The sequence below is a fragment of the Erithacus rubecula genome, assembly GCF_903797595.1.
Source record: "Erithacus rubecula genome assembly, chromosome: 13".
NCBI classification, from domain to species: Eukaryota; Metazoa; Chordata; class Aves; order Passeriformes; family Muscicapidae; genus Erithacus; species Erithacus rubecula.
This window is the reverse complement of record NC_136665.1, coordinates 19,334,830-19,405,921: the sequence shown is the minus strand read 5'-3', so window position 1 is coordinate 19,405,921 and position 71,092 is coordinate 19,334,830. Positions and strand designations below refer to the sequence as shown.

Here is a 71,092-nt window from a genome sequence, read left to right as displayed (position 1 = left end):
TCAGCTTGCAATAATAGATGTGCAATAAAACAAACAGGCAGAGGCTCTAATGAGCTGATGGCCGAGGAGAAGAAATGTTATGTACAGTCTTAAATGAGTTTATTGAGTTTTAAATACAGCTGTTGGGTCCTGCACAGGTTTGTGTAACATCAGTGAGGTCTCACAGGTCCTGCAGGGTTTGGGTTGAAGGCTCACCCTCCAAACACACCAACACATCCCCAAGTGGGGCTTTTAAATCCCTCCAGGGATGGGAACTTGGGTGCAAAGGCTTCAAAACATAGAGGCCAAATAAACAAAATAAAATTGCTTTGCCCAGACCCCCCATCAGCTGTGGCCCCACTTTTTAGCTCTTCCAGCAGGAAACCACTTCCTTGTGATAAACCCACAGTTTCATACCTTCAATTAATCCAGAACATGAGAGACATAACATGAGGACAGACTTAAGGCTTAGCTTTAATCAGCACTGCTGCAGTTAGGCTGGGTTTGGCACAGCAGCCCCCTCCTAATTCTTCTCTTCCCAGATTACAGCCCTGGAAATTAATGATCTGTCACTGGACTTGCCTGGGTTCTAATGAAGTAGTTAGTCAAGTACAAGTAAAGTCAGGTGGAAGAAGCTGCCTCTTCCCGTTTGCAATAATGCCTTTCCCCCTCTTTGACTAACAAATTAAATTAGTTGAGAGGAAAAATTTAATTACTCTCATGCACCATCTTCATATTTGTGATCAAAGAAGTGTCTCTCTGTGAGCTTTGTAGTCCCCAGCTCTGCTGAAATGGGAGAGAGGGAAGAGAAACTTGGCTGAATATCAGGATAGATTTAGAATTATTGTTTTCTCCAAGCCAAAAAAAAAAAAAAAAATTGGGAAAGAAAAGGTTTTAGTTCTTCCACTTAAATAAAAAAGTTTCTTTAGCAGTGTGAGAGCAGCAGTGCTGTCATGTCTCAATGAGAGGAACATAATTATATCTGTCTAATGTACTGTCCCTAAGCCAGACAGGGACAAACTCCTTCCACCTCCTGCTTCTAAGTTTAGCTTGCTGTTTGATGACAGAAATACAAATGTTCTCAGCCTCTCCCCAGCCCTGCTGCCCTCACACATGGCTCTGGCATGGAGGTGGCTGCATTTATCTGCACACCCACCCTGTGTGCCAAGGCCATGCTGCTCTCCCCAGCAGAGCCCAGAATAAAACATCAAAAATCCCCGATTTTTTTTTTGAGGATGTGCTGAGGTCTGAGCACTTTGCCAGGGTGTTTCTCACTCTCCAAAGCCCCAGAGCAGAGTGCAGCTGAGGCAGGGGAGGACAGAGGGAAATGCAGAATCTCAGCATCACCTCAGAGCCAGCAGCAAAAATTACAGAGAGCAATTCTAAATGAGCTTCCATTCCTCCAGTTCCTGGGGGAAACAAACAGTCCAAATCCATCTGTTTTCTAAAAACACCTCTCCCACCTTAAACAAGCAGCAGTTAATCCCAGCAGCACAACAAACACTCTGTGTTTACACAGCAGCAGGAGTGAGGCAGTGGGGAAAAAATGGAATTTGTAATGTTCTGCTCTATCTCCAGCAGCAAGAGCACAGCAGTGCATTTTTCAAAACTGCTTCTTTGTGAATATGCATGAAACACGTGTAGTGGTGTGGAACAGGCTCTTCTTTCAATGGGCAACTCATTTCTCATGCACAAAAGGAAAAAAAGAGCATTATTCTTTTTTTTTTCTTTTTTTTTTTTTGAGTAGCCACAGAGCCTGCTGCTTGTCTCTTAACTCAGGCAGAGCATGGTGCCTGATAGGAAACTCTGCAATCCTAAAATTCTGATTTAGAATTAGGAAAGTTCAGTGAATTCCAGAGTGGGTCAGGCTGGAAGGGAGCACAGGGGGTGCCCTGGTCCAAGCCCTGTGCTCATCCCAGGGATTTTGAGCAGTGGTTCTGGAATATTCCCAGTGAGAGGCTCCTGTCCAGCTGGAAATCCACCCATCAGCTCCTGTCCATGGCTTGGCTCCCAGAGCCACACAGGAGTGACCCAGATCTGAGGGTCAATAACAGAAAATGCTCAACCTCAGGAGTGTGGCTGCACTTTCCTCCCAGAACCTTCAGTTCTCACTCCAGCCCATGAGGAGCAGTTCCAACCATCCAGAAATAACTGGGCTCCTTCAAAGTTCCTCCCTCCTCATCCTCACCTTCATCACCCCCTGCCACCAGCAGAACAGCTCCCCAAAATATAAAACTGGGGATCGCTCCCTGTCACAGGAATTTTGGAGGGGTTAAGAGAACAAACTGCTGATTCTATGAGTGCATGAGCTGCTTTCCTGAAAACTCCTTCATTTTGCCACGTGCCTGAAAGGACACACAAAAATCAAACCAATTGGGCAGGAGTTTCAGTGAGCAGGATTTTAAACCCTTCTCATTTCCAGCAGGTGATTTAGCAGGAGCTTACACAGAAAGGGCTTTCAAAATGTCACTTCCCATTCCTGCATGGGAGTGCACAGCTCTGATTTCCAGCTGGAAGTGGAGTAATGAGGGCAATGAGCTGTGGCTTTCCAGAAATCCTCTCAGAAACTCTGGGAAATTCCTTCCTGGGAGCAATTTAACATTGTATTTTATCCCACGGGGAGATATTAATGATTTTGGACTCCATTTCATGTAACCAGTAACCACTGAGAGATGACAAAACCCTCAGAGAGTCCCAGAATGGTTTGGGTTGGAAGGGATCTTCAAGACATCCCAAACCCCTGCCATGAAGAAATGAAAAAAAAAAAAACATCCTGCAGATATGAAACCAGCTCTTTGGGATTGGACCTCCCAAAAACCAGTTCCTCAGCAGGAAAACTAAACTCTAAAGCACTAAATTACAACCATTAGCCAAGCAAATAGAAATTTTTCAACAGGCTGTTTTGACATTGTTATTTCAACTTAATTATTCACTTGTTAAGGAAGATGTTCCATCCCTTTGGATTTTGTAGGGAATAAATATTCCATGGTGGCTTCTGTTCCTCGGCTGGGGAAGTGGCATGTGGCAGTGGCAGGGATTAATTTGTGCAGCATGGCACTGCTGCTGGCTGCTCCTCAGGGAGAGGGATGTGGGGGGAAAACATCCTGAGACATTCCAGTAAATTAATTAACAACAGAACGCTCAAATCTAATTAAGAAACCACCAGCTCGCGTGTGCTGCGGATTCAGGAGGTGTGTGAGATCTGAATGGGGGGAGTGCAGGAGCACACCTGCACTGTCCTCACTTTTTGGGGTGTCCAAAATGCCTCCTCTCAGCCCCTGCTGCTCCAGACTCAGGGAAAGTGGGGGCAGGGAAAATAAACTTAATTCTTGGTGATGTGAGGGGATGATTTCCAGGCTGAGGTGGCAGCAGAGCCACTTGCAGAGCACAGCCAAGCTCTGGGGAGCTCCACAGCAGAAATTCTGTCACAGCAGAATCAGGAGGGAGGGTCAGGCACACACATTCCAAGCAGGCTCTGCAGGGATCCAAAGAACAGGCTCCTGCTTCACCCAGGCTCAGCAAATCCACAAAAGCCACAGAAAAGCCTTTCCTGCCTCCCAGAGCTGCTCTGCATCCTCCCTCATTCCCATCCCCTCCCTGCACTATCCCTCTCCCTCTGCTAAACACAGACACATTGTTGAGAATGGGCATTAAATTCCCAAAAGTGCCTTTGCTATCAAAGATCTCTGCCTTAGCACCACAGACAACACTTTGAAAATTCCTCCTCGGTAAATCTTGACTCTCATCAGAGCAGCCAGAAGTATTTACTGCCCCTGTTGGCAGCACTCAGTCCCTCAAACCTCCCAAGTCTTTCCAGCCTCATTCCCTGCTTTCCAAGCCTCTAATTCCTCCTGTTCTCATCCTCTCTGCCTGTTCCCAGGGCTGGGGGTTGGTTTGGAGCATCATTCCTGTTTGCAGGGTTGGTGCCTGGCAGGAGATTCACTGCTGCTTGTGCATGAGGCTTCTGGCATGGAATCCTGCAATTCCAGAATTATTTGGGGGGGATGGACCTTAAATTTCATCTCATCCCACTGTCCCAGGCTGCTCCAAGCCAACATCCAGCCTGGCCTTGGGCAATTCCAGGGATCCAAGGGCAGCCAGGGCTGCTCTGGGAATCTGTGCCAGAGCCTGAGGTCATCCATGGATCTGAGTAAAGCTCCAAGGGAAATATAACCAGAGGAACTTTCTTCTGCAAGGGACAGAAAAGGTGATTTACACCCTTAAACAGCAATAGCTGTGACATGTAAGGCAGCCTTGAGGACATATTCCAGTCACCAGCTTTTTCCCAGCAAATAAACCAACAAAATGCTGCTGAGTTATGTCCAGGTGAGTGCAGCTTCCACAGAAATGCACAAAAGAAGCAGCAAATTTAAAGCACATTGGGACTGGACACGACCTTCAGCCTGGCAGCACCTGAGCAGGACACACAAACTGGCAGCAGGAAGGGCTAAAACGTGGCTGTAAATCCAGGGAAATTCCCAAAAATGCCAATTCCCACCTGCACAGCCCTGCTGAGAAGGGATGAAGGTGCCTGAGGAATTCTTGACACCCCAATTCAATTCCTGACCTCAGTGGAGCTGCAGGGATGGATCCACACCTGATCCACAGCAATTAAGGAAATGAAATTTAAAAGCTGCTTTTTTCACCATCAGAAGCCACGGTTAGTTAGGAGCTGTTCTTTTCACTTCAACAAGAATTACATGGCTTTTAATTGAAATATTCCTGCCTAAGTGGTCAAATGTTAATATTTTAGTGATCTTTACATATTTTCCTACTTCCCCTGCGCTGTTTCAAATCCACATTTGCATCCATTGGGCCTCTTATTTTTTCCTATTACTTCTCCTAAACACAAGTTGCTCTGAAAGATCACCAGCAATTTGCATAAAATATAGAGCTGTTACTTTTCTTTTCTTAAAGGAAGCAGAATAATTGCAAGCTGCAACTACTGGAGCTGAAAATAACTCTCCAGACAGTTGCACATGCAGAATTAGATTAAAATGAGCTCATTTTATAAATGACCTGATAATTTGTGAGAGGGAAGAAAAAAAAAAAACTATCAAAGTATTTTCATCAGTAGAGAATGTTACAGCCCTTAAACCAAGGAGGAGGCACCTCCCTGCATGCAGATGACCTAGAGAGGCCAAATTAAGAGAAGCAGAGTTTGGTAGACAATGCTGAAATAACCATCACTCTCTTCTGGAAAACACAAGTGTGGGACATCCTGGAGCACAGAGGAGAAATTCCAAAAAAAAATGGGACAAGACATTGGAAGGATCAGTGCTTGAGGCTGAGAGCTGGGATCAATCTTTGGTTCTCTTTTCTCTGGCCTTGGGACACCAGAGCTGCTCGTTCCTGGCAGGAGCAGAACAAGGAAAACACAGAACCTGGAATGGTTTGGGCTGGAAGGACCTTAAAGCTGATCCTGGGACATTTCCACCATCCCAGCCCATCCAGCCTGGCCTGGGACACCTCCAGGATCCAGGGGCAGCTGCTCTGGGAATTCCATCCCTTCCTCACCCTCACAGGGAAACATTTTCAGATCAATGGTTTCCAGGAGGGCAAATCTCACCAATATTTGAATTTGTTGGCCAGCTTCGTCTAACTTCATCTGTCAGCACTTCCTCCTTTCTGGGGGACAATTCAGAAACAGAGCATGGGAGAGTCTGTTAAAGCCTCAGTTTCCAGGAATTCTGCAGGAATTACCATCACAGCTCCTTCAAAAACACATTCTGACTGGTTTGGGTTAACCTCTACCATTGTCAACATCACTAAACCCCCTCGAGTGGGCTTTGCAGGTTTATAAATACATCCAATTATCATGTTTTTGATGAGATTTCATTTAAATCCAGCAAAAAAAAATATTCCCAAGTGATTCATCTATTATTCATAACTGAAGATGAATTCAGCCTCCCTATCACAACTTTTCCTCCTCCTCCTTTTTCAGACCCATTGCTTCAACATAAATTAAATCCTTCACTACATGCATCCCAGTCAGATTTCCTTTTAGAAAGCCATATTTTAGAGAAAAGCAATTACATTTGGTCATTGATGTATCACCCAGGCTTTCAGAGCCCCCCAAAATAGAAGAAGGGGTTGAGATGTTAATCTGAACAAATGTTACACTTTGATAATAACTCAGAGGAGGAAACAGAAATCATCATCCCGTGGAATGTCATCCACTCCAGAGGCAGCTGGGGGAGGTTTGGGGTGGGATGGGGCTGGGCTGGAGATCCCACAGTCACTGTTCACCAGGTTGGGAGCAGTGGTGACAATTTCTACCAGTAAATCTTACTGGATAATCCACAGTCACTGTTCACCAGGATTGGGATTAATGGTGACAATTTCTGCCAGCAAATCTCACTGGATATCCCACAGTCACTGTTCACCTGGATGGGAGGAATGGTGACAATTTCTGCCAGCAAATCTCACTGAATATCCCACAGTCACTGTTCACCAGGATGGGAGCAATGGTGACAATTTCTGCCAGTAAATCTCACTGGAGATGTCACAGTCACTGTTCACCAGGTTGGGAGCAATGGTGACAATTTCTACCAGTAAATCTCACTGGAGATCCCACAGTGACTGTTCACCAGGACTGGGATTAATGGTGACAATTTCTACCAACAAATCTCAGTGGTGATCCCACAATCACTGTTCACCTGGATGGGATTAATGGTGACAATTTCTGCCAGCAAATCTCACAGCACCCAGGGCAACAGGGCCAGCAGAACCATCCTCACCATGGAGCTGGGGAGAGAAGAGCAAGAAAAATAACTTTAACTTTAACTTTGCTTGCAGTTAAATCCCACAAAACCTTCCTCCTCAGAGCTTTCCCTCCCCTTTTCCCCTCGTTTGCTGGTGCTTTGTCATTAATTTGTGCTTTTGCTGCTCCTGTGTGTGCAGGGGCTGCTCAAGCCCTGCTGTTCCACTCTGGCCTTCTCTTGACTGAAGTTCCCTTCTGGCTCAGGCACCAACCCAGAGCAAGTTAATTAACCCCAGTGCCCCCAGCCTGGCTGGGGGATAATGCTCAGCTAAGCTGTGGAAGGGTGGGTTGAGAGGATTTTTTAAAATTATCATTACCATTATTATTATTACTATGACCATAATTATTATTACTGTTATCATTATCACTATTAATTAAACAGTGCTACCAATGCCTGGCCCTGCGAGGGAAGAGCCCCTGGTGCACTCCTGCAGCCTCTGAGTTTTCTGCTCTGTTTTGGGATTGCTCTTTGTAATTCTGCATTTCTATTTTAATTTTCCTAGCAAAGAACTGTTATTCCTAATTCCCATATCTTTGCCTGGGAGCCCCTTAATTTCAAAATTATAACAATTTGGAGGGAGGGGGTTTACATTCTCTATTTCAAAGAGAATTTCCTGCTCTTTATTGGCAGACCTCCAAACCAAGACACCCCAGCACAGATTTGAAACAGGGGTGCAGTCAAAATATCACTTTTAAATAACACCTGCACAGGGATGGGCTTTATTCTGTGGTGCCCTCAGTGTCTGCTCCCAGTTTGCTCCAGCACTGGGACTGGTGTGGGATCCCCAACCCCACCTGAGATCCCCCAGACAAGCTCCACTTCAACATCTGAGAGCAGGGACACGTGGGTTTCATTAACATTAAATCACAAGTCAATTAAATAAAGGCAGCAGCTCTGTGCTTTTTGATGATCCTAAATCAGAGGCAGTGATTCATTCTCAAGCCTCTTAAGTGAGGATGTTTAATGACATGGTGGGAAATGGAGCCTTTTTGTAACAGGAGGGGAAACTCTGCTGTCTTTAACAGCACTTAGTGAATAATTAACCTGCACCCCTGTCATTACTTAAGAGTATTTGCCATTAACCCAATAGAAAAATCATCTGAGGCATGAATAGGAAGAATAGCAATGAAAATGTGCAGCTTAGACCACATTACTGGGATAACACCCACATTTCTGTCTGAGCCTAATAAAGGATATGCAGCTTAAATCAGTGAGTACAAACAGAAAACATTTGCTCAGTGCTTATTCCAGCTTTGGCTCTGGAGCTGAGCCTGACCCTCTCCTGCCAGGGCTATAAATCATCCAAAACCAGGTGCCTTTCCCCTTTGTTGGAGTTCAACTCCTTTGTGCCACACTTGACCAGACATGATTATTTCTGTGTGCTGCCAAGATTGCAACCTTTTCCTGGCCAGGGAAGCAGGAGCTCAGTGGGAATGTCATTGCTGACAGCTCTGGGAACAGCCCTTGGGAAGCTTCTCCTCCATTCTCAACACTTCAGCCCTCTGCAACAAAAATAAGTGTTTTACATGGTGGGTGGAACATCTTTGACTCATCTCATGGCCCTTGATCCACAAGGAGTTCTCTTTGTTGTTGGATTCTCTAATCTGACCCACCTGATTAAAAATTACTGAAGAACTTTGTGTCCCATTCATGCTTTGCCTCAGTTTCTCACAGAGTCAGTCCAACAAAACCATCTGAGAGTCAGACAATTGTCATTGTTTGCAGACTAAAGTCAGTTATTAGCTGGAAACACACACCTGATTAATCAACACAAAAATTAACAGATCCCACGGGTAATTATCCTTTCTCTTCCAAAGTGAAGCCAGACAAATCTTGTTGTGTGGTGTCTCTCTGTGCAGTTAAGTGACCTTCAGTGTGGCTGCTTAAGGTGGCCTGATAATGATTTGATTATTATTTCATGCAAATTAAGAGTTACCTCTCCTAAAAGAGCTGATTTTCAATTTCATCCCTATTTGCACACTGCATGAAGCCATGACATTTCAGAGCTCTCCAGAGCCTGTCACCCTGCCTGGCACTGTGAGATGCTGTTATCCAGCTCTTTTTTTTCTCCTTAATTTATTTCCTAACTCGTCCTTTGTCCTCAGCACAGCTGAACAGGTGCATCCCCCAAACCCTGAATTTCCTGGGCCAGCAGCTGGGCTGGGACAGGTTCCTGGAACCTGCAGCTCCACAGAAGAGCCATCAATTCCATCAGCCCCCAGGGCAAACCTTCAGCAGCCAGAGCACTCAAACACATCAACATCTGCTGCTGGAAAAGTTTCTTTTTACTTTCTGCTCTGAAAATAATAATAAAAAAGGAGTGGGAGACAAGCTGGGGGTCTCTGACAAACCAAACCTGGCTTCTCTCTCCAAGGTCTCCAAATTCCATGCTCTGCTTGGTGAGTTACATTTTTTTTTTCTCTAGGTATTTTCTCAGTATTTGCATTTGAATGAGAATACAAAATAAAGGAAAAGCTTCAAGGTCAACAATCTTTTTATAGGAGCAAAAACCCAAGAGAGAAATTTAAGCAATTTTTCTTAGCCAAAGGAGCAGTCAGTTCAAATAAATGTATCAAAGCCTCCAAATTATCAGCAATAAAATCTTATGTCATCTAATAACCACAATGATGACAATAATTACTGGGACAATGATTTAAAGCTCAGCATTTTTATAGTGCCTAATTTAACAAGTACAGGTTGCTTATTTGTGCCTTTCCAGACTGAAAAAAGCATTTGTCTGGCTTTGTTTATTGTCTAAGATTAGGCTTGGGGAAGACAAAAAGCTTCCAGAAATTACCCAAGTTCCTGCAGAAGGAGATGCTGATGGAGACACAATTTTCATAGGCAGAAAGTTTGCAGGTGTCAATTTGTATTTACCAAGGAAAGGGAGGAAAGCAGAGCAGAGGAGCAGCAAACTTAGGAAAACAAAGCCAGAATTCAGAAAGCACCTCAGCAGCCACCCAAGTGGATTGCTCAGGTGGAAATGATCCCAAGGCTCTCCCAGGCAGGGGAGCAGCTGGGGAATGCTCAGAATCCTCTCCTGCCTTGCTGCATTGTGGGAGAGGCAAAAAAGAATTCAGCAACAAACTTTGTGCAGTGGAGAAGCAAAAAGAAAGAGATTTATTTAAAGAAACACTACACTTATATAGGGTAGATCGTGGAGCAAGCACAGGATGGTTCAATTGGTGCAAGAGAGGTGACACCCCTGGTCACACAGCTCACACACCCTGCAGGTGCAAAATTATTGCTGGAATTCCTTGTCCTTGAGCAGAATTCCTCAGGGGCAGCTGGGACTCCTCCTTCTGAAAAACCACAAATCACAGAACTGAATTCAGCTTGGAAAAAGCCCTAAAGGTCACACCCAGCCACTGCCCACACTGACCCATGTCCCCCAGTGCCACACACACAGATTTTAACTCCCCCACTCTGCAGTAGGCTCAGAATCACACCCACAGTGTTTCTGTCTCTGTTTTAATCTCAGTCATTTTTTAAATGAACCTCACTCATCAAACAAGGAGTTCAAAAGGATTTCTTTTTTCTTTTTTGTCTTTATAAGCATGAGGAATAAAACACATTAAAAGCTGCAGAAATTCCCTGTTACTCTGGACAAGGAGAGATCAAAGACAGAACACTTCTTTGGCTGGATGCTGAAAGGTCAGATTTCTGAAAAATCTGGAAATCATCCCATCCTCTGTATTGATCTGGAGCCAGCAACATTCTGAGCCCCCTGAGGTGTCACCCCCTCCCCTCTCCAGCCAGGGGCTCCCAAAACCTTCCTCAGTGAAATGAGGATTTTTCTGATTTCTCAAATTACTCCTCATTAACACAGAAAAGATCATTTCCATTTGGCAGCATTAGCATGAATAAAACATCCCTGGGATAAAAACCTGCTCAGGGCTAGAGGTGCTGACCTTCAGAAATGAGGGCAGACCTGGGGCTGGAGTGAGAAAATCCAGAAAATCCAGTGACTTCCAACATTCCTCAGCTTGGAGGGGAAGAGGGGGAAATTTCCATTGCTGGCTATAAGCTAATTTTCATTTGGGTTCAGAATTTCTGCACGCTGGCTGCCAAAAATCAGTGACTGTGTGGGGCTGGGCTGGGTGAGTGTGGTGATTTAATTAATTCATATTAATATACTTATTTTTCATTGTGAGATAGGATTAGGGGTAAAAGCAAGGCAGGTTTAAAACTTAAAGGGTGTAAAGAAAACTTTGTTAATAACGTAAAGAAATAATACATAAATATATATAAGAAATAATGTATATATTATATACCTTATATAAATATATATACCTTATATAAATATATATAAGAAATAATAAATAAATAATAGAATAAAACTTTTAGACTAGCCCTCCTTTTTTTTTCTACACTTTATTTTCTTTTTTAACATCAACATAAAGAAATATTTTGGTCAGTTACTAAATTAATTTTTTTTTTTTTTTTTTTTTTTTTTTTTTTTTTTTTAGTTTACTTTAGGGAGGAGTTTTTCTTTGTTAGGCTATAGGGACTTTTTCTACAAGAAGAAAAAACAGATTTTTCATGACTACTTTTCATGAACAGCAGCCACCTGGGAGTGTCCCTTGGAATGACCCCATCCAAAGGTTTTATCCCAAATTTGCCCTAAGCCACAACAGTGAGGCTGCACCTTCTGGAGGTCACTGGGAAGGGAAACAGGAGCAGCATCCCAGAGCCAGCTCTGACCCAAACCTGGTCAGAAAAGCCCAGAATAAACCTGTCTGTAAAAGCCAGCTCTGCAGTGTGTCACACTCTGAAGGGAGGAATATGGAGAAAGAAATAAAAATACTGAATTTGGGCACCAGAGCAGGTGGACACTGTCACATTATCAACAGGGAAGGGAAGGGAAGGGAAGGGAAGGGAAGGGAAGGGAAGGGAAGGGAAGGGAAGGGAAGGGAAGGGAAGGGAAGGGAAGGGAAGGGAAGGGAAGGGAAGGGAAGGGAAGGGAAGGGAAGGGAAGGGAAGGGAAGGGAAGGGAAGGGAAGGGAAGGGAAGGGAAGGGAAGGGAAGGGAAGGGAAGGGAAGGGAAGGGAAGGGAAGGGAAGGGAAGGGAAGGGAAGGGAAGGGAAGGGATTTCCTCCTGCATGGGACCCTGTCCATTTGTCATGCAAGTGGTGCAGATGACCAGTGACAAACTGTGGGTAATTCATCATCATAATGAATGGCCACGAGTGCAATTCCTTTTCATAACATGTTATCATTGCAGTAATTAACTGCCTGCTTGTTCAGTGGTGCACCAGAGCTGTTGCACACAATCCATCACAGTTCCCAGTGGTAACAGCACATTAGACACATCCTCAGCCATGAATTCCATGGCTTTGGCACAGAGGGAGCTGCTTTAGCACCCCAGCACAGCACAGCCTGTGCTTTGTGTCCCACAAACCCCACTGCCCATGGCATGCAAATACAGACTAGATATTAAATAATAAATAATAAAAATATTTTAAAAACCCTTTCCCACTGCAATCAGGGGCAAATAGGTGCCACTTTCCTGTGCTGTATCAGCCAATCCCAGCAATCAAACCAGGCTCAAACCCCATCCTGGATCTGGTTTTAAACACCCCAGGCTCCTACACATCTGCTTTATTTTCCACAGTGTTTCATTCTCCCTCAACAGGAGGAGTTAAAGCCAGAGAAACTCCAGAGGGACAGGCAGTGGAAAAAAGCAGGGATGGGAAGGTGGTTGTGCAAAAACCCCACAGAGCAGCCCCAGCATTGCCAGGGATAAGAGAAGGGTTGGTCACTGCAGAAAAATCAGATTAGCACAGAGACACTGGATGATTAAAACACTTGTCCTTATGCAAAATTCAGCAGATATTCCCAAATGTCCGTGGCAGACAAATTGCACCATCTGGTCAGTGAGATAAAGTCTTTAAACAAGAAATTTGCAGGCCAAAGGTTCTCAGCTGTGAGAACAGGTCATGCTGCTGCCTGGGTCTGCCAAACTGAGGGCAAGCCACTCTTCTGCTCCCTCCCCCTTCACTGCAACCTTAAAAACCACATATGGTGCATTCCCAGAGTGACATTGTCCACGAGAATAAAGGATCTCTCTTTTTTCACAGGGATAATTCCCTATTTTCTCTGATTCCAGATGCTCAAACACCATTTTTTCCTGTTAGGAAGCTGTCTAATTAATAAATATTTTCTATATAAGGTAATGAATAAATATGTTCTATCTTAAATATATTTACCACATATTGAGCAGGGTCTGAAGCCCTTTGAGCAGAACCTGTGCAACCACACAGGAATTTCTCACATCATGTCTGCAAAACGAGCCCAGGAGCCACAGGGAGCCCCAAAAAACCCAATAAATGAACATCTGAGGCAAAGGCAGGGGCAATCCCTCCTCTCATCTCAGCCCAGCTGGGTCAGCCCTCCATGCAAGAGCCCAGATCAAACCTCCCCACATCAAACAGCTGGAAATTGGCCATTATTTTGGCATGTCCAGCCAGAGCTCCCCAAACTCAGGTAATTAGTGCACAGCATGGAGCCTCCCGAGGCTGGGGAGGCCAGGACAGCTCTGAAAGTGGTTAAACCTGCAAAACCCATTTTGAAGAGAGAGGAGCTGGCATTCCATAACAATCTCAATGCCTGGACTGAGCACTGCAAGGAAAAGCACAGGGGGAAGATCTGCAGTGTCAGTGTGAGTTCAGAAATCTAACAGCCTTAATTACTGTTTTATACATTGTGCTAATTTCCCTGATTGTGCTGTGAAACCAAAACACATAATGAAGACCTTTTTCCCCCTCTAATAAAAGCTGTCAGAGTAAATAAATATTCATCCCCATCTGCCCCTCTGGATGAAGGGAGAATTAATTGATAATTTTCAGGGCTCTGTAACCTGCTGCCCGGTGCTGTGCTCACTGAGGGCTGAGTGTGGAGTTGCCTTCCTGAAACCTGTTAATAAAGTGTAAAAGTCAGGCAGGATGGGGCCCTGGGGCAGATCTGTGCTCTGGGAGGCAAAGCACCCATCTGCTCCTCAGGAGGGGATGCAGGCTGGTGCTGCACATCCCAGCTGCTCTCAGATGAGCTGGCTGCCCAGCAGGGCTGGTAGAAATCAGAAGCAAAATCTCAATAACCAGCAAAATTTAATTGTTTTGTTTTATGTAGACAGAGCAATGCAACACTGGGGATACGTGGGGGTCATCACCCACCCCATGCTCCACCAAAATTTGGTTTGCAGCTCCCTTTATAGCATGATTTCCTTGTAGCCATCAATATTTTTATTTTTTTTCTGTCACAATTCTGCCAGGTAAGCAGTGGTGGTCCATGGGGTCTCTGGGTGACATGAATTCTCAGATACCCATCCAGTCCTGGTAGATAAGGAATGGCAGAATTCAGGCAGTCTGGTCTCAGGCTGCAATTGGTTACACAAAGGCAGGAAATCTGATTTTGCAGAACCTCCTGGGCTGTGTGCAAGCCTTGTTTTACTGTTAGTAAAACAGAATTATTTAATCTTATATTTTCCTTTCTTTAGTGTCATGCTTCAATTCAGACCTGAGTGTTCTGGTTTATACAAACCCCAATATTTATACAAACTATGATTAACACAAATCTCTTATCAATTATCACAGGACCCTGCCCACATCCTGATTTCTCTACTCTGAGTAAGTTCCTGTGAGGTGGAGCCCACCCTGAGCCCCTCACTGCATTTATTACCTGGGGGGATGGAGGGGAGCACAGAGGGTGATGAACATTTTCTGCCCCAGAAAATGTGTGTGGCCTCTCCTTTTTCTCTTCCTGCAGGTCTGGGGAGCAGGAATAGAAAATGTGATGTTTGGGCACAGAGGAGAGGCTGCAGGTGTTGCCTGTGTCCCCAGGAGGACATTTCAAATTTCATTTGCAGTGCAAATCAAACTCCTCCTCACACAGAATCCTGGATGGAAACGTGCCCCCCGTGCTGGGGATGAGAGGGAATAATCTCAAAGGCAAATGCCACTGCAGGGATTTTCTCTTCTCCTGACATTTGCAGGAGCTGGCTCTGCCTGTCCCAGGGCAGTCCTGGCTGGGTGCTGAGCATCTCCAAACTGCTGCAGCCCTCCAGGAGCTCTGGCCATGGAGCAAACATTGATGGGGCAGGGAGGGAGAGGAGCTGCACATTCCCAGGGAAGCCAATTCCACGTTTCCACAGGTGTCAGAGAGAACATCCCTGCCAAACCCTGCTGGAAAGCAGCTCTGGGACTGGGGGCACTGCAGTCAGCACTGAGCAGGATTATCAATGCAAAGCCCAGGAGCAAAAACTCCATCTCAAGCACAACTTTGCAACCAGACACACTGGAAAAAGTCAGGGGTGTCAGGTTTATGAAAGCAGTGGTGTGGGGGATATATGCATATTTTATATCTATGTATTCTCACACCTACAGCTGGCCAGAAAAGGAAAATCCATCTCATTCAGAACCAGATGCTGGACATAAATTTATTAAGATGAATGAAGGTACTTCATTCCCCTTTGTGCCTGGAGGTTGAAAACTCAGGCAATATTGCCTCTCCCTGGCATCAGAGCTCTCCATTTCTGCCCAGATTCTCAACAATAACTCATGTCTCTCTATGGCATTGATCAGCCAGTCTTTGAGATCCTGTTCTTTTGTCTATGTCTTCTCTTGCACTCAGCTCCTAAGGCCACGGGGAAGAAAGGTTTCTGGCAGGAAAGATAAAAACTATTTATTGTGCTGACCTTTTTGATTAATGGGTGGAGTTAGGTGTGAAATCATTTTTATCAGGTGAACATAATGACTTGCAGGACAACAAAAAGGGCATTTCAATTTTTTATCAAAACCTTCAGTGAGAGCACAATCCCCCAAGGTGAACTCAGGGGACAGCCCAAGTAGCCAGGAGTGAATAAATATCTTATAACTTCAGTATTAGCTGAGAATTGGCTCATGAATCAGCAGGGATCATTTGAAGGAGCTGGGCTCTCCTCCCTGCCCCTCAGAGATTCCTTGGAGCTGAGAGGAGATGGAGTCAGGCACACTCAGAAAATGCATTTTCTAAATAACTCTGTTATCAGCTCTACCTCCACTGGGCTTCGTGGTCTGAAATCATCCACTTGAGCCTAATTAAGTGGACATTAATGAGATCAGAGTGTCTGACTGTGTGTTAGTCTCCCAAAATATGACAGAGCCATTCCATTTTCTGGCCACACTGCAGGAAACCTGCCCAATGTTTATCAGCCACACAAAGTCCCAGCAAAACCATGGAACTGCATCCCATAAAAACCATGGAACTGCATCTCAACAAAACCATGGAACTGCATCCCATAAAACCATGGAACTGCATCCCAGCAAAACCATGGAACTGCATCCCATAAAAACCATGGAACTGCATCCCAACAAAACCATGGAACTGCATCCCATAAAAACCATGGAACTGCATCCCAACAAAACCATGGAACTGCATCCCATAAAAACCATGGAACTGCATCCCATAAAAACCATGGAACTGCATCCCAGAAAAACCATGGAACTGCATCCCATAAAAACCATGGAACTGTATCCCAGCAAAACCATGGAACTGCATCCCAACAAAACCATGGAACTGCATCCCAGAAAAAAACATGGAACTGCATCCCAGCAAAACCATGGAACTGCATCCCAGAAAAACCATGGAACTGCATCCCATAAAAACATGGATCTGCATCCTTGGACCTTGTTACTGATGCTGGACTCAGGATATTCTGTGATTCCATGGAAACCAAACCAAACCTGTGCACTCACAGTTTTCCCAGGCAGTTAATACACACACAAAGGCTTGTGTACATTAAAAAATTCATTTTGGATCACTGGTTGAACTAATGAGCCCTAAAAACTTGTTCAAAATTAACCCTCCTGACCCAGCCCCACCTGATGGGCTTGAGCTGTGTTTACCCAGGCACTGAATTCTCCCAGACACTGGAAAACTCTGTCTGACACTTAATCACCTTCCACTTCCTTGCATTGTGATTATACCACCTGAAACACACAGACCTGGATGTTTAAGGCTATAAAAGTGAAAATGTCTCAAGGCAAAATGGCCTTTTAATACTTTTTAAGCACAGCAGGGCTAAGATTCCAGGCTGTAGTAACAAAGCAAGGAAATTTTTTGGCAAAGGGCTGTAAAGGGCACTCTGTCAGAGTGAGTTTTGTTATCTTTGCACCCCCAGCTTCTCCAGAAGGAAGAGGGTGATGTGAAAAGGATGAGATGATGTGGAAAGCTGATATAAAACTCATTGGGTGGTCTGCAGACAGAGAGGGTGGGAAGGGTCCCAGAGGGTGTGAAAAATCCCTGGGGGTTTGGAGCATCCCTGGGGGTTTGGAGCATCCCTGGGGGGGTTTGAACCATCCCAGAGGATTTGGAGCATCCCTGGGGGATTTGGAGCATCCCAGAAGATTTGGAGCATCCCTGGGGGATTTGAACCATCCCTGGGAGGGTTTGGAGCATCCCTGGGAGGGTTTGGAGCATCCCTGGGAGGGTTTGGAGCATCCCTGGGGAAATTGGAGCACCCCTGGGGGATTTGGAGGGTTTGGAGCATCGCAGAGGATTTGGAGCATCCCTTGGGGCTTGGAGCATCCCTGGGGGATTTGGAGGGTTTGGAGCATCCCTGGGGGATTTGGAGCATCCCTTGGGGCTTGGAGCATCCCTGGGGGATTTGGAGGGTTTGGAGCATCCCTGGGGATTTGGAGCATCCCTGGGGGTTGGAGCCCCTCCCTCCCCGCTGCCTCCTGCTCCCCCGGGTTTCCAGGTCTCTCCCTCTCCAGGGCATTATCCTGGCGGTTTGCAGCTCGTTCCTCCCTGCACAATTTCTAAAATCCTCCCAGGCAGCCGGCGAGGAGAGCTCCGCGGAAAGCAGTGGCAGCCTTTGAAGTCGGAGTCTCTGTTCTGCTCCCAGACAGGTTTTGATTTAATGATAGATGCCTGCCCTGCCAGGGAAGGAATTTCGTGATGAATCAAGTGATGTGGGTGTAAATAGAGCCCAGCACAGAGTGGAGGGAGGAGAGCAGGAGCAGAGCACGGGCTGGGCTTTGGGTCGAGCCCAGCTGGGCTCAAGGCTGGGCTCAGGCACCCCTCAGGCTTTGCCCTGGGGTAGAACCCTGCTCATTTCCCGTGGCTCAAATGGGGGAAAAGGCAGCAAAATGTTGGTGTGAGTGTGACAAACACAGGGCTGTGCAGGAGCTCCAGCCTCCACAGGGTTTATTCCTCAACAAGCAATGCCCATCCCAATGTTCTGCAGGGTGGGGTGTCAGCAAATTATTTAAAGGCTTCAGAATCATGGAATGGTTTGGGTTGGGAGGGCCATTAAAGCCTATCCAATATCATCTCAATGATTATGTTGTGATATCTGGGTATTGTGAGTTACTTTTTATTACTGCTTCAGTAACCATAAATTCCAGTTGGTGACATCAATTATATCAACACAGCACCCCCAATTTACTCTTTATAATTTAAGCAACACCTCAACAAGTCAGCTAAGACATTTAGCAATGGGGGAAACCCTGAATTCTATAATAATTAAAAATTAAAAGGGAGGGTTGTACATTAGAGGAGAATCTCAGGTATCAGGTGTTTGTGAAGTCTGTGCCTCTCAAGCACCTCAGTCCCTGGGGAAAGAGAGAGGGAAATGTGGTTGGGAAATTGGGATAAAAAGGGAGGCTGTGTCCTCCAAAAATCTGAGACACCCCAGGGGATTCCCCATTGCCTCTCCCTTTATTGGAATAAAGCAAAAGGACTCCTCTGTCTCCTTTTGACACAAACCCCTGGTGTTTGTGGGTTCATTTTCCTGACACCCACTTCTCCTCACCCTCAGCTGTGTGCAGCTGTAATTCCATCTGAACCAATGGAAAAGCCACTTCCTTTCTCTTCCAAGAGACATCCTCAGTTCATGCAGGTGGTGCTGATATTCATCTTAAACACCAGCAGCGAGATGAACCCACTGTGACTTTCATTTCTCAGGCACAACATCCTTGTCAGCACTGGAGAGTTTAAGTGCTCTTCCTTTCACACCTATTAGGTTGGAACAAGCCTTAAAAGCATAAATAACCTTCCCCACAACATAATGAAAGACCTTATTACAGCCTGGGATTAATTTTTTCTAATCTATTTACAAGCAAAAAGGTCGAACTCAAATTTGACAGTGAGGAAGGGAGGCAGGATTCATTATCTCCAGGAAGAGTTGAGAAAATGGATGAGCATAAACAGAAGATAGTTTTGGAGCTTGAATCCATGTCCTAGCCTCTAATTAAAAATTACCCAGCAAGGCACTGCCTCACAAACACCATTAGCTACAGGAAAAATGAAATTCCTAATTACTGAGCAAAAATATTTTGATCACATTTTTTGTTTTTAAAAAGCCATCTTTACTGTTCAAACCTGCATTCCATACCTTTTCCTCCTCGATGTGAAAACTCTTTTCTTATCACAGGACCAGCAGGACATGGCCACACGTGGAGCACTGATGATTTTCATGAATCTGCCCTCCCAGTCCTCACCTTGATGCCCACCAGTCTCATCTCATCCCCTGGCTGCAGCTGTGGGGGAGAGGCAGAGCTGGGCTGAGGATATTCAGCTCTGCAGAACAACCCTGGAGTGACCAGAACTGGTGGAGAAAAGGGAGAAATTCCTCCAATTGCAGGATGGATGGGGGGACTGGCCAGCAGCAGGCTGGGTGATGGGGATCCTGGAGAGGGGCAGGGATTGCACAGGTGAGGCAGGCACAGCAGGCACCCCTGGCCACACAAAGCTCCCCTCGGGGCTGTGGGGACGGGCTGGGCTCAGCCTGGGCTGGCTCTGCTGTTCCTGAGGCTGTGCCTCCCTCTCCAGGCAGCCAGGAGCTGGCACTGCTGCTGCCTGTTCCATCCAGCCCCATTTCTGTCCACCATCCCATCCAGCCCTGCCCCTTCTAGGTCTGAGACCATTCCCCCTTGTCCTCGCACTGCCCTTGTAATTATTTGCTCTAATAACTTTAGTACTTGTATTTATTTGCATTGATGCTCCTTGAGTAGCTGACTGCACTCCCCGGGCATCAGAGGAGTCAGTGGCCAGAGATAATTTGTATTTATTCCATGTGTTAGCTGTATTTGTACGTGTTTATTGCATTGAAGTGTGCAGTGAATTTATTTATTTAACTCTGAAGAGAGTGCCAGGAGGTTTCTCAGTTTGTTTCCATCTTCAGCAGCTGTAAATAAACCCCAGCTCCTCTTTCCACCCTGCTGGAGCTGGTGCTGCCAGGCTGGCCATGATCTGATTCCTGCCACAAGAATCACAAGGAATTCTGGTGCTTAACAAGGCAAGAAATCCGTGGAGATGGGCAACAGCATCCAGCACTCCTGGAGCCAGCCCAAAGCACCACTCTGTGCAATTACTACCAGGAAAAATAAAATTAAATAAATGCAAATGCCATTATTTTTATGGGGTGCTCCTTACCAGGGCCAGGCAGGGGGATGTGGGCACTTTTATCTCAGTTAGCTGCATTCTGAGAGCAACCTGGGGAATCAAATTCAGATCAACACTTGCTTTTTCTATTCTTTTTAAAGCAAAGAGAGGATGTTCCGTGTGCCTGAGCAGCTGCTCTTTGAAGGGATGCAGAGCATGGCTGGGAATGTGCCTTTAGCCTGAAAAGTGGGAACGAGCACCATGAAGGCAGAAACACAAGGAGAACTCAGGGAATTCCATCCCTGCCCCAGCACAGCAAATCTCTCATCTCCTCGCTCTCCTAAAATCTCCTAAAATTGCTGGAACACGGGACAGCTGAACCACCCTGAAGAGAGAGAGCTGCATCAAACCCGTGAAATATCCATTTTACAGGTGCTGGGAGCTTATTCCCACTGAATCCAGGTGCCTGGAGAGAGAGACCAGGAGTTCAGAGCTTCAGTCCTCTGGCAGAAAGTTTATTCTGAATGGCTCCTGAGATTCCTGAATGCTAAAGAAAGAGGATTAAAGAAAAGAAAGAAAAAAAAAAAAAAAGGGCAGCAATCATGAGAAGGTTTAAAGCCCAGACTAAATAAATAGGATTATTGACACCCCCTGAACGGAACAGGTTTCCTGCCTGGGGCAGGGAAGGAAAGGGAGGTGGAAAAGCTTTCCTGCATCCCGGGGAGCGGCAGAAACCGGAGCAGATTTTCGGTGCAATCTGGTTTTTCACATCCCCGGAGCCCTGAGCCCGCCCCGGGGCTGGGGATGGCAACGGGACCGCGGAGCCAAATTTGGGGGATTCCTGCAGAAACGGCGCTTTTAAAGCTTCATCCCTGCTGGGGGCTTAATCAAGGGATAATTAGGATTTCTGCTCCGCTCTTTCTGAAAGGGAGAAGATGAGAGCAGGCTCAGCTCGCAGCCCCTTTCCCTTTGTTTTGTTCTCACCTTGTTGTGGTTCCCAGTCAGGCTCCAGGGGGATCGTCCCTTCCACCCCCTCCCACACCCTTCCCAGAGCACAGGAAAACTCCAGTAAAATTTCTCCTGGTTCTCATTTTTTCACAAAAATAATTATCAGCGGATGAGTCTCAGCAACGATTTGAAAGCTTCTTCAAAAATCGCTTTTAAATAAGGCTTAAAAGCCCTTCTAAAACTCCTTTTCCAAAATCCGAGCCTCCATTTCTGAAAGCAAGTCTGGAATAGCCTGTTATCACTATTTATGTCTTCATTTTTTGCGTTCACAGCTCATTTTCCGACACTCACAGGGTGTTTAAACAATTTGGCTGTGTCCTCTGGATAATTATAATGAGTTACAGCCTCCCAAAAAAAAACCCCAGAAAATGTGATTCTGCTCATGCTGACTTAATCTAGCTACAGCGTTCATCCTCTCCCCTGGGAATACTCACAAGATGTGGAGGATTTCTTGCCAGAACAGGGGGAAAAGGAAAAAGCAGCCGGTTGTCATTGCTGGTTGTCATTGTTGGTTGTCATTGTTGGTTGTCACCTTGCCACCCTTTGTGTGCCTGGCACCCAGAGCCCCTCCGAGCCTCATCTGCCATTTACTGCTGATTAATTCAGTGTAAAGATCCTTTGGGGCTTCAAATACCCAGTGGATGTGCCTGTAAATGTGAATTATTGGGTTTTGGAGAGCCTGAGCTCCCTGTACAAGGTGCTGCCCAGGGCAGGGCAGCATTTGGGGCTTTTGGCTGCTGGTGGCAGGGCTGGATTTGCCCTGGGCTTTGCTCCATGTGGGGCTGGGGAGCCCCTGGATCCCTGGAATGTCCCAGGCCAGGCTGGACACTGGGGCTGGAGCACTGGGACAGTGAAGTGTCCCTGCCATGGCACTGGGTGGGATTTAGGGTCCCTCCCAACCCAAACCATTCTGGCATTCTGTGATTGCCACAGTGCCCAAAAGGGACACGAAAGAATGGGAAACTGTGGATGCTGCACAGCCACATCCCTCTGCAGAACTGGAATGGGAATGGCTGAGCTGCACAGGACCAAGAAACAGCTGGAAAATCTTTGTGCATTGGCAGGAGCCCCCAAAGACACATCAGGGCCACAGGCTGGTGAAGAACACACCCTGTACAGCATGATCAGTGTTGGAACTGTTATTATTATTTGTATTTTTCCCGAATGGCACACCACCATGGCAGAGTGGGGATGAAGACTGACTCATCTCGGATGGATTTGGCTGGTAAAACCTGCAGAGCCATTGCTGAGCCCTGGGCAGTGCAGGGCTCCCTCCCCAGCCATGATCGATGCAATGTTTGCCCAAACATCTGCCAGGCAGGAACAGCAAATTAACTCGCTGTAATTAACGCTGAGCACGCGGTGATTGAGCGGGACCTTCGCGAAAAGGGCACAAAGAGTCTCCCATCACTCATTAACGCTGATAAAACACTGCAGCTCTTCACTAAATAAATGCCCATCAAGGCTGCTCTGCCAAATTGCGACACGAGTCGTTTTAATTAGTGCCTTAATGCAGGGCAGGGCGAGCTACACGGGGGAGAGTTTGGGGTTAGGCATTAAAAATTGGATTGGTATCAGAGATCGGATGGTTTCCATCCCGGGTGTCAGCCAAATCCAGGTGGGGAAGGGAAGGAAGGATACAGGGGTCATTTGAGGTCCTGGTTGGGGTTACTTTAGGTCACAGGGGTCACTTGAGGTCACTGGGTCCCTGGTCAGGGCTACTTGAGGTCATTTGGGGCTCCTTGAACAGGAAGCCCCATTAGCCCAGACATTGCCAGAGCACCCAGGACAGCAGAGACAGCTGGACACAGATGGACCCAGCACACTCAGCTCAAGCTCCCTAAAACCCCAGAGATTGGATTTCTCAGCTGGAAGAGAAGGATGCAAACCCCAGAGATCTGAATTTCTCAGCTGGAAGAGAAGGATGCAAACCCCAGAGATCTGAATTTCTCATCTGGAAGAGAAAGATGCAAACCCTAGAGATCTGGATTTCTCAGCTGGAAGAGAAGGATGCAAACCCCAGAGATGTGAATTTCTCAGCTGGAAGAGAAGGATGCAAACCCCAGAGATGTGGATTTCTCATCTGGAAGAGAAGGATGCAAACCCCAGAGATCTGAATCTCTCAGCTGGAAGAGAAGGATGCAAACCCCAGAGATCTGAATCTCTCAGCTGGAAGAGAAGGATGTCCATTATTATTATTTGGTTTTAAAATAATTTATGGAAAGGGCCTGGCACAGAGCAGGTATCTCTGTCTGGGGCAGTGACAGCTTCCACCCCATGAAGAACAGCAATGGCTCATCCCCATCTTTAGGGAAATGCATCAAGGTTTGATTGTAAAAGGTGGTAAAAAGTGAACCTTTCACAAATGGTTAAAAGTTTAATTTAATTTTTAACTCTACAAAAATTGTCTGAGCACCTTTGGCACTGTCAATACTGAGCTCAGCCAGGAGCTGCCAGCCCCTCACACCCCAGGGATTTTGTGGGCTCTGCTTTTTACACCATGCACCCAAAGAACCCATTTCTGCAGAAGAGATGGGCCTGCAAAATCCTGTCCCCTGCACTGCCAGGCAATGTATATTCAAATGTTTGAATAGAGAATTCTGCACTAAGTCCACTTTTGAATTATTTTGTACCTCCTGGAAAGCATAAAAACTGCAAGTGAATAGAATAACCAATGAAAGATAAAAATTCTCATCTTCTTTCTTTCAAATTGAAGTTTACCTCAGTTACAAAAATGCAGCACCTTTGACACTTCAGAGGGGTTTTGTGCTTTCCTAAAGCCTTGATCAGTGGGGTTTATTATCCAGCTAATTCCATTTGAAGGAATAAACCAGGGAATTTTTATTGGTGTGGTTTTTTAAATAATGTTTTCTGTTTGGGAGGCAGAGCAGGGAAACCAGCAGCCACCAAGATGATTTTATCAACCTCAGAGCTTTGCCCAGAGCATTTCCTTCCCTGCATCCCATCCTGAGAAAGAGGATGTTGAAATGATTGAACAGCTCTGCAGTGGTTTGGGCTGGAGGGAACCCTGAAGGATAATCCCATCCCAAATCCCTTCTTGCACCTTCCCCCATCCCAGGTGATTCCAGCCCCAGCCTGGCCTTGGGCACTGCCAGGACCCAGGGGCAGCCCCAGGTTGTCCCTGCACGTCCCAGGTGCAGAATCAGCCTGTGTCACCTGCAGGGGTGACACTGCCAGGGGGGTTGATGCCATCAGAGCCCTCACATCTGAGAGGAAAGCAAAGTTTTGCAGTTGTTTATTGCTCATACTGAGCCTTTCTGAGTGGATGCTTTGATTCTGAGATAATGGTACCAAATCTATAAAAAAGATGGAAACAAAACCAACATGAATCAGAATTTAACAGGGGGAGGCAGCAGAGGTGCAGTGGATTCTCCTCACCTGCCAAGGCTCTGGCTGAGCTTACACTGACCACAAAATGCTTCACCCACCTTCTCCTGCAGGCTCCAAAAACCTCTGAGGGCTGAAATGCTGAGGCTCAATTCCCCTCTTGGACCCACTCAGGCTCCCCAGTCCTGCATCCAAAACCAAAGATTTGTTTCTGAGGGGGCACCAACCTCCAGGTCTGAGCCCTGGGCAGGATCTGCAGAATCCACAGGGGCTGCTGCTCATCCTGAGCAGATGTTCCCCCTGTCCTTGGGACTCCCCAAAACCCACCCCTGGCTCCTGCAGAGCCAGCCTGACCTTCCCCACTGGATTAAGAGCCAATTTATCACCAATTTTAAATTCATAACGAGATCAGAAGGGATAATGCTCAGATGACCCAGAGATCAGCCCAAGACACGGGAGATAATTGTTTCCTTAATTGCCACGCCTGAATTAAATTATTGTGCAGTGTGTGTGTGCTCAGAGGTGTCAGAGCCCTGGGGCTCAGCCCTGCCCTTGTCACTGCCAGGGATCTGCTGCTCTGGGCACCCACAGATTTATTATTATAAAGATATCATTGATATTATCAATTTTATCTTATTCGTGACACAATTCTTTTGTTCATATAATAAATATATTAATATATGGGTATATTTTTATATTAACATCGTCATATGAAATTTAAATACTTTATATGAAATAAATTTTTATATATATATATATATTTATATATATATAATTTAATGATTATTTTAAACCCTTTGCCCTGTGAGCTGTGCCAGTCCAGAGGCTGCCAGGGAGTATCTGCTGCTCTGGGCACCCACAGATTTATTATTATAAAGATATCATTGATATTATCAATTTTATCTTATTCGTGACACAATTCTTTTGTTCATATAATAAATATATTAATATATTGGTATATTTCTATATTAACATCATCATATGAAATTTAAATACTTTATTTGAAATAATTTTTTATTTATATATATATACACCCAGATATTTCTTGTTATAAAGATATCATTGATATTATCAATTTTATCATGTTTATAACAGAAATATTATGTTTAAATAATAAATATATTAATATATTGGTATGTTTCTATATTAACATCATCATATGAAATTAAAATACTTTATTTGAAATAAATTTAAAAAAAAAATATATATATATATAAAATTATTTTAAACCCTTTGCCCTCTGAGCTGTGCCAGTCCAGAGGCTGCCAGGGAGGATCTGCTGCTTTGGGCACCCAGATATTTATTATTATAAAGATATCATTGATATTATCAATTTTATCATATTTATAACAGAAATATTATGTTTAAATAATAAATATAATAATACATTGGTATATTTTTATATTAACATCATCATATGAAATTAAAATACTTTATTTGAAATGAAATAATTTAAATAAATATATATATATATGTGTGCGTGTGTAAGATTTAATAATTATTTTTAAGCCTTTAGACCCCAAGATGCTCCTCCCACTTTCTGTGCATTATTTATGGGTGGTTAAGGAACTGGGGCTGTTACAAACAGCAGCAAATGAGGGTGGAATTAATTTTAAAGAGTCTCTAATAGCTATCAGGTGGTTCCAGGATTTATTACAAATAACTTGGGGATTTGCTGAGTCCTCAAAGCTGCACCAACAATTGTTCACCAAATAAAAACACTGGAATGAAGTGCAACTGCAGGTTATTAAAAAAATAAAAACTATTTAAACCTGCTGGGAAGGGCCAAATAAAGGGAGAGAAAGCAGAACAGCCTGTTGCTCCAGTGACCCAAGGAATTAAAATGTAACATTAAAATCAATAATATTTTAAGAATGGGGACTCTCCCACCCACTCAGATTGGATCTCTGGCAAAGGGGGATGAACAGCAGGGGAATCAAAGGGTTGGTGGGAGGTCAAGTGGGGAAAGAAAGCACTCAGATCATTCCCACCCCAAAATCCCCAAAGCCTCTGGCTGCAAGTCCTTAACAAGATTAGGGGTTGTAAAGAGAAAATAAATCTGCTGAGGGTCAGGTAAAGGTGCTGAGTCCCCTGGAGATGCTCTGCTGGTTTTCACTGACCTCAAAGAGGAAATGATGGCTTTGGAGGAGGTCGGGGCAGAGCTCCCAAAAATCCCAAAAAATCCTCTGAACAGGGTTCCTCACAGGGCAGAGCTCCCAAAAAATCCCCTGAACAGGGTTCCTCACAGGGCAGAGCTCGCAAAAATCCCAAAAAATCCTCTGAACAGGGTTCCTCACAGGGCAGAGCTCCCAAAAATCCCAAAAAATCCCCTGAACAGGGTTCCTCACAGGGCAGAGCTCCCAAAAATCCCAAAAAATCCTCTGAACAGGGTCCCTCACATGGCAGAGCTCCCAAAAATCCCCCAAAAAAATCCCCTGAACTGTAGGAACTGTTCAGGACTCCTTCACAGGGCAGAGCTCCCAAAAATCCCAAAAAATCCCCTGAACAGGATCCCTCATAGGGCAGAGCTCCCAAAAATCCCAAAAAATCCTCTGAACAGGGTCCCTCACATGGCAGAGCTCCCAAAAATCCCCAAAAAAATCCCCTGAACTGTAGGAACTGTTCAGGACTGCTTCACAGGGCAGAGCTCCCAAAAATCCCCAAAAAGTCCCCTGAACAGGGTCCCTCACATGGCAGAGCTCCCAAAAATCCCCAAAAAAATCCCCTGAACTGTAGGAACTGTTCAGGACTGCTTCACAGGGCAGAGCTCCCAAAAATCCCAAATCCCCTGACCTGCAGGAGCTGCTCAGGGCTCCCTCCCAGGGCAGATTCCTTCCCAAATCCCACCCAAGCTCTGCCTCCAGCCCTGGGACACCTGTGAGGCTCCAGGAGCAGCTTGAGGTCACATTTACAGTGACATCACCACATTCTGGTCCATCTGCATTTGCAATGTCAAGAGGGGGGAAAAATTATCTTTTTTCAACAGATTTGAGATTTTTTTTTCCCCCCAGAAACCCCCTTGCCCCCCAGCATCCCCTTTGAACAGATCCTGTGGCTCCACAGAGGAGCAGCTCCAGCTCCTTCCTTCATCTGGCTGCATCATAAATAATTTCCATAGAAACTGGAAATATTCCCTAAACCAACAGAGGCTCCCTTATTTCCAGCAATTATCTTAAGGTCTGATTTGCATTTTAAATGTCACCTGTATAAATTAGAACTGTTTGCTGCTCACACTGTCATTATTCTGAGTCATCTGGCAATGGCCAGCTACAGTCTGCCTTTGTTTGCTGCAGGAACTCCACACAGAGCATCCCTGGGCCCCTCTGGGGCTGCTTCTCCAGCCTGTCAAATATTCCCTTTTCCCTCCCTGTGGCAGTGGAACTCCTCCAGAGCATCACTTGGGGTTCATTTTCCAGCTGCTGCTGCAGGTGGCACAGCTGTTCTCTCCCAGGAAGCTGCAGCATCTCTTTTTTCTTTTCCAACTCTGCTTTGCATTCATTTTTTAAAACTCTGAGTCATTTTTAGAGTATAAATGACTTTTTTTTTGTTTCTTTCCTTATAGTAAAATTCAAGGACAAACTGAACATCTTCACGTTTGGGGAGTCTGAAAACCACTTTGACCATTCAGGTGAGCAGCAGGATCCCTGAATGGATCTCTGGCAAACTGGGCAGCTCCCAGTTCAGACTGGGAACTGTCCTGATGCCCACAGGTGAGGCCAGCCCTGAATTCCAGGGAGGATCTGCCCCCTGGATCTCCCCCTCCAGCCTGGCTGCTGCTCCTCATTCCACTGAGCTTGGGAAACTCAATTTTCCAAAACCACCAGTGCAGCTTTGGCCACCCCCCACCTTCCCAAACCATTTCCCCCCTTCCTCCTCCTCCCCATTTCCAGCACTCAAGCCAGAAAAAGGCTCTGAAATCTGCCATGCTCAGAGCAATATTCCCAAATTTAAGGTGGGGAAAACCAAAATCCAGCCAAGTCTACCTGTGTCAGATGGACGGGAACAAGCAGCAGTGATAAGGGGCAGTTTTATAAAATTCATCCCTTTATAAAATATCCCTCAAAGCCAGGAGCAGCTGGAGGGGCAGGTCCTGAGCACCTGCAAGGACCTTCTGATAATCATTTGTTAATCACAGTCCCCTGCTTCTCATTATTTCATTGAACAATTCCCAGCTATTTTCTTCCATTATTATCCCCATTTTTCCACCCTTCAGACAAATTTTGGCAGTTGAACCCGACCACACTTGGGATTAGAAACTGAACAGGAGCTGCTAAAATCACAGCTCCTGCCTGGAAATTAAAAACTGAGAGAAGAAAGACACTTCCCTTAAACATTCCCCAACCAAACCTTCAATTAAAAAAAAGAAAAATAAAGCAGAGACATTAAAAATCCAGGAAAACTTCCCACCAGGCCTCAGCATGGAACATCCCCACTCTATTCTCTCAAAACCAGCAGCTCCATTTCCCATCTTTTCTCCCAGGTGAAGCACACATGGGTATCAGAGCCCCACAAGGTGATGTCCTTCAGCATAATTGTCCAGGAAAATTATTATTCTGAGGAAGTTTATGAAATTATTATTGTGTCCAACTTTGCAGTTCAGCTTAGAGATCAGTCTGGGTGAACTAATTCCATCTCCCTAATGATTAAATGCTTCATATTAATATAACCCTGAGCAGGCAAGTTCAAGCAGCCTGCCTTGCTTTCATTCCCTGGGATAATTAGATCTTGAGAATCATTTTGTGCCTCCTTGGCTTTCTCTAAACTTGTTGGGATTTTTTAAAAAAAACCTTTCCTGCTCCTCCTGTTGCCTTCTGTCCTACTGGGCAAAGCATGGGTTTGCCTCTGCCTTGGAAAACCATGGATTTACAGATTTAAATCAGCTGGAAAAGCTGGAGTGAATCCCTCAGGACACAGCCAGAAATTGTGGAATTGCAGCTCCTTCCTGCTATGGCCAGAAATGTTTTTACACAGAGGGTGAAACCCAAAACCAGAACCTCTGGATTCTGCCAGCATTAAAACCTCTGAGCTGCTCCTGCAGGGAATTCCCTGAAATTTTATCCCAGTGAATCCCAAGGAAAGCCCAGGGCAGGAGGAGGGAAAAGCTTCATCTCACCCCTCTGGAACACAAATAATGATTTTTGGTTCCAGGACCAAAATAATGACAGAGGCAGGGAGGGGATGGATGTACCCAAAGTGATTCCCCAAAAGGGATTGGGGCAGGTTGGGTCCCCCTCAGCCCAGGGCTGGAACCAGTTCTTCATCTACAGAGCTGGTTTTTAATATTGAAACAGGTGTTTTTTAATAATAATAACAGCATCAAATGCCTGGAACAAAGGGTTTCTGCTGCTGCTGTGCTCATTATGCAGGCAGAGCTGTCCCTAATTAGATAATATGAGATTTCTTGGCTCACACCAAGCAATTCAGAAGAAAGAGCCTCGTTATTGATGGGACAAACCACACAAAGCAGTGGAGCAGAGTTTAATAAAGCAGAGAAGAATCAAAGAGAGAAAGGTTTTAATTCTTAATAAGTAGATCCATGGGTTTCATTAACCAGCGTTCAAAGGGGTTTTTTTTAGGGTTGCTTTTATTACCTAATTAATTAAAGCCTGACCAATAAGATAGATTAGTCCAATGGAATTGCATCTTGTATTAATAGCAATACTAATTAATCACTGAGCTGAAGCATTCCTCTGCACTGAGGAGAAATCATTCCAGGGTAAATGTGGAGAGAAAGATGGAAAAGGGAAGGATGGGCTGAGCTCGGGTTTCTCCCCAGAAATATGATTTTTGATGAATAAATGTAAAATAAAGAGTTCAACATTTTGAATGGCATTTCTGAGGTTTTAAATGTACTTTCTAAAGCCCTTCCTTGCTTTTCCCCATGTTCCATCTCCACATTCCCAGGGACAGGAGGCCCTGGATAAACCAGGACTGAGGCAAGGGGGATGATCCCAAAATCTCTGTGACCTCCATTCACAAACAGCCTGAATTCCAGGGAATCTCACATGTCACATCTGAGCTCCTTCCCTTCTCCTGAACATTCCCAGCCAGGAAAAAAGGGGAAAAAAAAAATTAAAAAAAAAAAAAAAAAAAAAAAGAAAGAAAGGGAAACAAAGAAGGGAGGAAAAAAGGAGAGAAATTAAGCAAAGGAAAAAAGAAAAAAAGGAAGAAATAATCCCAAACAACCCAAACTCTGTTAAATCTGATTTTTCTGTCCCCAAATTATGGGTGATCATCCACCCTGCTCTCTAGCAGCTCTGCCACGGTCCCTCCTTGCACTCAGCTGCAGGCAGGGAAGCAAAAGGAAAGGAATCATTTGCACACAAATATTAAAAAAAAAAAAAAAAAGAGAATCTGTAGCTCCCACATAATTTGTTTTCTCATTAAGCAGAGTCTGCGAACACGGGGATATTTGATCTATTAAAAATGCTTATTTAAATACTCCTTCCAGAGTTCATTTTTCCTCCTGAAGGCTGCTGTAAAAATCCATCTCCCCTGGAAGAGAGGAGGGGGAAAAGCAGAGTTTTCTCAGGGCAGAGTTTTATATTCCACATGAAGTTCTGTGACAGAGCCACAGCCACTGCTGTGACAGGATGATGATTCATGGAGCTTTCCAAGAGCTGTTCATGTTAGCAATGGCTCAGCCCAAATGAACATTATTAATAATTAACAGTATGCAGATTGCCATTATTGGAAAGCCCCTGGGCTTTACCCAGCGAGTAATTTCAATTATTCAAAAGTATTAATAAAATGAAATATTCTTTTTTTTTTTTTACCCCCCTACTTAATTTGTCTGGGTTTTGGTTTTTGGTTTTTTTTTTTTTTTTTGTATTTTAGAGCACTTGCCTCAAGTGTGAAAAAGCCAAGAGAGTTCTTCTGATGTTCCAATGCTAATTCCCCCCACAATCTCCAAATTCCAAGGAATGTGTCCCATGATCTCCAGATTCCTGGGAGTTCTCCCCACAGTCTCCAAAAGACAAGAGAGTTCTCTCCATGATCTCCCAATTCCAGGTCATTCCCCCCACAATATCCCAATTTTAGGGAGTCTCCCCCACAATATCCCAGTTTTAGGGAGTTTCCCCCACAATATCCCCAATTTTAGGGAGTTTCCCCCACAATATCCCAATTTTAGGGAGTTTCCCTCACAATATCCCAATTTTAGGGAGTTTCCCCCACAATATCCCAATTTTAGGGAGTTTCCCCCACAATATCCCCAATTCCAGCCAATTCCCCCCCAATATCCCAATTCCAGAGATTTCTCCCCACGATATCCCAGTTCCAGGGGGTTCTCCCTCCCCCCTCTCCCCAGGACAGTGGCACTGGGGCACTCCCAGTCACACCAGTTGCTTCCCATGGGGACTGGAGCTCCTACTGGAACCCACCAGGACTGGACTGGGCTGCTCCCAGTTCTCCCAGTTCCCAGGTCAGAGCATCCTCACCAGTTGAGGACTGGGCTATACTGGTGCCTTTCCCCCCTTATCAGCATCACCTAAATAAAAAATTAACTTCCCAGGGTTTTCCCCCTGGAAAATGGAAATTCCAGCTCTGGGCAACAAAAATCACAGATCTTTGGGGAGCAAAAACTGCTTTTCAGTAAAATGGTTCCAAACCAATGGCCTCTCCTCAGCGTGGGGACAAACGAGGCTGGAGGGGCACAGAGCAGCTCCCAGGAACATTTATTGGTGTCTTTGAGGTGGATAAGTGGCATAAAATCCCTAAAATCCCTCCCTAAAAGCAGCTCCAAAGGGGAACATCTCTGGGAATTCCAAATGTCCCTTTTCCCATTCGCTGATGTTTTACACTGATAATCCCGCATTTTCCCCGGGAAACTATAAATCTGTAAATCATCTGTAAATCTGTACATCTGTAAATCATCTGTAAATCTGTGAATCATCTGTAAATCTGTGAATCGTCTGTGAATCTGTGCTGGAACATCTCTAGGAATTCCAAGTGTCCCCTTTCCCACTCGCTGATGCTTTGCAGTGACAATCCCGCATTTTCCCCGGGAAGCTGTACATCTGTAAATCATCTGTAAATCTGTGAATCATCTGTAAATCTGTGAATCATCAGTGGATCTGTGCTCTCCCTGCAGCCAGGGAGGTTTCAGAGGCACAGCCAAAGCCCCGAGCCGTGGCACAAGGGAGGGCTCTGCTGGAAGCAAACCGGAGCTACAGCATCTCTCACCTCCGTGCTGCCCTAAAACCGAGCTCAGCCCGTGCAGATCACTCCAAAAAAAAAAAAAAAAACGAGTTTTCAATCATAATTTTGGATTTGAAATCTTGTATCACTAGAGATCTTACTCCACTCCAATATCCCAGGAAAGCAGTGATGGCAGAGTGGGGTTTTTTGGAGATAATTTCTTAAGTGTGGGCTGGAAAAGCTGCAATCAAAGCTCTCAGTCCCAACGCAGAGCTGCTCAAGCCTCTGGGAGCAGATAAGGCAGCAAGACAAGATAAGGAATGACAGCAGGGCAGTGACTCCTGTGGTAAATGTGCAGCCACGGGGAAAACACCAGGGCTGGGGTGCTTGCCCCAAAATCAACATTCCAGCCACTTTACCCTCACTGCAGGATTGACACAAGTCTGAGCGCAGCAAAAGTAGAGAGGCAAAAATCTCATTATTCAAAAAGCCAGAGGAACTTTGAAAGCACTGCAAAATTCCCATCGTGTCCAAGAGAGATTTCCCTGGAACGTGGAGTTTGATCCAGGCACTGCAAACACCCTGGCAGCTCCAGCAGCCTTTGCACCAGGACAAACACCAGGAAAGGACATTAGAGATAAAGCCAAGCAGAGGGAAAACAAATCCAGGAGGGAAAAGCAGCAAAAGAGAACAATAAATCCCAGCGATGGTCAGACAGCTCATTTCCAGCTCTGTCCCAGGCTGGTTGTCCAGGGGCTGGAGGGCCCTGCAAGGCTCTTGGGGCAGAATTCCCACCTGGAGCAGGTTTTTCATGGACTGATTGGACAGGATTTGGAATCCCAGCAGGGAGGTCAGGAGCTGCCACATCAATCCCTGCTCTCAGCTGCCCCCAAATCCTCACAGAGAGGAAGGGGAACAGGGGACCAGACAGAGCCCTGATGTTTTGGGGTGGGTTTATCTCCTGCAGGAAGAATAACTGGAATTCTCCCACCTCTAACCAGGTGAAATCCCACTGGTGCAGGGAGACCCCCCTACAAGACAAACACACATCCAAGTAGTCAAACACTATTTTTTAATGCAGATTTGCAAAATGCAAGCCAAGTGTTGAAAATTCAGGACATTTCATGAAAGCACATTTGGTCCTCTTCCAAGTTTCCTCAGTTAAATACTTCATGGATAAATAACAATTAAGCATGCATGGCACTTTTAGTTAAGAAAACCTGATATTGCACACGATACCAAGAAATAAGAGTCTATTTCAGCAACTGATTCCAGCACTGTTATCAGTTCCATTTTGATGCCATTGACTTTTGTACAAAAACTCTCATTTACTGCATAACAGGTGCCCTGTCCTTACAGAGTAAAAATGTATCCAAACAATTTTAGAACAAAGAGAAGAAAAGTTGGCTCCTGAAGGAACACAGAGTCTTTTATGTGAGGATAAAGAGCATTTCTATGGAAAGATGATTGTCACGTCACCAGGCAACAGAAATTCCAAAGCAGTTCCCCAGGGGAGCTGGCCATGTCTGGCTGGAAGGCAATTCCTGCCTGGGCTGCTCCCACTCTCAGCCACTTCTCACTATTTCTGCAATCACAAGGAAAACACAAAGGCAGAACAGCTGAGCAACGTGCTCACAGTGCTGGAATTCTCTCTGGGAAGCTCAGGAATGGATCTGTGCACAGTCCTGGGCTGGAGCCTCCCTGGGCTCAGGAGATCAGAAGGCACAGAGAGAGTGGCCAGTGTCACATTCAGGGGTGAGTCAGGGACAGTCCTGGGCTGGAGGGGCCAGCACTGCACTGAGGGTGTGTCTGTGCTGGTGTCCTGTCCTTGCTGAGTGCTGCCTGTCCCCAATCCTGCCTGTCCCCAATCCTGCCCGTCCCCAATCCTGCCCGTCCCCAATCCTGCCCATCCCCAATCCTGCCCATCCCCAATCCTGCCCGTCCCAAATCCTGCCCATCCCCAATCCTGCCCATCCCCAATCCTGCCCATCCCCAATCCTGCCCATCCCCAATCCTGCCCATCCCCAATCCTGCCTGTCCCAAATCCTGCCTGTCCCCAATCCTGCCTGTCCCCAATCCTGCCCATCCCAAATCCTGCCCATCCCCAATCCTGCCCATCCCAAATCCTGCCCATCCCCAATCCTGCCCATCCCCAATCCTGCCCGTCCCCAATCCTGCCCATCCCAAATCCTGCCTGTCCCAAATCCTGCCCGTTCCCAATCCTGCCCATCCCAAATCCTGCCCATCCCCAATCCTGCCCATCCCCAATCCTGCCCATCCCCAATCCTGCCCGTCCCCAATCCTGCCTGTCCCTGCCCATCCCCAATCCTGCCCGTCCCCAATCCTGCCCGTCCCCAATCCTGCCCGTCCCCAATCCTGCCCGTCCCCAATCCTGCCCATCCCCAATCCTGCCCATCCCCAATCCTGCCCGTCCCCAATCCTGCCCATCCCAAATCCTGCATGTCCCCAATCCTGCCCGTCCCAAATCCTGCCCATCCCCAATCCTGCCCATCCCCAATCCTGCCCATCCCCAATCCTGCCTGTCCCCAATCCTGCCTGTCCCCAATCCTGCCCATCCCCAATCCTGCCCGTCCCCAATCCTGCCTGTCCCAAATCCTGCCCATCCCCAATCCTGCCTGTCCCAAATCCTGCATGTCCCCAATCCTGCCCATCCCCAATCCTGCCTGTCCCAAATCCTGCCCATCCCCAATCCTGCCTGTCCCAAATCCTGCCCGTCCCCAATCCTGCCCATCCCCAATCCTGCCCACCTGGCACAGTCACTGTGGGATGCTGTGCTGGGCTCCCACCCCTTCTCATGCCAGGGCTGCTGAGCCCAGCTGGCCCAGGAGCAGCATTTGAGAGCCCAGCCCCCTCTGCCTGGTGGGCAAAGTGCCCCCTGGGCCATCCCTGCCTCTGTCCATCCTCCTGCTCCAAACCTCTCCCAACTCCTCTCTGCATCACAACACCTGAATTCCTGTTTTCCTTTGAAACAGACAACTCAGACACCCCAACAAAACCTTTGGCAAAGCCAATTCTACAGGAGCTGGAATCACCAGCTGCCTCAAGCACCAAGGCAACTCATTCTATTGCAATATTTTGGGAAATTTTAACCTATTTCCCTCTCCCCCCTCCAACCCTTGACCCCTTCAAACACACATAAATAAGACTAAGAAGACTTGATTTTTTTTTTTTTTTTTGCCTGAATATAAGATTCAACTATTGTGGAATAGAAGGTTCTACAACAAAGTCCCTGAGGTGCATCTGTACATTAAAAGATTCCAACAATAACCTCTCCAGCACAAACTTCATATTTATTAGAAATGTTTTGAGTTGCAACACGTGGTTTATGAAAACCAATGTTGTTGTAAGAAGGTGAAAATACAGCAGATCAAGTCGCCCTTGTATTTATACCTCAATTTAAAAGTCATTAACCCAAAAATAACATTCTACTACTTCAACTGTAGTCAAAAATTAAAAGTATATAAGCAGTGGGGAACCACTGGAAAAAAAAAACCCAACTTGTTATATTTAAAATAGTTGTTTTGGCCTCAGTTTGTTGTCATCCCTCAAGCCCTTAACTGCTTTCTTCCTGGAAGGTCACAGATATTCTTCCAGTATCTTAAAAAAAACCCCCCAAACATCTTTTTTTAAATGACTTTGGGTTCTACTGTATTTTTTAACCAGCTCATCAGAAATACTTTTCCATCTTCCCAAGGAAGATCAGTTTTCTCTGCTAGAGAAGGGAACTTAAGGCACTAACACATGAATCCTGTCAGGAATGTGAAATAGTTTGTTCTTTGTGTACTGTGACACCAGTTCTTAGCAGCATCTCTCCTGAAAAGGCACTAAAACATGGCAAACAAGGAAACTTTGGGAACTTCTGCCTGAGTGGCTTTGCAATTCCCCCTTCCCTCCCTCCCTCCCTCCCAAAAAGGCACCTGGGTTGGTTTGATCACTGGTTTGTGCAGCTCCAGGCTCTCACAACCCTGCAGCTTCTGGCAGCTGGGAGCAGAGGGATGTCAGCCCCCACCAGCAGCAGTTACCCCTCCAGGAGCACACAGAGCACTTTTGTTCCAGCAAACCCAGTGGGTTCCTACCTGAGTAGACCTTAAGGTTGTGTATTGCTAGTCAGAAAAATTCAATAATTCAACTTGGTGTAAAAAAATTGCACTTCCCCACTCCTTCCCCACACCCCAGATCATTTCAAATTAAACAGCAGGCCCTGCTCTAGAGGGACATTTGTAACACAGCTACAAAGAGGTAGCTAAGTGGCACAGGCCAATTTGCCTTCTTTTCCTTTTAAAATAAATTCAGCCTTCATTTGCAACAACATTTGTCATAGGAAGTCTTGAAAGAAGAGCTGTGGAGGTGGCACAGGTTCCCCCAGCTGGGAGCACTGAGCTCCATCTCCCCATGTGCAAGGCTGAGCCCAGGGCACGGCTGGGGCTCAGGCTGAGCAGGGAGCAGCTGAAGGGGGAGGAAAGGCTGCAGAGCAATCCCAAACTCCTCTCAAGGTCCCCTGCAGAGTCCCTCAGATCAGCCCCACCATTCTGTCAATCTGCCTCATGTAGTTGCTCTTCAGGGGCAGCAGGTATCTCCTCTCATCAGGGACTCTGTTACACTGTGGAGAAAATTTCAGTATGTTTAAAAACTCTAATCCAATCCAGGCAGGCCCATCCCCTCTGCACTCCTTTCAGATCCTCCCAGGACAGAAGTTTGTACCAAATAACACTTTTTACTCCAACTTGCCCTTGTTCTTTGCAGACTTCCAGCACAAATCCCCTAAATGAGCAGCAAGTGTTTCCTCAGTGCAGCCTGCAGCTTCCAAACACACAGCACAGCTTGTTGTGCAACTGTGATTCCCTTCACTATGACAACTGTGAATGTTGAAAATAATGCTCTTTTTCTGGAGCTTTGTGGGGAGGAGGGAAGGAACCACACCAGAACCTACCAGCAGAGATTTTAAAAAAATTGTCCTTAACTGCTCCAGTGGAAGGTGTCCCTGCCCATGGGGGTGGAATGAGATGCTCTTTAAAGTCCTTTCAACTCAAACTATTCTGTGATTCTTTGATTAAAACCAGATCTGTTCTGGTTGCTGATGGGCACTGGAGCCACAGCTCTCAACTGAGGCCTTGCTAAGAAAGGTCCCTTTACACCCCCAAAACTCACTGAGGAAGACAAAGCCTGGTTTAGATGGTTTGGTTTAGATGGTTTGGTTTAGATGGTTTAGATGACCTTCTGCTGCTCCCTCTGCCCCCGACAGCAACACTGGAGAGTTTTAAGGGCAAAGAAAAAGGGAAGGGGAAAAAATAAAAGGAAAAAAAAAAAAAAAGAAAAAAAAAAAAAAAAAAAAAAAAAAAAAAATTGCTGCAAAATACTTGAAAGGAGACAAGCTTCACCTTCACCAGAATGCCTGGGCAGCTCCTCCCTGAGCATTTCCCACAGGCTGCAGCAGTGGCACTCCCAGGGCTGTGTCCTGCCTGCCCCTCCCCTCCCCAGGCAGCAGCAGCCCCTGCATTCCTTACGTTGGAGCTGAAGTTGGCAGCCTTGAGCTGGGTGCCTCTGGCTCTGTGGCTGCTGTCCCCCTCTGCAGGCAGCACCTCCTGCCACAGGGAGCTCCTGAAACGCTCGTCCACAGACACCACGTGGCCCTCAGTAGTAAACATGAACTTATTCCCAGATCTGTGCACTGGATTCTCCTCATCAAACAGCTGAGGGAGACAGGGCAAAGACAGTCACTGTGGGTGAATATTCTTAATGCAAGGGATTGATCTGAGCAGTTAGAAGAGGAGAGCAGAAGAAAAACTTTCTCACACAACTTAAAGTGCCCTTATTTTTCTAAGCTGCTCTGTGAGGCATTTCTAGGCTGGCATGCACTCAGCCACAGATTTATTTGGTTTTGTGCACTAAAGGAGATTGAGAGCAGGGGCTTAGGCAATGCCAGCCCAAATGCTTTCTCCTGTGAGTGCCAAAGCCCAGCAGGGAGGAAGCAGAGGCTGCTCCAGGCAGCAATCAGCTCAGAGCTGAGCAGCAGCTCCTCAGTCCTGCTCCCTCTCCTGCCCAGCCCTTCCCACAGATCTGCAGATTTCCAGGCTCAGGATCCACTCCTGGGCAGCTGCCCCACCCCAGAGATTGGGGAGAGGCCAAAGAGGAGCAGCTCAGCCTCAATCACCCCCACACACAAACCCCAGAGCCCAGCAGGTTGCCATTAGTGATGCCCTGCCCCCAGTTCATTAATAACTAATAACTCCTGCCCCCTCCTGTGGCATTTTTGTGCAGAGTGGAGCAGACACATACCAGGTACAGATATTTACAGGTTTCACTCAGGAAGAAGCTCTCCATCCGATCCTCCTTGGTCTTCTCCACCACGTGGTGCAACGTGGCATAGCCACACCTGCAACATGGCACATGGCACTGGGCTCAGTCCCAGCTCTCCTGCCCTCTCAGTGCTGCCCAGACACTCCTTCACAGACAATCCTTCATTTCAAAGCATCCCCACTGCCAGGGGTGAAGTTCAAATGGAACAATTGTGCTGTGCAAGCACTCACTGCTTAATCTGGGGTGCTGAGGGCTCTGTGATCACCCACCCAGCAGCAAGGTCTGACCTGGCCAGCTGTTACACATCTGTCTAGAAAATGAATCAATTAATAATAAGGAATAAAAATTCATTGTCTTTCCCCTGAGCCTTGCAAGAAGTTCAGCTGCTCAGTATTAAAGCCAGGGTTCACTGCTGCTGTCTTGGACTGCAAGCTGATATCCAACAGCACCTGGCTCAGCTCAGCTAAACACCACAAGGAGAAAAATAATCTTACAGGATCCCTAGGAAAAACCCCTACTATTTTCAGCAGTTTTTAGCAGCTGATCATCAACAATGCATTTTCAAAGGCAGTGATAAAATTCCAAAGGTATAAAGTTGCCACTGGACTATAATTCCATTTTCAGATGGGAAAGAAAGAAGTGCTCAATAAATCAATCATCACTTGTGGCTTTCAAGGAGGGCTGGGTTTTCTGGTTTACCTACATGTGGCAGACTGGATTCTATATAATATTTGTATAATAAAATATAGGTATATAGCACTGAGAGAAGAAAAGAACATTGAAGACTGACTTTGCTTTTGTATATTTTTCCAAACTCTGCAGAATATCCATTCCCACATGAAGGTAAAACGGGTTCTTTGTGGCCTAAATAAGGAAGACAGACAAGAGTTAGAGTCAGCAATTTTGAAATCCTGTAAAAATAACACAACAAAGGCCTGTTGGTACCAGAGTCTTGTGTATCACAGCAAACTTATCTTTATGGGAGCATGACTTGGATTAGCCAATGCAAGCTTCTCACATTTGCTTCAGTGCAAATCCTAGAAAACCTGCAGCAAATCCAAACTCTCTGATCCCCTCCTTGTTAGTTTAGTTTATTGTATCTGTGCCTGGACACTATTGCAAGGAAAGCTTTTACAATTACTTCAACAATTTTGGTTGAGCAGTCACAAGTCACTGCCTTGTAAAAACCTGCCAGCAGCTTTCAGAAAATGTTGTTTAGTGTTGTTTTTGCCTGCCTTATAAAAAAGGCTAATTTGGAAGCAAACAGCAGAGCCACAACATTGCTCAACACTGCAGTGCCTGCCCAGAGACTCCACATGACAGGGGGCAGCTCCAGGGCTGCCAAAATTCAGCTGGCCACAGGTCAGGGGAAAAAAGGGAATTTCTGGGGAAAAGGGACTTTCTGAACAGAAGCATTTTGGCCAAGCCATGATGTGCAGCTCAGACAAGTCCAATACCTGGTAAAGGAGATAAGTGGACTCCACCAGCTCTGGCCTCAGGGGGTAGAAGGGAACATCTGGGGCCTGCAGCTGCCAGTTGTACCTCTCTGGGAGGGCTCCATAACGTTTCCAAATGGCATAATAGAAGGCATGGAGACAAATGGCATCTTCCACATCTCCTATCAACACCTGGGCACAGAGCAGCCAGACACACACACACACTTAGTGCTGCAAGCCAGCCAAGATGAGAGTGTGGCATCTAATACAACTCTCCTCCCATAAACACACAGAAAATAACACCCAAAAAGAACTAATGTATTCATTCTCTGCAGTAAAAGCTTCAGCAGAGCCTCACAGCACAGAATACAAATGCTGAGGTAAAAAGAGAGAAGCTGAGTCTCTCAGATGTGGCAGGGAGAGGGCCAGGGCTGCCCACGCTGCTGTGTTGGAGCAGAGTGAACCCAACTCTCATCACAGCAGCCAGGTGCAAACCCTCAGGTGGGAGCTCAGCTCAGAACCACCCCCATTCCCAGCCCAGGGTTAGGAAGGGCCTTTCTCCCTGGCCTTCAGCAGAGGGCAGGCTTACCTGCAGCCCAGGGAAAAAGGCCTGCAGAGAGTCAATCCAGGTGTTCATCAGCTGGCCCGTGTACATGTTGACATTGACGTAGAGGGGAGGGTCCCCCTCCCCCTCATTGCAGGCCTCCCTCCTGCCAGGGAACAGAGCACAGGGAAACTGGGCTGGGCAGCTCAGCACACACAGCAGCCCCTGAGCACCCTGCTGGGCTGGGCTGCTGAAAGGAGCACACACAGCAGCCCCTGAGCACCCTGCTGGGCTGAGCTGGGCTGGGCTGCTGAAGGAACACACACAGCAGCACCCTGAGCACCCTGCTGGGCTGGGCTGGGCTGGGCTGGGCAGCTCAGCACACACAGCAGCACCCTGAGCACCCTGCTGGGCTGAGCTGGGCTGAGCTGGGCTGGGCTGAGCTGGGCTGGGCTGGGCAGCTCAGCACACACAGCAGCACCCTGAGCACCCTGCTGGGCTGGGCTGGGCTGTGCTGAGCTGGGCTGTGCTGGGCTGAGCTGCTGAAGGAACACACACAGCAGCACCCTGAGCACCCTGCTGGGCTGAGCTGAGCTGAGCTGGGCTGTGCTGGGCAGCTCAGCACACACAGCAGCACCCTGAGCACCCTGCTGGGCTGAGCTGTGCTGGGCTGTGCTGGGCTGGGCTGGGCTGCTGAAGGAACACACACAGCAGCCATGCTCCCACACAAGGCAATTCACAAGGGATGTGTCCTGTGTTACAGCTCTGCCAGCACAGTCTCTACCAAAAAGTCAGACTAGATCTGTTTCAGAAGAACAAAGCAGTCAATTTAATACATTTCTTTTGCAGTGCCAGGCTTTTCTCAGCCTTAACATTTATAAATGGGACAGGAACCAGTTTGGCTTCTCTGCACCCAATCAGTTGCTGAGGAAAGAGGAGACTACCATGGAAATGAGATTTTGATTCTGACAGAAAAAAGCAGAACAGATTTTCTGGAGCACGACACAAAGCACTATAAACAGATATCTTGCAGATCTTCCAGGAGTCACTGCTCAAGGAATTGATGCTGACATGAATCACATACCCTCTCCTCAAGTGGTTCTGAATGTTCTGGTAAGCAGCATTGAACATCTCCAGGTCTTCCTTTTCCCCAAAGAGGATGTAGGACTTCAGCAGGTACTCATAGAATGAATCTGACCCTGCTCCCAGTCCACTCTGCTTTCCAACCCAGTGACCAGTCTGGATATTCACAACATTTCCTTTAGAACAAAGCAAAAGCTTAGTCTGAGGCTGCTGAGTATATCAGAGAAAAACACTCCAGTCAAGACTTGGGAATATTACACATTCAGAAATTCCCAAGGAGGAGGGATCAAAGATGAACATCAGATGAAGTGTTAGTGGTGGATTCATCTGAGGAACACCCACACACATGCAGTTATTTTAAGTACTTTTAGTCATCTGCCAATCTGAATTATATTAATGGGGACACAAATTAGGGCCTTCAGTTCCATTCCCCAGTATTGTGAAAAATTCCATTTGAAAACCTGTGCCCTAAGGAGTCTTTCAGAGACTCCACTTTTCTTAGAAAATCCCAAAGTGCCATTGGCTCAACACAACCCCAGGGAACACAAGGAGAAAGTGACTGAACAGCTACAGAGGGAGCAGAAGGACAAAGGTGAGGACAGGTGGAGGAAGTGTGGCCTGAAGGCACAGCCTGAGTGCAAGAGCCAGACATTACCCAGCAGTCCAGTGTTATTGCTCCTGAGGCTCCACAGGGCCTTCACAGCTCTCCTGGCCACCCACTCAAAGGTGGAATCTCCCAGCAGCCTGCTGAGGATCCCAAACTCCACCAGCAAGGAGCCAGCTCCTGCTGTGCAGGTCTCGTTGTGGCTGTCTGGAGGAACCCCCTTCTTCAGGTTCACCTGGAACAGGACAGGCAGGCTGCACTCAGCCAGCTGTGCTCACAGCTGCACCCTCACCCAAAGGAACAAGCCTTCCTGGAGCTTCTGCACAGTGTGGAGCATGGAAGAGCTCAGAGACACAAAGCCAGCACACTGCTGCTGCTGGAAAGGGTCCCTGTAGAATTCCTGACATTCTTCCAGCTTTGTAGCATCATGCTTAAAGTGGGCAAGCCCCATTTTTTCTCTTATACTTGCTGAGCTTTGCAAACTTCCCTTCTTCTTGCTTTCCACTAAACATTCAGGTTTTTCCTTCTTTGCTGCCCCTCAGTTTGTGCTGCTGAAACCAAGAGTTTCCTCAGTGGCTGCTCCTCCCCTTCCCCATGGCAGGCAGCCTGAAGGGAAGTTACACCACCCTCAGCTGCTTTACCAGGCCCTGAACAAAAGTGAAAACTCACATTTCTACAGCCTGGCAGGTCTGGAGGAAAAGCAGTGCTGCTGTCTCCAGAAATTAAAAGCAGCCAGGCAAGTGCTAATTGTAGTTTTGCAGTTTAGGATTGTTCCAGTAGTAGTGACATCCTTCTGCTTGCCAAGTGCATCTGCTTAAAACAAGAGGCTGCAGCATCCAAGAATCCCAGAGTACTGAGTACCCACTGAGCAGTCCATAGGAAAATGATAAATTCCAAGCCCAGTATGATAAATATTTCAAAAGAGTTTTATTCTAACAGAATTGTTTTAGTAGCAATAGTGCCACTTTCCTCAGCTATTTGCCTTTACAGTATTCCTTGTTAATGACATATTGTGTGACACAGGGCAGGGAATGCTCCAGCCAAACAGCACAGAAACAAATGACTCCTGACCCACAGGGAACAATAAACACAGTGAAAAATCAGCCCAGGGAAAACATTTACTGGACAGAAGGAGCAACTTGGATTACCCACATCACCAAAACTTAGGGCAGCTCACCTAAGAATAACTTAGAGCAGGCTCAGTACCCCAAGTGCACATAAAAGAGCACAAAATTCAAGTTGCAGGACAGGTGAAGCAGCTCTGAGGCTGTTAGTCACTCACCCGAGGATAGGGAATGCCAGTTTTGGTGTTCTCAAAGGCTGGCAGCAGCCTCACTGCCAGGTCATGAGCCAAGTGCAGCAGCTCATTGTCATAATCCTTAATGGTCATGTCACCAAAGGGCTGCTTGGAGTCTGTAATGATGATGTGGGCAGACAGCAAGCTCCCCAAAACCCTGTGGGAAAAGGAAAATTCAGGTTTTCAGTCTGTTCTGAACCTCATTCTTCACCTAAACACCTTCCTGGTGTCAATTATTACTTTGTGCTCCTCACAGGCACTACACAAAATGATCTGGTTTTCCCCTACCAGCAGTGAATACATGGAGAAGTCATGCTGTTGTCAGTCACAATATCCCAAATCCTGGTTCTGCAAAATGTACCTAACCCAGGAGTTCTTGTAACAAGTCTGTTTAGGAGGGAAGATCTCCTTGTCCCTGCAGGTGGCAGGAAGGGTATTTCATACACTTAGTTCTCAGAAAAAAAGCCTAGCCAAGTGAAGCAGGAATAAACACTGCTTGAAACACTCAGAAAATGAAACCCTTTAAAATCAGATAGTATCTAAACCCATTTCCCAGACAGAAGAGTCTTTTTCATCTGAAATGAAAGTGAAAGTGAGCAGAAGTCCATGAAACAAAAACAAACCAGGGAAAAGCTGTCCCAGGGTTGTTTCCTGGGCCCTGATCTGAGTCTCTGCTGCAAGAGTGACACCAAAATAGCAGAGACTGCAAGCACAGAGGCAAGCTCACTGCTGCCTCCCTGCTCCAGGTCACACAGGACTGATTAAAGTTGTTTCCAATATGAAAGGATGGAGTATTTTCATAAAAGATTAAGAAACAGCTTAGTTGAGGAGCAATTTAGGGAATAAAGCCTGCCAAAATCCTCCTAATCAATGATTTCACTTTAATTTACACTCACCAAGTCTTTAACCTTGTTACTGCTTTAATGACAGGAACTCAGCACCACATACCTGATTGTTGCCTCAAAAACTTGGACTGTTGAGTCTTTGTCAAATGAAACTGTGTCAATCACCAACTTCACTGCCTTCTGGAATTCTGAGGAGTTTCCCATTACCTTTTACAGAAAAACAAAGCTAGTTTGTACAATTGCTGCTTCAGAAAGGGTTGGGGAAGAGAATGGCAAGGTCACATGCTAGGCCAGCAGTCAGATTTAGCACACTGAGTGTTCAAACTGCCTGAACTATCAGTTCAAGAGTTAAGCTTAGCTTAAAACATAACACAGCTTGCAGAACAATGAAGTTTGATTTCATGTTTATTTGACCAAAGAGCAATGAGGAGCAGAACAGGCTCCCCCCATGCACAAACACAGGAGACTTTAGCCACCAGAACATTTACATCTGGTTAAGTTGAGCACTGCCTGCTGGTGAAGGAGGACAGGAAGGCACTGTTATCAGCACAGATCCCAAACTTCCCTCTCAGTAAAACATCCCCTCACTTCTGCTTTCAGTTCTGCTCAGAGCTGCCCTGCTCAAGCAGCTCCTCACCACTGCTGCAGTCCCAGGGCAGAATGGGAAGAGTTTTACACCCCAAAGAGCCCAAACCACCTTCTGCATCAGAGGAGATTCACACCCCCATGGCTCCAGCACATCACTGAGCCCTGACACTCCAGAAGGCACAAAACCTGCACAGATGAGAATAATAAAACCTACTGGGGTCTCTGAAAATGCCCAGGCAGGGAGCTCTTCCTCATGACCCCCATACCCTGTGCTGCACAAAACAGCTGCTCCTCACATTATCTTCCATTATCAGATGCAGGTGAGAAGCAGCTTTACAGGTTTCCCCCTCCTTCCTTTCAGCATTTCACACAGATCCCTGTGACACTCAGGCCCCTCTGCCAAGGGAAACAAGCAGAGCTCTTGCAGCTGCTGTGCACACAATGCACCCTGCTCTGATGGGGCTCCCTGCAAATCCCAGCAGTTCCAGTTCAAATCCACCCACCCTGAGCACCAGTGATGGCACATCCCAAAGAGATCTCATCTGAACCTTGGGGAGCAGCTCCAAAATTTCCTCTGTCTCTTCTGGAAATCTCTGCTGACATCTCCAACTACTCTCATTCTGTTACCCCCCATGGGCCACTGCTAGGTTGTGATCCAGCTGTTTGCTCGTGATCCAGCTGTTTGCAGCACCTGGGCAAGCCCTGGGGAGCACCCCCAGCCAGGGCAGTCCCAGGGTGGCCAGAGCAGTCCCTGGGGTGTCAGGGCAGTGTCCCAGGGTGTCAGGGCAGTGTCCCAGGTGTGCCCAGGGCAGTGTCACAGAGGTGGCCAGGGCAGTCCCAGGGGTGGCGAGGGCAGTCCCAGGGTGGCCAGAGCAGTCCCTGGGGTGTCAGGGCAGTGTCTCAGGGTGTCAGGGCAGTGTCCCAGGTGGCCAGAGCAGTTCCTGGGATGGTCAGGGCAGTGTCCCAGGTGTGCCCAGGGCAGTGTCACAGAGGTGGCCAGGGCAGTGTCACAGAGGTGGCCAGGGCAGTCCCAGGGTGTCAGGGCAGTCCCAGGTGGCCAGAGCAGTCCCTGGGATGGCCAGGGCAGTCCCTGGGATGGCCAGGGCAGTCCCTGGGATGGTCAGGGCAGTCTCTGGGGTGTCAGGGCAGTGTCACAGAGGTGGCCAGGGCAGTGTCCCAGGGCAGTGTCCCACACCCAGCACTCACTGCCAGCGTGTCCAGCGCGTCGATCAGAGTCAGGGAGTAGTTCCCCAGCACATCATTGATGTTCAGGTTGGAGCTGGAAGAGCAGAATCACACAAGTGGTAAGGATGGAAGAGATCTGTGCAGATCACCCAGTCTAACCTCCTGTCCGGGCAGGGTCACCTGGAGCAGGTGACACAGGAATGTGTCCAGGCAGGTTTGGAATGACTCCAAAGGGAGAAGCTCCACAATTCCTTGGGCAGCTGCTCCACTACGGGAAGAAATTCATTCCAGTACCCGAAGGGAGACTACAGGAAATATGGAGAGGGACTGGAGTGACAGTAAAAGGGAAATGCCTTCAAACTTAAGGGGAATCGGTTTATATTGGATATTAACGGGAAATTGTTCCCTGTCAGGGTGGGCAGGGTGGCACAGTGCCCAGAGCATCCCCTGGATCCCTGGAGTGCCCAGGCCAGGCTGGACACTGGGGCTGGAGCACCCGGACAGTGAAGTGTCCCTGCAGGGCAGGGGTGGCACTGGGTGGATTTACGGTCCCTCCCAACCCAAACCATTCCACGGTTCATACCGAGGTGGAACTTGTACTTTAGCTCATGGCCTGCACCAACTGCACCGGGAGGAGGCCGGGCCCAGCCTGAGCCGAACGAGACACAAAACAGAGAGCGATGCGAGCCCGGAACCCCCAGCACACACACACACACATCCATCCATCATCCATCCATCCATCCATCCATCATCCATCCATCCATCATCCATCATCCACCCATCCATCCATCATCCATCATCCATCCATCCATCATCCATCCATCATCCATCATCCATCCATCATCCATCCACCCACCCACCCACCCGCTGCCCCCTCACTCACGGGTCGCGGCGGTCGGGCCCGCGGCCCCGGCAGTGCAGCGGGTCCAGCTCGTCGCGGGGGGAAGGCGTGCTCCATGTAGCTGTCGTAGCCGAACACGAACATGCCCCGGGCCGCGTCCCGCAGCCGCGCCCGCAGCTGCGGCGGGAAGGCGCCGCTGTAGCGCCGCTCGTACTCATCGCCGCCCGCCGCCGCTCCCCACAGGCGGGCCCCGCGCCCCGCCGCGCCCGCGGGCGGCCCGGGCAGCGCGGGGGGCCGCGGGCCGGGGGCAGGGCAGGCGCGGGTGCAGGCAGAGCCCGCGGGCCAGCGCGGGCAGCAGCGCCAGCAGCGCCTGCAGCCCGAGCCGCAGCAGCAGCAGCCCCAGCACCACCGACCGCCATCGCATGGCCGCCCGCGCATAGCGCAGCGGCGCCGCCCGCGCCGCGCCGCGGCCCCTTTAAGAGCGGAAGGGAAAACACGGGCCGGGTGCGGCGCGGAGCCCGCCCCCGCCGCGCTGCTATTGGCGGAGCCGGCGGGAGGGCGGCAGCGGCCGCCGGCCATAGGGCGGGCGGGGTGTCACTCACGGGGCAACGCCCGGCGGCCTTAAAGGGGCGGAGCGGCGCGGGGATGTCGTGGCAACGGCTCGGGCGCAGCGGCGGGCGGGGCCGGACAGCCGGCGCGGCCGCCCCGGGCAGGGCGGATCCGGTACCGGCCCTGCCCCTGCCCCGAGCGGTACCGAAGGGGGGGCGTTACCGGAGCTCTGCCCCTGCTCCGAGCCGGTACCGGGCCCGGCCCTGCTCGAGCCGGTACCGGCCCTGCCCCTGCCCCGAGCCGGTACCGGCCCCTGCCCCTGCCCCGAGCCGGTACCGCGCCCTGCCCCTGCTCCGAGCCGGTACCGAGCCCTGCCCCTGCCCCGAGCCGGTACCGAGCTCTGCCCCGAGGCGGTACCGGGCCCTGCCCCTGCCCCGAGCCGGTACCGAGCCCTGCCCCGAGGCGGTACCGGGCCCTGCCCCGAGGCGGTACCGGGCCCGGCCCCTGCCCCGAGGCGGTACCGGGCAGGGATGGAGCCCTCGATCAGGGATGGAGCCCCGTTCCCCGGGAATTGCCGGGGGAAGCCAGGCCATGCTCCAGCACCGTGGGGGACGGATTTGCACCCCACAGTGACACAAGGGACAGAGCATCAGGTGTGACCGCAGCCCTGGGGTCAGAAACACAAGAGCTGCCAATTGCCAGGTGGGGATGTGAGAGCGAGCTCACTCCAGCAGCACTGGTGAAACCAAACCTCTTGAAGACAAGCAAAAGAACAGAAAGAAAGCAGAGCTGGGGAGGTAAAGAGGAAACCCGGCTGCGAGCTACTCCAGCAGCCTCAAGAGCAGCCGAGTGTCGGGCTGTGAACAGGAGCTGCCGCTGAACTGAGCTGCCCTTTCACCAAAGCGCCCGATTGTTACCAGGAAATGGGACACAATGTGAAAAATGCCTGCATGGGGAAAAAATAAAGGACTTATTATGCACAGACAGAACCAGGCAATGATCTGTCTTCAGCCGGTAGTTCAGAAGTCAGATCTTTGTTTTCCAATTACTGCAACACAAACAGTAGAATGAATAAATCCAAACCAAGTATCACAAGTTAATGGTCCAGTCTGACTTTTGGATGCTGACTTTGGACAAAGTCCTCTAGCCTGAACAATCAGTTCCCTTTCCCAGTCTGCAGAATTCATGGATCTTTTAAATGTTATTCAAACCAAGAAGGGAATTCATTATTGATTCTAAAAAAAGGAAAATTCTTTCTTGTTGCAAAGACTGCAGTATCCACACCCCAAGTTAACACAATTGCACAAAAGCACCTTAGCACTTTACTTACTCTTTTGACTGTTGTGAGAATCAAGTTTAGCTTTAAATTTCACACACCACCACAACTTTTTCTTCCTCTATTAATGTATTTTTTCTGTTTGTTGAATAATATGGAAACTTCAGGAACTTCATCCCAAGGGCTCTTTTCAGAGAGAAACACAAGTGAGACCAACCAATGCTTCCAGTACCAGAACAAAAATAATCAGAAATGGGAATTTCACAGCCTGGCCTCTCAAAATTGCCTGCACTGAGCACAAGGTTTACAGTCACTCTGCAGATGAAATTATGTAGTTAAAGATACCCAAATTAAAGATACCCACAATTAGGTAATGGGGGTTCTTAGACATTTCTAACAATAATAAAAGCAGCTGTCCTACTACAGATGAATATGCAAAAAAGTGGTTTTCAACAACACTTTATTGAAGCACTTCAAAATTATCACAATGATAGATGTTGCCTTTAACAGAATAAAACCTGTCATGTCATAATTAAAAGGCACTAAACCTGGCACAAAGGTCTACTTACCCACCTTCCACTGGGAGGGAAATAAAAACATCAAGTATTTCACTTCTCCTTTTAAAGAGTTGACCACTGACAGTCTGTGTCAGCTCACATCCATCTGCTGGGTCAGTGCAGGAGCAGGGCAGGGCAGCAGTGCTGCATGCTGGGGAGCACAGAGCAAAGCAGGACAGGCCATTGCACAGCCACAGCAACAACAAAACCACAAACAACAACCTCAGGCGAGTTCAAAGCTTGAGAATCCTGCTAAGCCATACCTCAGGTTATTACAGATCCCTGCACAACATTCCTAGATTCAACACAGTTTAAGGCATTTTCTTTGGCCTTTTCTTCTATCAGAAAATGAAGATTATGCAGTTTGATATGTCAGCACCCAAAAATCTTTCCAACCTGTTTCTATGACAATGCAAAGAGAAAACATAAATCACTGAGAAATTGGATTATGGGTTCCAGGGATCATGGAACAGCTCCATATTTGTGCATCTTCCCTGTTGCCAAGTGGGACAGAGCTGCTCTGTGCAGCTGGCCCTGGGTGATGGCAACTCCCCTGCTCTGTAAGGAACTTCAAGGAATCACCATTCCAACCTCCAGGTATTCCCACCACTGGTTCTCTCTGGCTCAGGCTCTGCCTTTTCACAAAAGCTGCTTTTCTTAACATGCCAACAGTCAAGTCCTGCATCAGAGGAGTTTCAGGGCTATGGCTATTGATGTCAAATGCAGCAATTTAGGAAACTAAAATGCATCCCCAAAAGCAACTTTTGTGAAGAGAATGGGAAATTTAATCACTTTTTACTGTCCATGCTCACTACAGAGCCTGAGACAAACAATCATGGTGAGATTACATTTCTAGAACACAGCTACAGCATCCAAGATCAGCAAACACCACTGCTCCTGCCTGAACTCCACACCTTTATCAGGCCAGAAAAGATTTAACCTTGGACACAAAGTGTCAGATGAGTATTGTTTTCAGTCCAAGGCTGAAAGGTGTGGAGAAGAAAACACTTCCTCCACTTCCCTTGTTTCAAAGGAAAGGTACCAGGAACAGAAACCCTGGACTCAAACAGCCACTCTGAGCTCTCCTTCCTGCCACAGGAGTAACCAACAGTACCAGAACAGCTGGGAAACAGCATTTTGGGCAGTATTGCAAATGCACACACATCACAGGGAGCCCTGTGTCTCTCTCTGCTGTTTACACCTAGAAACAAAACTGGCACTGAAATACCACACCAAGCAAAGAGCTGTGGGCCAGTTCTTAGCACAGCTGATTTACAGGCTGGCAAGGCTGAGTGCACTAACACTGCTTGCAGATTTGTGTCTAGAAACATTTCACTTGGACTATGAACTGCAGGGAGTTTGTTCTGCATGCAGGGAACTCCCAAAGAAATAAGCCCAGGATCTTGAACAGTTCACTAGTCCTTCCCCAGCTGAGTTACACAGGAAGGATGCTCAAAGACCTGCACTCAGGACTAAACTCTAACCTGATACAGTCTGAAAGCTTACATGGAGACAAGCCTGAAACAAGACATCCAGTTTCTTACCATTAATTGGAAGATGCTGATAGACAATCCTACAAATTAATCAGTGTCCTAAGAGAAATGAATACAACAAAAACCTTTGGGAAGAATAGTCAGTGAAACTGATTAAAATCACAGCTAAGATTTCGTTCAAGACCTCAGTCAACAAAAGCCTCACTTTTCTACTGAGCTAAGAATCTTCCTGCTTTAATTGGCAGTGAATGATCAGGCTCTGCAAGATCTGACACTTGTGCTAGAAAAACAAAGGTTTTACTCAAGACTTGACACAAGAACCAAATTTGCAGACACGTGCATTTTTCTCCTGAAAGCAGAGCTCCAGAAGGCAGCCCCTCCTTCAGACCCTGCAGCTGACCAGTGCTTTTCACACACTGAAAAAGGCCCTGAAATCTGCTCAGACTGACTATCTGAGCTTGCTCAGCTAAGGTGAGCAAACCCCAGGCCTCAAAGGTAGTTTTGTCAGCATTTCACTGGAATAGTTGAACCACAGAATATAAATCAGCTCAGGTATTTATCAATCCTTCTTCCCCCACTGTAATCTTTGGCAGAGCAGACAGACATCCCATTGTGCTTTTCCATGAGTTCAGCCACATCAACTCAAGTCAGGCAGTTAAGTGTCAATACAACCCTCAAAACATAAGTTTATTGAATAAAGCTGAAGAGCAGTAAACCAACATATGCATCCACCTAAATAAAAAAATCCACGTATTTACAAAGTTCAGTAATTGTATAAGTTGTTCACATGCAGAGAGTAATGCACAGGTTAACAATTGGTAGTGTTTGGATGCCAGAAACGCTGAAAGCAGTGAAGTAGATAAACACCAAACACATCAAGTTTAGCTATAGGCCAGTTAACTAAACAGTGACCTGGTCCCCCACAAAGATTTCACACATTCTAGTTTAGTTTCCTTATTATAGGCACAAGCAAATTTGCTAAATAAAAGTAACTGTAGCAGTTCTGGTGAACTCAGGACTACAGTAGCAAGTTAATAGACCCTCTCCTCTACAGCACCAGAGTATGGATTAATTGAAATCATGCTTCAGAGAACTGAAAGGGGACAAAAAGATAAAAAAGCAACTTCAGCCTGAAGGCAGGCAGGGTGTAGTGTCTGTGCAGCAGTGCCAGAGCTGGGACAGGACAGCAAGGCCATGGCAGGCTGCATCAACACTGGCCTGTCACACAGGGGGACAGAGCTGCTCCCAGGGCATGCACAGCACAGGGAGGGAGGATCACACACAGTGTGAGGCTACACAAGCAGCTGCACCACAGATCTGCACTGACACTGCTGCTGAACAAACCAGCCTGAGCAGGGCTGTCCCTTTAAATGTGCTGAAGTCACTGAGAGTGAAGCTACAGAAACATTACAATCTTGGGGTTATACACACTTGCCTAAGCTGCAGGAGCTAGTCAAGAGACAGGGTCGATTCATTGGCTCTCTTGTGCTTTGACACAGCAGAACATTTCATTGCATCTGACAGGCTTTGCACATGGTTATGTGGGGAAAGCAGGTGGCTCTAGAGTTGTCACAATAGCCCAGGTATTCCATAGCACCAGGTGAAACTGTGCCCAGCCATTCCAGGAGCAGGAGAGACACTGACAATTACACACACATTGTGCTAAAGGTCAACAACTGCCTCGTTACAAGAGCATCAGTCATTTGGGTGTCATGCAGCTGCTCAGAATGCATGTTCTGGTTTCAGAGAGAGACCACGAGTATCTGGAGATAGAAAAATGTATTTGAACAAAGCCTGATGTTCCTAGTGATTTGTTTTCATGCTGCAATACTCCAATTTTTGAAAGTTTTGACAGAACAGTCCATTCCCATCCCCCACATAAATGTTAAACAGAAACAACAGAATGATTTTAAACAGATGACTTCCCTAATTCATCAAGAGTTTTCTTTTTCAAGTGACAGGATCTCAGCTGTAGAATAGTGATGCTGATCTATGCCTTGTGCTCCCCTCTGCAAACAGTTTCCATGTCTCTGCTTACATACACACATCACATGCATTTGTGAGATCCATCAGTATCCCACAACTCACGCTTAAATGTTTTCTAACTACTGTATGTGGCATCTTACAGAATCTTAATGCTGTCAAGCATCAGCATCTTCAAGCCACTAAACACTAGAAATAAAACACTTGCTGAAAATCATATAAAAACCTGGCCCTGAAAAACCAGAACAGAGTGTACCATCGTAGTTAACATGGTAGAGATATTTCTTTAAAAAGCCCCCCCCACAACCCTCCCACCACAGATGGTTGTAAAATAAATATTTGTGCTGACTTTATCATGACAACTCTAGTTGTTTTGTGACAGAATAGGAATACAAGTCTTCAGCAGTGCACATGAGAGATGAACCGTGAAAAGGCAGATTCTTGATACAGGATTTTTGGGTAGTATCTCATTATGGAGGGAAGTGGACAATTGAGATTATGGCCAACTGGTACTGGAGATTCCAGGAAGACTTCAGCTTCTTCTAGATTTTGAATGCTGAATAAGCCACTGAAGCGTGATATCTACAGGGAGAGAGAAGAGAAGTTCCACATTCAAGTGTCTGCATTGGAGAAAGTGGCAAGGCTTTGGTATTCCAGTGCCCAAACACAGGGCAGGAATATCCAAGCCCTTCTCTAGAGGAGGGCAGATCAACAGAATTTTTCAGGATGCTTCATGTCCATGCTTTGATCTCTAACTGCCCAGCATCCTTTAGGTAACAATGACAGTGGCACTGCCCCACACATCCTGGTTCCTAAGTTCTGTCCATCTCTAGGAAAAAGATATTCCTTCATCAGACACTTCACTATGGCTCCAGTAATTCATTTTAGACCAGCACTGGTCTGTTCAGCCAGGCTGCAGCTCCTGCCCTGGTGAGAACAAAGCAGTTCAGCCCTGTGGTGCAGGGCAGCATGCTCCTCCCTGCCTGGGAGAGGCTCTCCTAGGGCAGGGAAAGGCCCTGGCTCCCCTCCAGCAGCTCCTTCCCACAGCCTCAGTGATGCTCAGAAGGGAGTCTGTGCTGCCATCTATCATGTCTGAACCTTTAACTGGTGCTAACTGGAAGCCACAACTGTTCCACACACTATTCAGTTTTCCTAGAAAGAAACTTTTCCCTATAAAGCCATCCTGGTATCCTTTAGAGCTTCTCCTGGGAGCATCACCCTGAAGTTTCCTCACCAGCAAACTCCTGTTAACCTGGAAATGCACCATTGTTAACCCATGGCAGCCATGGAAGACATCAGGAAAAGGATGGAAAGTGGTGTTAAATTCTGTTTTCACTCAGCTGAGATGACTCAGTTTACACACAGAGCTTATGGCAAACACCAGAGATGACACAGGACATGGTTTCTGCTTTGAACTCCACAGGTTCTGAAGCATTTGATGTCTGTGTCAGAAAGAGGCAGTTTGGCTGCAGGGACTGGCAGATGCCACAACACCAACTGCTCTGATAACACTCAAGGGAAGGTGACTTTCAAAGGAATGACTTGAGGAAAAACTTGCTGCAAGCACTTGGCATCCAAGTGAGGCAGAGGTGAGAGCACCTGACAGAAATATAAAATCATGTACTCAAGCTAATGGGCTAGTCAGCTCTTTCCTGCAAACTCACTGAAGAAAGGAGCAGATTTCACAAGGAATGACATTTTTTTGCAAATACAACCCCTAAAACTTTAACACCAGTCAGGCTTCCTCACTGCCATCAGGAGTTCTGCTGAATTTAACCACTGCACTCACACATTGGTCTGATTTGTTCCTGGTTTCCTAAAGACAGGAGGTTTGTGTTTAAGAAATTACAATTCCCCCAATCCACCCTCTGACAGCACCTCATAATTCTCAGTGTTTTGAGTTAATAGTTACCTATATTATCTTTCTCTTTGCAAGAAATTGAGTAGCAGCAGATTTCTCTGTCCTGAATAGCAGCAAGGTTCCTAGGAAAAAAGAACATTTCAGCACACATTTCACTGACACAAGGACTCTTACTGACAATCTGAACTGCTCTTCTTCCCCTTCCCCACACAACTTGTTCTCTACAATATTCAGTTACCTGCTGTTGCTGGGTTTTCCACTCATAAATGTGAGCTTCCTGATCTAATAACAACCCTATGTACATGAATTTATTGAGTAAGAGAAATGGTTCTTAGCAAGGGTCAGACTTACATCTTTTCAATTAGCTGTTTCTCATCCAAAGCATTAGGAAGGTCTCTCTTATTTCCAAGTACTAGAACCTGAAATCCAGAGAAGGAAATGGTTGTGGCTTTGCTTAAAAAAAAACCCCAACCAAAACCAGAAAACCAACAAACTTCAAAGGATCTCATGAGCAGTCTGCATCTGCCTATTAAATCCAATGGAATAAGATATTCACTGTTAAACCAGATCAAGAAAAAAGACTGACCTAGTCACAAGGAAAGAGGGGCTACCAATAAACTGTTCTGTGCAAAAACCAAGCAAGAAAATGCATCAGCTGATAAATCTGAGAACATCTGCAGCACACACATCTGAGATTCCCCAAACTTACCCTACACCTCTGTACACTATGGTTAACCTGCAATCAACAGCACAAACTCACACTGTGGAATCCTCTAAATTATTGCTTCAATTGTATTTATGTTTTGTGAGCACTGAATGAAGTAAGACCACTGAAGGTCAAAAATTGGTTTAAAGCACTAGGGGCAGGTATTATTCATGCTTATTCTGACCAATTCAGAGTTCAAGGCAGACTTCAGAGGTGCTCAAGGGATGCACATTCCTCAGAGACACTGAATGGTGTTTAAGGTGATGTTACTTACAGGGATTCCTTGTAACTGGGGCTTATCTAGAAGATTGTGCAGCTCATTTCGAGAGGCTTCTATTTTGTCACGATCTGCAGCATCTACCATGTAGCTTTAAAGAGAATTTCAGGTTAGGTCAGTGGCACTGAGCTCCTGCACAAACATCACTCTGTCCTTTACACTGCCAGCTTTGAGCACATTCAACAAGGCTTTAAACAAAGCTAGGGCTTCTGAGCAAAGAATTAAGATCTTTTTTAAAAAAAAATTCTCTAAGAGCAGAGTAGAAGGAAGATGCTTTGAGTTAAACAGCACTGCCACTCAGTTCAGACAGGGAGGAGTTAGTACTCCAGATCAGACACTGATAAAATAACCCATCGTGAGCCCTGAACTCAGGGGTGGAAAAGGTCAGTGTGGCTGCAGTGCAGGTTGAGAATCACAAGAGAACTAGAGAGTGAGGCATGCAGTGTTAGGAAGGCTGCAGAGAAGAGAAGCAGACGTGAAGGAAGGACACTTACACAATAGCATTAACTCCTCTGCAATATCGCTCCCACATGCTCCGGAACCGGGGCTGCCCTCCTATATCCCAAATCTTAAGGCAAGGGGAGAAAGACAATTTAGCCATGCACTGTGTTTAAACATGTCAGGCAAAGATAAGACAAGAAATCACAACAGTTTTTCCTTTCTCCTTTAGCAGCTGCTTGACCTTTCCCAAGTTAAACCAGGAATAATCCCTTGCACAGCTGCTCAGGGCCCAAGAGCAGCAGGTGCAAACTGGAGCTCCCTGCACCAGAGGCAGGAACATCCTGTGTGCCAAGGCTACACACTGAGATACACCAGAAAATACAATGTATTCACTTAAAGCTTTGCTTTTGATGTAAACCTTCCCTTAAGCAAACTGATGAGCAGGAGAGCAGCATCTCTGGGCCTCAAACACTCAGATCTAAGCCAGAGAACATTATCACAACAGTGCTTCAACTAGTCCATGAACCTGGGAATCACACACACATTCTCACTGCAGAAACTCCATAAATAAACATAAATGTCTTCTTAAGCTACTCGACAGATTTAGCTGAGCCTCTTCAGTTTTCTATATTTGCCTCAAGGCTGGAAGCAAAACAGAGCAAACATGTAAATTTTAAACTAGAAACTAAAGAAAACAGTCAACAACGGCAACTTACCTTTATTGTAACGTTACCCTTTGTAACTTTCCTCATGTTGAAGCCCACAGTAGGAATCATATCTTCGCTGAATTGACCTGACTGGAAAAAAGAAAAAAGGATAAAGTTCAATTTAGTGCTTATCTGACACAACTGGTTTGCACAGTAAAATATCCCAAGCTTTTTCTAACCATTTGCCTCTCAGCTGAAGGTTTGATGGCCAAGAAGTGAGAGAAGTTAAATCCATGTGTACTGGAGCTTGTGTGAAGTCAGACAACTCATTTCTTCCAAGCACTGAAATCATTTTTCAAGCCTTGAGGCAGCCAGGGGAGCAGAGTCACCAGGGAAAAGTGCTTTTCCCAGCTGAACAGATGGACAGCCAGGGCAAGGGGAGGCAAAGAGCCATTCACTGCCTCCCCAGAGCCAAGCTCTGCAGGTTGGGCTCTCCCACTTACCTGGGAGCTAGAAATATCCAGAAGGGCTCCCTGTGATGCAAGCTGCTCTCTGGCCAGCATTTGCAGCAATAAATCACTGCTGTGCAGGAAGCTGCAGCCCACAGGGATGGGGTGGCTCCCTGAGGGTGTGAAAGGCTGCAAAGTGGAAGGACCTGATGGGTCAGCTCCCTGCCAGTGCCCAACGTGCTGAGATGGCACAGGCAGCTGCAATGGCTGCTCCTGCTCCCAGCACACATGCAGACACAAGTGACAGCACTGCACTGCAGAGCTGCTCCAGGGGCAGGTGTTTTACTGGCTGTAACACTTCCATCTGCAGCAGCTTGAGAGCCAAGCTCCCAGCTAGCTCCTGCAGCCATAACAAGAGTTTTCAACACTACTACAGATTTCTCCCTTGGCTGTTTGGCAGAAGGTGAATCAGCCACAGTGGCCATTATGAAGCTCACTACATCCATTATGTGTAATAGAACCAGACTGTCAAGCACATTTGGAAAAATTAAGGTTGATCCCAAAGCATTCAGTTGTTTAATTAGGGTTTGGTATCAGCAGCAAAGTCTGCATCTCTCCCCTGACATTGCCCAGAGAAGCTCCCTGGGGTTCAAAGCCTTTTGGGATCTCTGAAGCAGACACAGCACCCCAGAGTTAGGGTCTGACTGCCCACAGGCTGCAAGGAGCCACCAAGCCTGACCAGGTGGCCCTGAAGGACAGCAGCTCCTGGCTTGTGTGGCCAGCAGGACCAGGCTGCACCAGCAGCTTGGGTCAGAGCCTGCAGCACTGCTCAGAAGCCACTCTGGGCTTCTAACATGGCAGGGTGGGTGCCCAGTGGGAATGCCAGCACAGGGACTGCCCATTCCTGCCCCAAATGCCAGCCCAAGGGCTGCCCATTCCTGCCCCAAATGCCAGCCCAGGGGCTGCCCATTCCTGCCCTAATGCCAGCCCAAGGGCTGCCCATTCCTGCCCTAATGCCAGCCCAGGGGCTGCCCATTCCTGCCCCTAATGCCAGCCCAGGGGCTGCCCATTCCTGCCCTAATGCCAGCCCAGGGGCTGCCCATTCCTGCCCTAATGCCAGCCCAGGGGCTGCCCATTCCTGCCCAAATGCCAACCCAGGGGCTGCCCATTCCTGCCCCTAATGCCAGCCCAGGGGCTGCCCATTCCTGCCCCAAATGCCAACCCAAGGGCTGCCCATTCCTGCCCCAAATGCCAGCCCAGAAGCTGCCCATTCCTGCCCCAAATGCCAGCCCAGGAGCTGCCCATTCCTGCCCCTAATGCCAACCCAAGGGCTGCCCATTCCTGCCCCTAATGCCAACCCAAGGGCTGCCCATTCCTGCCCCTAATGCCAGCCCAGGGGCTGCCCATTGCAGCTCAGAGCTGATGCTCAGCTGTGCTGCCATGGCTGGGGCAGCTCAGGTCAGCTCCTCAAACCAATCCTGCCTCTGAAGGGTCACTTGTCATGGTTTGCTCAAGCACCACGACATTCCTGCCTCCACATTCCTGCCTCCACAGTCACACCCCACACCCACAGCTCCTATCCCAGCACTCCCAAGCACTCCCTGAGCCTCCATCTCTGTGCTGCTGAGCCTTATCCCAGCTGCTGCCAACTATTCCCACTCAGATCCTTCCAGATCCTTCTCTTGAGAGCTGTTCTCATCAATAGGAACACACATTCCAGGAACCTCCTGGTCTCATCACCTCCCTGCTGGGTTTATTTCCAGCAGACATGTGGGAAGCTGAGGTCTCCTTTGAGAACAAGGCCCAGCCATGGTGAGACTTCTCCCAGCAGCTTAAGGAGGGTTTTGGTGCCCCTTCATCCCAGGCTGGGTGGTCTAGAAGAGGCTCCCAGCAGGATATCTGCCTCGCTGATTGTTACCCATAAACAACCTTATCGTGATCCTCATCAAGCTCCAAACACTCCCTGCCCATCCCTGTGAGGAGTTTACATCCCTCCCTTGCAGCACTCACTGTGTCAGCCATCCCACTAATTGCAGCCTGTTCAGCACCAATTCCATGTTCTCCCACTGCTCTTTTAGGATACAGATTCCTGTAGATTGGAGCAGCACTTCATTTGCCACATCTTTAATGTAATGTTGAAATTCCTGTGACCCACCACAGGGAAACTTTTACAGAATCTTCAGAAAAGCTGCTGCATCTTATTCCTTCCCAAGTGCTCTCTACCCACGCTGCACATCCCCAAACTTGTTTTGACTTGCTGAAAACCTCAAAACCTCAAAACTGCAGTCACCCAGTTGGGTTTCAGCTGCTGTTCTCTGCTTTGCAGAGGGACAATCCAGAGCTGACAGGAACACAGGGGTCAGCTCAGGTCTTCATGTGAAAGACCATCCCCTGATGTGAGTGTGGGTGTTCTCTGCTCACAGGCAGTGAGCCCACAGAAAGCCACTGGCAGTCACCTTCTCTTTTAAGACGGGTCAAAAAATTGGTTAAAACGATTGTAAAGGATTTCAGCAGCAGACAGTGATCTCCTTTGATGGATTCTGCTACCACATTCAGCTGTCTTGGCCTAGAAACAGCTCTCTAAACTCAGAATTTAGAGGGCTTTTATTTACTACCTCCTCAGAGGAAAAAAGCCAGGAATTCAGCTTCAACTTAGAGTATTCATATGCAAAAGCTGCTGGAAGAGCAGAACAAAAGGAACATACTTTTACTAGCAGTCACTTCATTTGCACCAGCCTTCCCTCCCAGAGCAGAGCACTGGGTGCTGTCACTGGGAGCTCACAGTAAGATGCTCTCTCCTAAATCACCAGCTTTAGACCAGGTCTGACATGCACAGCAATATTTTCAATTCCCAAGGGGAAAGCCTTTGGCTGCTGTCACCCACAGCAGCACTGCTCAAGCACTCAGCAAGGACAGCAGGAGCAGCTGCTGACAAAGGCAGCAGTGCCTTGTGTTCAGCCCTTGCTGACCCCACAGGGCTCCTGGAAGGGCAGCAGCTGTCCCAGCAGGAATTGTGATGGAAGCCTCAGCCCCCAGGTCACACAGAGCACACAGCACCAGCACAAGGTCACCAAACAAAGTTAACTCCAAGCAGTGTGGGAGATAAGGGACAGGAGACTAAACAGAGCCAGTGTCAGAGCCTTGTGCACTAAGAACCCACAGGACTAATCCTTCAGCCTCCTGCTTTAGGAGATGCTCCCTTCAAAGCTCCTGGAGACCCCAAACATGAGATTTTAGTGCAGCATGAACTCACCCAGAGCAGTACTTACATTGGATAAGGATTATTCAAAGCAGCAAAACTGCCTCCAGACTGAACTAAGGGATTTTATTGCATGGGTCAGTTTGGGTTTAACTGACCTTGGATCAGTACAGCACTGAATCACAGACTGCAGCATTTCTGAACAGGCCAGCTACAGCTACAGTTCATTTCCCAGAGGAAAACTCAGGACAAGTGTTTAACTTGCCACCCCCTGGCATTCCAGAAGTGCACAAAGGATGTGAGTTTAGTCTCTTTTGCAATTTAATTAATATTACAACAACCTTATTAAACCTACCATTTCCAGCTGTCCTGAGTAAAAAAAAAACATAAACCAAACAAAACCACATTTGGGTTTCTTCATCTGCCTCTCCATAACCACAAGCTGCAGCCAGAAACTCCAATTCCAGGGAGATGTGGAATGGGGGAGTGGTTTCAGTTGGGAGGAACCTCAAAGACCACCCAGTTCCACTCCCCCAAGGGCAGGGGCACTTTTCTAATACACCAGATTGCTCCAAGCCTGTCCAGCAGACTGTGAGCCCCCCAAACAGCTTGGTTTTAATTCACAGCCTGCACAAGGCCATTCTTTGTACCATCAGAGAAGGTCAGGGCAGCCTTTAGTTTGAGTCTCATAAAGCTGACATGATTCACTACTGTTATAGGACCAATTTCTTCATACAGAATTTGTTATTACACAGCAAGGATTGCTTTATCTTTAATCATAAAACTTTTCATCCAGCTAGATGAGATCACAAACAAGCTTAACCAACTAGGAGCCAACACCATTGGAGTATGGAATGCAGCCAGGACACTCCCAATCCACCTGAACCAGAGTATTACATTAAACCCTGCTGCTCATCCCTAAACATTTCTTTCTTTTCACATTAACAAAAAACCCTGCATATCTCCAAAATGTCTTCTGAAAAAAAATTATTTAAAAAGCAGTGCAATTTTAGCATTATATCAAGCTACCCCTACACTAAGCCTCCTCTGCAACACTCATAGCCTCAACCAAGCAGTGCAGCATAAATGGACAAATCAACTTTCCACAGTCCAGCTTCCTTCTCTAGCAAATACTTCAGTGTTCCAGCTACTTGTGATCATGATCAGAAGCCTGAACTGCAGATTGGAAGCTTCACTCACTGAAAGGCTTCCCAACAGCACTTCCAGGAATGATTCCTGCAGAAACCAGAACAATGGTACATGACAAAAAGAGGTATTGTTATTTCCCCTGCCCTGACTTTAATTGAATATTTAAAAGGACATGGACTGCTTAGCAAATATCTAGAATAAAGAAGGCATGTCTGTCTAGAAGTTAGTCATGTAAGAGCTCAGGACATTGCATGTTTCTGAGAGTCAAGAAAGTGTCTTTATGCAGATGCCATTGCTTACAAAATACTCTACATGAACTCAGGACTGAGATGGAAAAAGGAGATTCTGATTTCAGTCATCTGTTTTAGCTCACCTAGGGTACAGCAAGCAGGACCTCAAAAAAGGGGTCTGAGTCACCTCCTTGGAGCTTTATTAGCTAATGAAGTGATGCAATGCATTTCAAGAGACTTCTGCCATTAAGAAACACTTCAAATGTTATCACCCTTCTCCCCTTAGCCACGGTGAGTGTGAGGGGACAGCACAAGGGATTTACCTGGGTGGTTCAGAAGCATTTAAACAGCAGTGGAGCTCTTCAGAGTATTATTTTTCTGCACTTCTCTGGTGTGGCTTCTTCAAGTCAAACTTACTTCTAACAGTCATGAGAACAAAAGGAAGTTGCAGCTCCCAGCTGGCCAAACGAATGTTTTGTTGAGAGGCACTTCAGGAATTGCCTCTCTCTAGAAACCACAGTCTCACTCCAACACTTGCCAGATATCCCAAAGTTAAAAAACCAACCACACTAATTCAGGCTCTGACACAAATCCTAAAAAGGGACTTTATTTACCCTGTCACCACAAACAGGTTGGGTTTAGCTCTTGAATCTGATAACTGTGTAAGTAAAGTCCAGCTTCCTCCCTCTCCTGCAGATCTCTGCTTGCTATCAGTCTAATGAGCTGTTCCAGTGCCAAACACCTGGATCAAGGACCAACCTAGCAGGCAGCAGGCAAAGCTGCAGGAAGCCCAGGCCATGCAGGGCTGCCCATCCTGCAGGCTCAGTTGATTTGAGCTGTGTTTCACAGGCCAGAGCAGCCCCCTCCCCTCTCCTGCTGGCCACAGGCTCCCAGGGCTGAGGGAAGGGCAGGGATGGCTGCAAGCACCACAAGGTCCTGCAGGCTGAAGTGATGGCCCTTCCCAGGGCTCAGGGCAGAGCCCACAGCCCCAGATGCCATCCTGGGATGACAGGCAGTTTCTCTGAATAAGAGCCACAGGCCATCCACATTAGGGAAATTAGGAGCAGGAAGAAATGATATCCTCCCTTGTGAGCAAGTTTACTCATGCACATGGAAAACTTATGCTTAATATCTAATTAGAGCAGTGACTAATGCTGAGCCTTAGAGAAGCAGAAGCTGCATGAGCTGAATCCAGCTCTAACGAGATCTCACTGCTAACACTGTGCTCTAATCAAACTCATCACAGGAGCTTTGGGTGCAGGGGACATCCAAAACCATCCAGTGCCACCCCCTGTCATGGCCACTACCCCAGGGTGCTCCAAGCCCTGTCCAAGCTCCCTTGGAACCTTCCAGAGACCCAGCAGGAGCCACAGCCTCTCTGGGACCCTGGGCCTCACCAGCCCCACAGGGAAGGATTTATCCCTAGTATCCAATCTAACCTCTCCATCTCTCAGTTCTAAGCCATTCCCTCTTGTCCTGCCTCTCCAGGCCTTTGTTTAGTCTGATTACAAATCAAGTGTTTGTTTACACTGCTCTGAAGGTAAGGTTGAAACCCCTCCCCAATGCAGAAAAGGATTGTTCTAGAACTCTGCCTCTCATGGCCTTGTACCAAGCTTCCCTGTGTCATGGGTTGAGTTTTCCCTCTAGTTCCATCTGCCTGATTTGATGGGCAGAGATTACATTAGAGATTTATATTGCATTAAACTCACTGCTGTGAGACTGGCAACAGCCTTTGGTTAGGGAGCACACGACCTCCCAGGCCACAGCAGGCTCCTGGTGTGCACTCCAGCCCTCAGAGCTGTCCTACAGGACATCTTGCTGTGTCATCCCTTGCATTTCAGTTCTGAGGAATCCCAACTGCCTCATCCACCCAAAACATTAACTGGCCTGCAGAGAGCAGTTGTTCTTTCCCTGCACTCACTCCCAAATGCAGACTGAACCAAAGTCAGTCAAGGAAGCAAGTAAGAAGCCAGCTCTGCACTTCTCTAAAAGTGATTTTGCACTGGTAACTGAAGCATATGCTATTATTTTGTTTAAACCAATAATACAAACCTGAGCAAAACCCCCTCTCTATTTTTTTTTGTGCAAAGACTCGCCAAGTTTCCTAATTAAAAACTTCAGAAATGTGACCTGATGCTTCCAAACTAAAGCAGCCAAGGAGGCTGTGTCAGCACACTCAACAGCTTCCTCCTTCCCCGGGGTTTTGCAAGGCTCTCTGAATGGCACTCACTCAGATAAAAGCCTGGGTGTGATCCTAACATGTGGCTGAAACCTTGCAAGGTTCAACCCCCGCAGGGGAGGCTGCAAACACACTCCAGCTTTACTTGGGGAAACTTCTCCCACTGCAGACAACTCAGATGGACTCAGCTACAGATGATGGAGATGTGCAGCTAGTACAGCTCTGATGCTGCAGTGAGTTTCACAGGTAACTCCCCAAACTTTGCTGCTGCTACTATACAGAAGCAAAGTGGGTTTTTTTGTCCATCACCAGGAGGACTCCAGAGACTGCAGAGAGCCCCCAGCTGCAGAAACACTCCAAGCACTGTCAGCTCAGCAGCCACAGACTGAGGCTGTTCAACAGTTTCAGAGCTCCATTTCTACAAATCCAAGCCCAGATGTTTTGGCAGAGTGTGAAAGAAAAGGCTCCTGGCACTCCTGGGTTACTCCAGCAACTTTCAGCTAACAGAGAAAAGTCACCTTTCATGAAGTAACTCATTTTCCATGATTATCAGGAAGCCCACTGAGTGCTCACACCTGAGCTACACGGTGGCTTGGTTATGTTTTGCATGATGATGCATAACTGCAAGAGAATGAAAGTCCTTTTCCCAGCCAGTAACTCATTCAACTGGCATTTAAATAAACACATTCTTACAAGTATTGCATGGTGTTAAGAACACAGGCTCAAAAACCAAAGGACAAGCTGAAGAGAGTGTGCTCACTCTAAAGCTGGAGACATCCTTTCTCATTCTAGGTGCACTGCCCTCAGGTCACTCACACTGCCTGAAAAACCAAAAGCCACCCTGGCTGCCCATTCCAGGAGCTCCCAAATTGTCTCCTGGAATGTCTTGCATCACATACATCAGCAGAGCAGGACACTGATGAAGCTGAACTCGCCATTTAGGCAAAGCCACTCTTTTATCTGCTCAACAATGGAAAAGCTTCGTGTAGGAGCATTCCCACTCCCTTCCTTTACCTGCTCCAGGCACACCACCAGCCCAGCAGGCCCCAGTGCAGCTCTTTGCTGCTGATGGGCTCGTGCTTGTGAGCTGGACTTCTTGGGTAAGTGTACCTTAGGAAAAAGGAGATGATTTGATATCGGTTTCGGCAATCGATAAGCAAATATTTGAGAGGAGAACCGTGAGTGGATGTTGGCACTTAAATGATTGAGGACTACGGAAAACCAGCCAAAGTGAGGCGGCAATGGAGAGACACAATGTTATCTGCACATCTGCTGACAGGAGCCCCGACACCCCGAGGAACGGCGCCTTCAGAGCCCGCGCTGGGAACAGCGGCTCCCGCACGGAGCTCGGCAGGGGCACGGCGGCGGCGGGCTGAGCCATGCCGGCCTGGGTTCCCACTCTGCTCCTGCGGCCCGGCCGGCTCCATCCCCGGCTCCATCCCCGGCTCCATCCCCCGGCCCGGCCCGGCTCTATCCCGGCTCCATCACCGGCTCCATCCCCGGCTCCATCCCCGGCTCCATCCCCCGGCTCCATCCCCCGGCTCCATCCCCGGCTCCATCCCCGGCTCCATCCCCGGCTCCATCCCCCGGCTCCATCCCCGGCTCCATCCCCGGCTCCATCCCCGGCTCCATTCCCCGGCTCCATCCCCCGGCCCGGCCCGGCTCTATCCCGGCTCCATCACCGGCTCCATCCCCGGCTCCATCCCCGGCTCCATCCCCCGGCCCGGCCGGCTCCATCCCCCGGCCCGGCCCGGCTCTACCCGGCTCCATCCCCGGCTCCATCCCCGGCTCCATTCCCGGCTCCATCCCCGGCTCCATCCCCGGCTCCATCCCCGGCTCCATCCCCGGCTCCATCCCCGGCTCCATCCCCGGCTCCATTCCCGGCTCCATCCCCCGGCTCCATCCCCGGCTCCATCCCCGGCTCCAATCCCCGGCCCGGCCGGCTCCATCCCCGGCTCCATCCCCCGGCTCCATCCCCGGCTCCATCCCCGGCTCCATCCCCCGGCCCGGCCGGCTCCATCCCCGGCTCCATCCCCGGCTCCATCCCCGGCTCCATCCCCGGCTCCATTCCCGGCTCCATCCCCGGCTCCATCCCCCGGCCCGGCCCGGCTCTATCCCGGCTCCATTCCCCGGCTCCATCCCCGGCTCCATTCCCGGCTCCATCCCCCGGCTCCATCCCCCGGCTCCATCCCCGGCTCCATCCCCCGGCTCCATCCCCCGGCTCCATTCCCCGGTTCCATCCCCCGGCTCCATCCTCCGGCCCGGCCGGCTCCATCCCCGGCTCCATCCCCCGGCTCCATTCCCCGGCTCCATCCCCCGGCTCCATCCCCAGCTCCATTCCCCGGCTCCATCCTCCGGCCCGGGCCGGCTCTATCCCGGTTCCATCCCGCTCCATCCCCCGGCCCGGGCCGGCTCTATCCCGGTTCCATCCCGCTCCATCCCCCGGCCTGGCCCGGCTCTATCCCGGTTCCATCCCGCTCCATCCCCCGGGCCGGGCCGGGCTCAGGCCGTGCCCGCCCCGCTCACCGCGATGACGTTGACGAAGGTGGTCTTGCCCGAGTACTGCAGCCCCACCAGGGTCAGCTCCATCTCCTCCTTCCAGAAGAGCGAGCGGAACCAGTCGAGCAGCCGGGACAGCAGCGCCAGCATGGTGGCGGCGGGCGGAGGGGCCGGGGGCGCTGCGGGCCGGGCCGGGGGCGCTGCGGGTTGGGCCGGGCGATGGCTCCGGCGGGCCGGGAGGCTGCGGGCCGAGCTGTGCCGAGCTGTTCCGAGCCGTGCCGAGCCGTGCCGAACCGAACCGAGCCGTGCCGAGCCGGCCGCTGCTCTCGGCCGCTCCGGGACACCCGCGCTCGTCCGGGCCCGGCTCCCCCCGCCGCCGTCACGTGACCCCGCGGTCACCCGGCCCGGCCGGCCCCGCCCCGCGCCGCAGCGCCCCCTGGCGGCGGGAGGACCCGCGGCGGGAGAGGGCGGGGCCGCAGTGGTGGGCGTGGCGGGAAGGAGCGTGGCACACCTGAGCCGCCATGAGGGGTGTGGCAATGAGAGGTGTGACACACCTGAGCCACCATGAGGGGTGTGGCAATGAGAGGTGTGACACACCTGAGCCACCATGAGGGGTGTGGCAATGAGAGGTGTGACACACCTGAGCCGCCGTGAGGGGTGTGGCAATGAGGGGTGTGACACACCTGAGCCGCCATGAGGGGTGTGGCAATGAGGGGTGTGACATTCCTGAGCCACCATGGAGCAGGGCAGGCCATGGTGACACCCGTGACCCCACCATGGAGCAGGGTGTCCATGACAGGCTCCATGTCCCCCAGGGTAAAATTATTTTTACAACATTACTATTATTATTATTATTATTATTATTATTATTATTATTATTATTATTAACAATATAATTATATAATATATTGAATTAATATTATTATTAATATTATTGTTGTCAATATTATTATTTATTTGTTTAAAATTTATCTTTACAAATATTAAAGAGGTAAGAAAGTGCACGAATTATGGATTGAGCTGCCTGAATATGGAGCAGAGGTTACATGCAGTGTCTGGGACTCCTGCAAAGGATTCTCCTTCTCCACTGCTGGCAGAAGGAAAAGTTTTAAATCACACAGGAAAAAAAAAAAAATATTTCTGAAAAAAATAGGTGTCACTACTCTTCAGGGCAGTGTAAAACAGGTGTAAAGAACAACTAGAATGGGATGGGAATAAAACCACCAAACTGTGCCCTGGGGGATGTGGATCTCCATCCACGGCCAGAGCAGCCCCTGGGCAGCTCCCTGGCCTGGGGAGATCTGCACTGATTGATCTCTGCCCTGCACAGGGGGAATATTGAGAATAAATCCCATTTCCATCCCTCCTCGTGCTCACAGTGCTGGGGAAGGCGCTGCCTGCAAATGCTGCCACGCTGAAATTAGAAATTGCCAGCCCCAGTGGCAGGGAAGGCATTTGTGCATGTGCTTTTCCACCCCAAAACACGGCTTCCCTTTGTATCCATAAAAAAAAAAGCCAACTAATACACTCCTTCCAATTAAGCTGAGATATGAACTGCACTTTCAAAGTTCTTAATCCACCCTCTGGTTCATTAACTCAGAAAATTTCATCCCCATGGTTAGCCCTATCAGAGAGGACGGGATGCCTGGCACCAATTAGTTCTAATAACGAGCTAAGTTGTGCACAGATTTCAGAGCCTGTCATTAGTAAGGGAAAATAGGACAGCTCCTCTCAGAACGGAATATCATCCTGGACGTTCCTTTAATTTATCTTTGGCTGACGGCTCCTCCCGCAGACAAAGGCGCTAATTGCTTTGATGAGTTGGCACCTCCCCTGCTGCCGAGCGAGGAGCCAAAAAACAGCGACAATATTGCCCCGAGATTCTGCCCTGCTGCTGCCCACAGCCCCTGCTCCGAGCAGGAAAACACACCTGCCCTGCTCCTTTGGATGCTGCTTTCCTTCCAGAGAAATGTCTCAGACTGTGGGACAGGGGAGAAGCTTTTGGATCTGGGGATGTGAGGATAAACAGAGCAGGCGGCTGGGGGCTCTTTCCAGCTCTGCTCTTTCCAGCCCCACACAAAATAATATCAGAATAATATCAAAAGAATATCAAAAGAAACAGAGGCAGATGATAGCAGATATAAGAGATGTGTCTTCTCATGTTGAAGACCCTTAAAGGGTCACCTCTAAAGATTAGTGGTCACCTCTAAAGAGATGGACATGAAATAACTGGTTCCTGAACCTGCCACAGCCTCTGACAGTGTCTGTCACTTGATACAGCATTTTGGTGGTGCCAGTATAAATAGTCATTAAATAACCTAGGGAGGCAAAGAAGGATTTCTCTGTGTCTTCCTCACTTCTTTCCTGAAAAAAGAAACTTGTCAGTTGTGCTGTTACTGCTTGAGCTAAACCAGAAATATCCCTTTGCCATGGAGAGGGAGACACACCACGAAAATGAAACCGTAACTTATTTCCTCAGAGATGTTTGCACGCTGCCAGCATGCCATAAAATCCTGTTTCTGCAGCCCAGGAGAGCACTGAGCCTTCTCCCAGTGGGGAGCAGAGATGGGGAAGGGCAGGGAGGTGGCAGGGAGGTGGCAGGGAGGTGGCAGGGAGGTGGCAGGGAGGTGGCACTGGGGCAGGCAGCAGCGTGACTCATGACGCCAGCAGCAGGATCTCATTTCCCAGTCACAGGATCCCGGGGTGACAAAATGCTTTGGGTTGGAGTCAGAGGGGTCCAAGCTCAGACACTGAGGGCTCCCTGAGAGGGGCTGCCTGCAGGTGAGCCCAGGTGAGGATCCCAGCCCCCAGGTGACCTGGTATCAGCTCCATTCATCCCTTTTCACACACCTCCTTCACCTTGGAGGAGTCTCCAAGCCTGGAACGTGGCAGCTGGCAAGCTGTGCAATGTCTGTCACTGCCAGGGGAAATATAAATGATGGCAGTGGCTTCAGCATTTCGATGTGTAGGTGCTGGCAAACACTCCCCAGCAGGAGCTGCATGCAAGTGATGACCTTTAGGAATGCTGGCATCTCCCAGTGCTGAAGGAGCAGGAGCATGAATCAGCAGAAGGGGGGAAAAGAGAGTTAAAGAGGAGCCTGGTGCTAGCAGTAAGTTCAATAAAATTCTCCTGGTCCTCCAGTCAGATTTATTAGCAGTGACCTTGGCACTTGCAGAGCCCCTGCACAGAGCCAGGCCCAGCTTGCAGATTTAGTGCACACTCAGGGCCTTGGCCAGCCCAGTCACCACATTTCACCCTTTCTGTAAATTAGATTTTAAATCTGCAAGGAAAAACAAACCCATTCTTCCAGTGTAAGCACGAGCAGCCTCCAGGTGAGGCTGTGGAGGGCAGGCACAGACACACAGACTGCACACAGACTCTGCAGAGGGTCTGGTTGTCCCTTGTCCCCAGCAAGTCCCTCTCATTGTGGCTGGCATGGGATGAACCCCAGTATGTCCCAGACTGGATGCTGTGATATCCCAGGCAGCCCGAGCCTCACTCGTGCTCTTTGCACTGTAATTTCCCCTTCTCCTCTCAAGTTTTCCCCTTGGCCGGTGGCTCTGCTGCCTTAGCTGGGATTTTCCAGCAGAGGGGGATGCAGCCTCACCAAAGCCAGCTCCTTCCCTGACACCAAAGCCTGCTCCTTTCCTGACACCAAAGCCTGCTCCTTCCCTGAAGCTGTGCCCTCGCCTCCATCCTCACCCTCACCCACCCCAGCCCTCCCCTGCACATGGCACCACGAACCTTCCCCCCTGGTTTTGGGAATAAATCCAGAGCTGGGATGTTATCAGCAGCCAGCTGCTGACGAGAGATGGACAGCAGCAGAGCAAAGCCCTTCCAGAGGTGAGAGCAGCAGGAAGGTGTCTGGGGAGGTGTCCCCATCCCTGCTGCTCTCACCTGGTGGAGAAGGAGCATCCAGCTTTGCTCCTGACAAACCCCAGGTGGTGCCTTTGCCTCTGGGGGGAGGGAGCAGCACATCTGCAGGTGCAGGAGCCTGCCAGCCAGCTGAGCTGCAGGGACTGACTGCAGCCTAACACCCAAACTCAGCACCTGCTGAGGGTCCTGGGCTGAGCAGGGGAACTCCACGTGTGTCAGTGTGAAATCAGAGCAGAAGGGAGCACCAGCCACCCTGCAGCCTCTCTTGCTGTGGGCTCTGGGTGCTCTGCCTGTGCTGGCCTTTGTCATCTCCTCTGGAAGTCACATTCCCTGCTGGCTTTTCATGGAGCAGGGAGCTGGGCACCTCACACCATGTCAG

General features: G+C 48.1%; 2 protein-coding genes across 2 annotated transcripts; both read right to left on the bottom strand.

The window, feature by feature from the left end:
- Nucleotides 1-35,892: 35,892 nt before the first annotated feature.
- Nucleotides 35,893-47,836, bottom strand: EDEM1 (ER degradation enhancing alpha-mannosidase like protein 1). Its single transcript, XM_079316981.1, is given in 14 exon segments — nt 35,893-37,221; nt 38,126-38,311; nt 38,898-38,994; nt 39,709-39,782; nt 40,376-40,546; nt 40,944-41,064; nt 41,983-42,157; nt 42,637-42,820; nt 43,868-44,039; nt 44,831-44,934; nt 46,522-46,594; nt 47,384-47,442; nt 47,444-47,645; nt 47,647-47,836. Coding segments are annotated over 14 exon segments (1,827 nt in total). The 5' UTR covers nt 47,766-47,836; the 3' UTR covers nt 35,893-37,131.
- A 4,035-nt stretch (nt 47,837-51,871) lies between these two features.
- On the bottom strand, nt 51,872-67,182 carry ARL8B (ARF like GTPase 8B). The gene is made up of 7 exons (XM_079317464.1): nt 66,864-67,182; nt 57,201-57,281; nt 56,538-56,611; nt 56,041-56,134; nt 55,412-55,479; nt 55,112-55,182; nt 51,872-53,781 (listed from the first exon to the last, which is right to left on the bottom strand). The coding sequence occupies exons 1-7, from the start codon at nt 66,984-66,986 to the stop codon at nt 53,732-53,734; spliced, it is 561 nt and encodes a 186-aa protein (XP_079173590.1). The 5' UTR covers nt 66,987-67,182; the 3' UTR covers nt 51,872-53,731.
- Between the last annotated feature and the right edge of the window lie 3,910 nt (nt 67,183-71,092).

Excerpts from the sequence above, each read along its gene's own strand:
- ARL8B (XM_079317464.1), bottom strand. The coding sequence starts at position 66,986 with ATGCTGGCGCTGCTGTCCCGGCTGCTCGACTGGTTCCGCTCGCTCTTC. Across the intron at positions 56,612-57,200 it reads AGGGTAACGTTACAATAAAG|ATTTGGGATATAGGAGGGCA; the intron begins GTAAGTTGCCGT and ends CCTTGCCTTAAG. Across the intron at positions 56,135-56,537 it reads AGAGGAGTTAATGCTATTGT|CTACATGGTAGATGCTGCAG; the intron begins GTAAGTGTCCTT and ends TTCTCTTTAAAG.